General features: G+C 36.1%; 1 long non-coding RNA gene across 1 annotated transcript; it reads right to left on the bottom strand.

Annotated features, from left to right (window-relative positions):
• Positions 1 to 31,557: 31,557 nt before the first annotated feature.
• On the bottom strand, positions 31,558 to 68,977 carry LOC131594811 (uncharacterized). Its single transcript, XR_009281541.1, has 4 exons — positions 68,915 to 68,977; positions 68,532 to 68,783; positions 32,039 to 32,146; positions 31,558 to 31,825 (listed from the first exon to the last, which is right to left on the bottom strand). It is a non-coding gene; the product is annotated as an uncharacterized LOC131594811 (long non-coding RNA).
• Positions 68,978 to 72,089: the final 3,112 nt, after the last annotated feature.

Genomic DNA, 72,089 nt, shown 5'->3' with positions numbered 1-72,089 from the left:
AACATTTAAACAAAAGCTTAACGGCCATCGCCTAAATGCTTGAAAGAGAAAATTGTACAAGTACGTACAACCTCCTCGTGGGTGAAGAAGATGATTTGATGAGTTGAAAGACATTTAATTGGATCCAAGTATTTAAACAAAAGCTTAACGGCCATCGCTTAAAATACTTGAAAGAGTGTTTGTTAAATCGGGTTTTTAGAAGTCTTTAATGGAGTTTTAAACATCCAAACAAAGGCTTAACGACCATCGCCTAAATGTTTAAAGAACAAATTGTACAAGTACGTACAAACTCTTCTTTCCATTATAGATAAAATGATTTGATTAAAAGAAAGTATTTTTGTTAGAAAGGTGAACTAAATCGAGTTTGAGAAATCTTTAATGGAGTTTAAACATTCGAACAATGGCTTAACGGCCATCGCCTAAATGTGTAAAGGACAAATTGTACAAGTACGTACAAACTCTTCTTTCCAAATTAAAACTCAAAACTCGATTCGATTATTAAAAAAAAATTATGTGAAATAGTTTGAAGTTTTTTTATTAAACAAACTTACTTAACTAAAAAAAAGAATTGGATAAACAAAAAAAGAGGTGCAATTAATCTACCTTAAAAATCAATTAAATAATAACATAAAAATAAGAGCAAAATAAATTAACTAAAAAAAATAGAAAAAAAAATAATAGGGACGTGGGAGCTGAACTCCCATTTTTTTCTTAACAAGTGAACAACTATTTTAAAAAGAAAAAGCTTTAACTTATTTTTTTCTATAATAAACACAAAAACGTATTAAATTAAATGAAAAACTAATTAACTCTACAAAGGTGGAATAATGATTAATGACTCCCATTTTAGAAAATGATCCACCAATTAAACAACTAATTAAGTGTGATTATTGAGAAATTAAATAAATTAAAATGAAATAAATAAAAAATGGCAAGCCAATACCCTCTCTCCCCTAACCGAATACGTTCTCTCTCACGTCTAAACAAAACACCATGAAGGAGTTTTCGAAGCTCAACTCTCTCATCTCATTCAAGCCATCGATTCGTCTCTCTCACGGTATTCAAACAATCAGTACAAAAATATTAAAAAGACAAACAACAGTAAATCGCAATGCCCAAGCGAAACCCTAAGCCCCAAATCACTTCACTATGATTTTGCAGATTTACATATTGGTAAACTATAAATTGGAACGGAAATCAACAACAACAAATGGGAAGATAAATATAACTCAGGTACGACCTTTACTCTGATGTTGTTATTCACTTACTTCCTCTTCTTATATTTGAGTCTGCGCTGCGATTTCACTTCTGTCTGTTACGAATGTTGCGTTGTGTTCGGTGAGTGAGGTGAAGAGTGAAGTTTTTTGCAGAGGACGTTGTGCTGAGTGCAGGGTATTGGGTGAGGTTGTGTGTTGTTTTACGTTTTCGTTGTGCGTGCGAGTTTATTGTTGCCGGTTTTGTGAGATTGATTTGAGTGAGGTAAGGTTGATGTGAGGGTTGTGGTTCTGCGTCGAAGATAGTTGAAGGTTATGGTGTATGAAAGTTTGCTTGGTGGGAGTTGAGGGTATGGTGTTTGAGAGTGAAGGAGTTTGATTCGGCAGAAGTGTTTTGCAGGGGTTAGAGCGGTTTTTCTTGGTTTGTTTGAGAGGTCATTTTGTGGCCGCCCCCTTTCTCTCTTGCTGAACTGTGTCTTTTATAAGTAAACTGAAAGGAGTTTTAGGGGGAAAATTTTGAATTAGACCCTTGCTTGCTAAGTTTCTTGATGCCAATTTCTGATATGATGTTCTTTCACCTTTTTTATGCAGGTCCTTGCTATGGCTATTTTGGTGAAAGCCTTGGCTTATTGTGCAGCTTGTCTTGGAGCAAAAAGTGGATGCAGAGCATTTGGAGTGTAGTTTGGATAGTGATAGAGCAAAAAACACGGCATGAGGTGTGGCAGAGAGAAAATGCAGCGTGGGAGAGAGGACAAGGATTTCATGTTATTTTTTGTACTATTTTCTTTGTAAAATGAGCTGAAATATTGTTAAATGGGCTGAAGGAAAAAAGAGTAATTGGGCCCAATTCTTAAACAAAAAACTCTCTTTTTGTTATATTTTGTGTATATATTTGATAAAAAGAATAAATAAATAATAATAATATTAAATGATAATAATAATACTAATAAAAAATAAATAATGAAATAAAAACTTAAAATAAATTTAAAATAAAAATAATATTAAAACTAAAAGATTAATCTAAATTAAAGCTAAATTTAAAAATAAAATACATTAAAACTTAAATTATTCTAAACTAATGAGATATTAAAGCTAAAATAAATCTAGACTAAAAATGATATTAAAATAAAAACTAGAAACTAAAACGATATAAAAACATAACTAAATCTAAAACAAATTTAAACTAAAAAATCTAAATTGAACCTAAACCATTTTTTTTTATTATCCTAAAAAATTTAAGTATGCAAAAAATGCGAATGAATGCTACAACAGTCTAATTTTCCTAAGATGTGCAACGATGCCATAATTTGCATGCAGATGGAATGCAATATAATTATATGAAAAAGACTAGGTCAAAAATTGGGGTGCGACAACATGGAAGAAGGTAATTCAAGCTTGGAGTAGTGTTCATAGAAGAGATTTTGGGCCAAAGAATGCGATTGCAAAAGAACCTTACACCACATGGGTTCAAGAAAGAGTTAAGAAAGTATTGCTTCCTTTTGTTGTGGATCCCGCCTACAAGCCTGATTCTCCTGATCCTGTTCCTTTATCCATCGAAGAGATAGAAGGAATTAGGGCTGCCCTAGAGGCGTCCCGAAAGGAGAAAGAGAAATTAGAGCTTGATTTGCATCAGCTTACTAATGAAAGGAGCCAACTACGCTTTGACCTTAAAGAGAAAAATCAAGAACTCCAAGCGATGAAAGAAGAAAATGATAGGCAAAGAAGTAAAAGAAAGCGTGCAACTGAAGGGTATTTAAGTGCTAACTTTAATTTAGAGGCTCATGATGAGAGGTTGGAGCAAGCTAATACGGAAATTGCAAGGTGGAGAAGGCGTTATGAGAAGGCTTCCCATGACAAAGCAGAATCTGAGAAAAATCTGGAAGCTGTAATCTTTGAATTAACTGATAGGACTAAAGATCAAGAGGATGAAATAAGGAATCTCAAATATGATCTTCAAGAAGCCCTCAATGCTGGACAACAAGAGCACGCAAGAAGATTAACCACGGAAGAAGAACTCTTACAGCGTACTGGTGAGTACGAAAGAGCATTTCAGGCTATGGTATCACTTCGGGAAGTGTTCATGAGAGAAAAAGAGATACACGAGGCAGCCTTGAACGAAAGAGACTATTGGAAAAGACAATACACAATCGTTTCTACAGCTTACGAGCATGTGAGCATGGTTCCTAAGATGCTTGAAGACTATGAGAAATGTCGCGATGATTATGATAAGCTAGTCTTCTTGTGTAATGATCTAATCCTGGATATTCCAAAAAGTTTGGAAAGAGCAGAATCCTCTCCCATTATCCTTCCTAAAGTCGTCAAAGAGTTTATGGAGCTTTGTAGGAGCATGGTGGACAAGTTCAAAGAAGACATCCAAAGGCGTTCTTAGCTTTATGTTGTTTCCTTGTTGCTTTTTTTTTTCAAGTACTTTTAATTTAATTTATTTTGAGTATTTTTAATTTCAGTTTCCCTTCCTCTTTGTGAACCAACAATGGATTAGCATTTTCTTTTCAATAAAGTGTGTTTCTTTTTCGTTACTCATCGTTTCTATAAATATTTACCAACCTTGTTTACCTCTCTAAAAAAAAATATGTGTATATACATGTACAAAAATATATACATAATACATATGTGCAAAAAAAAAAGGAAAGATGTACATGTATATATATATAAAAAAAAAAAGAGAAAGAGTAAAAATAATATATAAATATATATGTGTATTATAATAATGTGGATAAGACATGAACATAGCATAAGCATAGCATGCATATCATGCACATCATATTTATTTCAAAAAAAAAAACATAAGAAAAACTATCTTCATATTCAGTCACACCATTGCAACTCAACCGCGGATTCAGACAAGATCTCAAAAGAAAAAGGCAATGGAACAATTGGAACAGAACCAAGCCGCCCTTCGTGAGGAAGTAACCCAGCTGAAAGGTACTGTGGATGAGATTAAGGGAGGAATGGCACAAATGTTGAGCTTCATGAAGGACATTAAGGATGAGCAGGAAAGAGCAAGGGAAGCTCGGAATCGGTATGAGGAGACGCCAAACAATGGCAATCCACTGTTAGGATATGTTCGAGGCTTTGACCCTCATAAGTCAAACACCCACTCATCAAAGAGGGTTACCAAAACCCATGAAGAGGGAGAAGCCTCCCATGAAGGATTCATTCCCGCTACTCAGAAAGAGGGGGCGCCTCGCACTGTTCGTATCCCTGCTAACAATCCACCTAAGGATGAGGATTATGTGGATTTACAATATGGGGAGGTAGACGAGCCGAATCAGGAGTACCAACATAAGCAAACCCAAGCTGATTCTGAAGAGAGCGCTAGAAATAACGGACAAATTAAGGCGCTGGAAGAAAGGCTGAAGGCAGTAGAAGGATACGATGTCTTTGATGTGGATACCTACGAAATGAGCTTGGTGCCGGATTTGACTATTCCTCATAAGTTCAAGATACCCAACTTTGAGAAATACAAGGGACTCACATGCCCTAGAAGTCATCTGCGCATGTATGTCAGGAAGATGGCTGCTTACGCCAGTGATCAAAAGCTAATGATGCATTTCTTCCAAGACAGCCTGAGTGGGGCATCTGTTGAATGGTATATGCAGTTAGAAAAGACACATATCCGAAGCTGGAACGACCTTGCTAATACATTCCTAAAGCAGTACAAGTACAATCTGGACATGGCACCCAATCGGATGCAACTGCAGAACTTGTCCCAGAAAAAGGAAGAGTCATTCAAGGAATACGCCCAAAGATGGCGAGAACTGGCGTCTCGAGTCCAACCCCCACTATTGGAAAAAGAGCTGGTTGACATGTTTATGAGAACTCTGCAAGGACCATATTACGATAAAATGATTGGAAGCGTATCCTCGGGATTTTCAGATCTAGTGGTTATCGGAGAAAGAATTGAGGACGGAATCAAGGATGGGAAAATACAGGGAGCTTCATCTAACTCTTATCACTCTAAGAGGCCCACCTCAACCTTCGCTAAAAAGAAGGAAGGGGAGACCAATGCAGTAGTGCACCAAGAGTTTAGACCTCCCATGACATACCCACCTCAACAAAGATTCCAAGGCCCCCCGAGGAAGTTCGACCCTTTGCCCACTTCTAAAAGTGAGATACTGAAGTATCTATTAAATGAGCAGTTAGTGGAACTCAGGCCTATGCCACCTCCGATTCCCGGAAAGACTATGCCCAACTTCAAAGCTAATGAGAGGTGTGAATTTCACGCCAATTCTCCGGGGCATACATTGGAAAAATGTTGGGCCTTTAGGCACAAGGTTCAGGACCTGATAGAGTCAGGAGCAATTGCTTTTGACAAACCTAATGTGAAGACAAACCCTATGCCCCGCCATGATGGCGCAGTCAATGCAATAGAGGTAGTCACCGAGCAAGAGTTTGTTCAACAACGGAGCTCCCCCATAGACACCCTTAAGAGGTATCTACTTGCAAAGGGGTTCGTCCTCGAACATAACGAAGCCTTTAAGACAACCTTGCAAAGACTCGTGAATCAAGGGGTAGTTCAGTTTAAAGAATATCCTGAGGAAGAGTATGTGGCCATGCTGGACAGGAATGAACCGTTATTGATACCAAGACAAGGGGCAAGGAAGACGTTGATCATCCCTTGCGCCAAAGCCACACTGCTGATACCCGCACAAGTACACACTAGGATTATCCCAGTCAGGGATCCATATCCTGTGGACAAGATGAAAGCAGTTCCATGGGAATATGAGTCTAACGCTAGTACCGATGTGACAAACATCGTCGGGCCTGGGGGTATGACTCGTAGCGGTCGCATATTCAATACTGCTAGATCAAAAGAGAATTCAGCACAAGCAAATGATCAAGCCACTGTGGTCCCTACTGAAAGAAGCACACCCATAGACAAGGAGATCACTAACAAAGATGCCGAAGAATTCTTGGCATTAATCAAGAAAAGTGATTATAAGGTAGTGGATCAGTTGCACCAAACTCCATCCAGGATATCACTCCTCTCGCTGTTAATTCATTCAGAAAAACATCGAGACACCCTGATGAAGATCTTGAGTGCTGCCCATGTAACCAAAGACATCACTGTAAATCAATTTGATGGAATGGTGGCTAATCTTACTGCTGGGGCATGCTTAAGCTTCAGTGAACACGAGTTGCCCTCACAAGGGAAAGAGCATAACAAAGCCCTGCATATCTCCATACAATGCGGGAAAGCTCATCTGTCTAGAGTGCTGATCGACACAGGGTCGTCATTAAATGTGATGCCAAAGGCCACCTTAGACAAGATAGATTTGGAAGGACTGGTAATAAGACCAAGCCGTCTGGTGGTCAAAGCCTTTGATGGGTCGCAAAGCCCGGTGTTTGGAGAAGTGGACCTCCCTGTGGTAATAGGCCCTCACACTTTCTGCATCAATTTCCAAGTGATGGAGATTGAGCCTGCCTATACATGTTTATTAGGACGCCCTTGGATCCATGCTGCTGGGGCAGTTACCTCTACCCTGCATCAAAAGGTGAAATTTGTGGATGGAAACTCTATAGTAACCGTCAGTGGGGAGGAGGACATATTTGTCAGCAGTCTAGACTCATACCGATACATTGAGGCTGGGGAAAAAGCATTAGAGACTTCGTTCCAAGCACTAGAGATTGCCACTGCTGTCACACTGCCAATTGAGAAAACGCGAAGGGCGGTAACATCCTGGAGAGACCTGCAAGACACAAAGATGGAAGGCTGGGGAAAAATTCCAGAAGTGCAAGAGAAGAAAGATCGTCTGGGGTTAGGATGCCAATCAACAAAGAAGGCTGCAAAGGAAGAGCAACGATTCCCTCCGATCGCACAGACTTTTGTCACAGGTGGATATGAGCATGTATCCATGATATCTAGTATGGAAGGAACGTCCAATTTCATCCGGATGATTAGGCCAGGAGAACAACTTCAAAATTGGACAAGCTTGGAGATACCGGAGATAGTTTACGTTTCAAAGTAATTTGCTTTTGTCGTGTGTTTTTCCCTTTCGATTATTTAAAAAAAAAAAACAATGTCGCTCATGCCTCGCCCGAAGCATAGAGTTGGTTTGTAAGGGCCCCATTTACTTTCAAAGTTAAGTTTATGAATAAAATTGTCGTTTGCATTTGGTATCGAAAACTTTGTCTCGTTCTTGCATTCACTTTCTCGAAATGACAAATAACATTCTTGCATAAAACCAAAGCACAATCATAATTGCATACTAAAAAAAAATATAATAATATAAACTTGTGCAGATCACCTTCTAACATCACCGATAATAATACTGCTCAAACTCAATATAAATTCGAGGCTCTCGCTGATCAGTCTGAGGAAGGGGATGAGGAAGACGATGAACTTCCAGAAGAATTGTCAAGGCTAATGGACAGAGAATCCAAAAGCATGCTCCCTCCTCAAGAAGCAATCGAAATCATAAACTTGGGCACCGACAAAGAACCCAAGGAAATCAAGATTGGGGCAACACTGAACGTGGGCATAAAAGCGACACTGGTCAAACTCCTCCATGACTATGTGGAAATATTCGCTTGGTCATACCGTGACATGCCTGGGCTGGATACAGACATCGTCGTGCATAGGCTACCACTCAAAGAGGGTTGTGCACCTGTCAGACAAAAACGCAGAAGAGTTCGGCCTGACATGGATAACAAAATCCGAGAAGAGGTACTCAAGCAGTTTGACGCAGGTTTCCTCGCCGTAGTTGAATATCCGCCATGGATCGCCAATATAGTGCCAGTACCTAAGAAAGATGGAAAGGTACGCATGTGTGTTGATTACAGAGATCTAAATAAGGCAAGTCCAAAGGACGACTTCCCACTGCCGCACATAGACATACTAGTGGATAACACCGCGCAAGCTTCAGTGTTTTCATTCATGGACGGATTCTCGGGGTATAATCAGATTAAAATGGCTCCCGAAGACATGGAAAAAACCACCTTCATGACCTCCTGGGGTACCTTCTGTTACAAGGTGATGCCTTTTGGATTGCGAAACGCTGGGGCAACATATCAGCGAGCTATGGTCACACTGTTCCATGATATGATACACAAGGAAGTTGAGGTATATGTAGATGACATGATCGCTAAGTCCTATTCTGAAGAGGAGCATCTCACACACTTGCAAAAGTTGTTTGAACGCTTGAAGAAGTTCAAACTAAGGTTGAACCCGAACAAGTGTACATTTGGCGTGAGGTCGGGAAAGTTGCTGGGATTCATAGTGAGCCAACGAGGCATAGAGGTAGATCCTGACAAGGTAAAAGCCATACAAGAAATGCCCGTCCCGAGGACAGAAAAAGAGGTTCGTGGTTTCTTAGGGCGCTTGAACTATATCTCAAGGTTCATCTCACACTTAACTGCTACGTGTGAGCCCATATTCAAGCTACTAAGAAAAGATCAACCAATCAAGTGGAATGACGATTGTCAAGTAGCTTTCGAAACCATAAAACGTTACTTACAAGAACCACCAATACTCGTACCCCCGGTGTCGGGAAGGCCATTGATCATGTACCTCACTGTCCTCGACAGATCCATGGGATGCGTACTGGGGCAGCAGGACGAAACAGGGAGGAAAGAACACGCTATTTACTATCTTAGTAAGAAATTCACCGATTGCGAGTCCCGATATTCACCGTTGGAAAAGACATGTTGCGCCCTAGCATGGGCCTCCAAACGTCTAAGGCAATATATGCTGAACCATTCCACATGGTTAATATCGAGGATGGATCCTTTGAAATACGTGTTCGAGAAACAGGCTCTCACGGGAAGAATCGCTAGATGGCAAATGCTATTGTCGGAATATGACATTCAATACGTCACCCAAAAAGCAATAAAAGGGAGTGTATTGGCAGAACATCTAGCTCATCAGCCCATTGAAGAGTATCAATCTATGAAATTCGATTTCCCTGATGAGGACATTATGCTGGTAAGAGACTATGAAATACCTGGGCCCGATGAGGGACCCGAACCAGGACTAGTGTGGACTCTCACGTTCGATGGAGCCTCAAATGCATTAGGACATGGCATAGGGGCAGTCTTGACATCTCCTGACAATCGTCACATACCTTTCACTGCGAGATTATGTTTCGACTGTACCAACAATATTGCCGAATATGAAGCATGCATATTGGGTCTAGAAGCGGCGATCGATCTGAGGATTAAATTACTCGAGGTATATGGGGATTCAGCATTAGTAATCCACCAAGTCAATAAAGAATGGGATACGCGAGATGCAAAGCTAATCCCGTACCGAGACCTCATACTGGAACTAATGGCTGAGTTCGATACCATCACTTTTAATCATATCCCGAGGGAGGAAAATCAAATGGCTGATGCGTTGGCAACACTCTCCTCCATGTTCAAAGTAAACTGGCCAAATCATGAACCTCAGATAACGGTCAGACACTTCGAAGAACCAACCTATTGCCTGACGATCGAGAAACAAGCTGATGACAAACCCTGGTACCATGACATTAAGGAATACCTAGAGAAACAAGTGTACCCAGAAAACGCCTCCACAATTGACAAAAAGACGCTAAGGAGGTTAGCATCTAAGTTCTTCCTAAACGGCGATGTCCTGTACAAGCGAAACTACGATTCGGTATTACTAAGGTGTGTGGATAAAAACGAGGCCAAAGAGATCATCAAGGAAATCCATGAAGGAACCTTTGGGACTCATGCAAATGGACATTCAATGGCAAGAAAAATACTAAGAGCTGGTTACTACTGGTTAACAATGGAGGCCGATTGCTTCCAACATGCAAGGACATGTCACAAATGCCAAATATATGCTGACAAAGTACATGTGCCACCAAATCCACTGAACGTACTAAGCTCTCCATGGCCATTCGCAATGTGGGGGATTGACATGATAGGAATGATCGAACCCAAAGCCTCTAACGGACACCGATTCATATTGGTTGCTATCGACTATTTCACCAAGTGGGTCGAAGCTGCTTCCTACACAAATGTAACAAGACAAGTGGTTACTCGGTTCATCAAGCATAACCTCATTTGCCGATATGGGATCCCAAGTCGAATCATTACTGACAACGGGTCGAACCTGAACAATAACATGATGAAGGAGTTATGCGAGGAATTCAAAATTGAACACCACAATTCTTCACCATACAGGCCTAAGATGAATGGCGCTGTTGAGGCCGCAAACAAAAATATCAAGAAAATAATACAGAAAATGGTGAAGACGTACAAAGATTGGCCTGAGATGCTTCCCTTCGCCCTGCACGGTTACAGAACTTCAGTACGCACATCCACAGGGGCAACCCCTTTCTCCTTGGTCTACGGCATGGAAGCAGTTCTCCCTATCGAAGTGGAGATTCCATCATTAAGAGTCCTAGCTGACACAAAGTTAGAAGAATCGGAATGGGTAAAAACCCGTTTTGATCAGCTTAATCTCATCGAAGAAAAGCGACTGACGGCTTTGTGCCATGGGCAACTCTATCAGAAAAGAATGAAAAAAGCGTTCGACAAAAGGGTCCGCCCTCGAACTTACAAAGAAGGGGACCTCGTTCTCAAGAAAATCTTACTGCCCCGACTTGATGCCCGAGGAAAATGGACACCAAACTACAAAGGTCCATATGTCATAAAAACAGTGTTCTCAGGAGGAGCACTCATCCTCACCACCATGGATGGGGACGAGCTACCACATCCGATCAATTCAGATGCGGTCAAGAAGTACTATGCCTAGCAGGGGCAAGATTCCAAACTACGAGCCCAAGACAATTCATGAAGGATGGGAAATCGGGCAACCATCAACTTCCAAAGTCAAAGGATTACCGGGGCCCTCGAGAGCAAAAGAGCAATAGCAGTATTAATATCATTTCTATTTGTCATTTTTCTTTCTTTCATACCTTTTGTACACTCGCCAATTCAAGGCAACGATCAATAAAAGTCTTTTCCTTTCATACTTATCGCTTCATCATTTCAATACCAAGTGCAAAGAATAATTTATTTCTCATAAACTTTAAACTTCGAACTTAAAACAAGAAACTTACAAACCATCAGACTAAAATAGAGGGGACGAAACCACAACATCTCCGGTAGTCAATATACGCCTGGTCCTGAAAGCACTGCAATACCCCGGTAGATTAACTTCAGACGATCTGAGTTAAGACCCACAAAGCTGCTCGAAAAGCTAAGCAAATCCAACGGGTGACAGAAGATAATGCATCAAAGCCATCATACATATTCATATTCATATACTCACATATGAACCATTTGCATAAGCATGCATACATCTACAACAAATCATAAGCATATACATTCGCAGAGCATCATTTTACAGATGAAGCTTGGCTTCTCTGGAATCCTATTTCAAACTCTATTTTAAATTTCAATTTCAAACCAAATCGTAACCCTCGCGTTACGTCTTATCACGGCAGTGATAACGGCAATTTCAAACCAAATCGTAACCCTCGCGTTACGTCTTATCACGACAGTGATAACGACAACTTTCAAACCAAATCGTAACCCTCGCGTTACGTCTTATCACGGCAGTGATAACGGCAATTTCAAACCAAATCGTAACCCTCGCGTTACGTCTTATCACGGCAGTGATAACGGCAATTTCAAACCAAATCGTAACCCTCGCGTTACGTCTTATCACGGCAGTGATAACGGCAATCTCAAACCAAATCGTAACCCTCGCGTTACGTCTTATCACGACAGTGATAACGGCAATTTCCAAATCAAATCGTAACCCTCGCGTTACGTCTTATCACGGCAGTGATAACGGCAATTTCCAAACTAAATCGTAACCCTCGCGTTACGTCTTATCATGTTAGTCCCTTGGCAGTGATAATGGCACCTTCAACTTCAACCCAAGTCGTAACCCTCGTGTTATGTCCTATCACGACAGTGATATGGCACCACGTTCTCCAGCAACACATCTACTCCACACTCCGCAATATCAGCAAATTTCAGGGTACTCTCAGTGTTCAATAATCTTCCCCCTTCAGGTCGCAACAGGCAAGCAAGCCTATCCGCCTCTTCAGGTTTAAGAATATTGAACAAGGGCAGCTGTCATACCCCAAAATTTGCCCCATCTACTTCACTTACAAAGATTCAAAGACTAGGGATCCATTCAAACAACACCCCTAGTCAAGAGCCTCCTAAGGTTAGGGTTTGAAGAGGGATCAATGAGATAAGGCTCCTAATCAAGGATATATGGTTTATAGTGATCTAATCTAAATCCATGGCAAAAGTCAAGGCACTACTCCAAAGGTCACCTGCTCAAACAATCTCAAGATCTACAATCAACTGATTCAAATCCAAAGTCAAGACATGATCCAAACTTCTAACCATTGGTCACACAATAAGTGTGGGGATGTATATCCATCATTTGATCAAAGCTTGATCATGATTCCATTAATAGAAACTCAGAGATGAACAAATATAGAAAGGTTCAAATTAGGGTTTCTTAGGAGAAAGTCAACCCAACTTTGACTGGGCATAACTTTCACATGGAACATCAGAAATTCTCCACTCAAAGCCTATTTTGAAGGAAATTGGATTCTCTACAACTTTGTGTCTCACAAGCCAAGGCCAAAAATGCTTCATTTAAGAGATACAAGGCAAAAGATTACAGGTCATTTTCAGGCATCCTTCAGAAACAGTTTTTTCCCAAAGAGAATATGGTCAAGATAAAAGCTTCAAATGAAAAATATGTTCCAAAGTGGCTTGTAGAGGACCTCTTGAGGTTTCTAAAAAGTATTAGATCTCCCTCATAGCTTAAAAATTGAGTGAGATATGCTTGATCAAAGTTAGGTGATTTTGAAGGACCAAATATGAAAAAGGAGGGTTCAAATTGAGAAATCTTGCAAATGGGCCTATGTTTTTATGGTACAAACTTGATCCACAAGCCATTAGCTTGTCCAAAACAAAAGGGCACGAAATTTAACATTATATTTAATTTAATTTGATTTTTTATTTTATTTTAATGATTTATTTAAGATAAAAATCAATTATTTTGATAAGAGAGATATATTGATTGTTTCCAATCAGTATTTATGACCAAATATATGTTAATTTTCGTGCACAATTAAATGGAAAAGGTTAATGCAAGATTTGGCCAAAAATAGTAGCTTAAGATTCAACAAACTAAATCAAATATTCAAATATGGCAAGATTGGATTCATTGAGTTGTGGGCTCTCTTTTTTAACCTAATCCACTCTAGTATAAGTAAGGAGCATAAGGGATCGAATGAGGGGTGGAAAATCTGCGGAGAAGAGAACTTGCAAGAACACAAAAATCCTCAAAAAAACTCAAGGGCGGTTTCAGAGAATTAGGGCATCTCAACCCAATCTGAAAGGTGCAAAAGCTTCCTTGGAGTTCCCTGAGTGTGTCTGGATCATCGCGCGACACCAACACCCCCAGAAATCTCTCCATTTAACTCAGGTAGGTCCTTTCGAAAACTTGTTCGATCTGAAGGATTCATGCATTTATATTGAGAACTGATTGCATATTCATGTTTGTTTTGATGTTGTGAACGTGTCTGAATTGTTTGCTTGGTGTTTATGCGCTTTAAACATGATTTGCCATTAGAGGCCGGTTTGAGTTCTAGGTTTTCCGATTTGGGGTTTCTTATTAGGCTTAAAATTAGGGTTAATTGAATATATGAGTGAACTCGCGTGGTTTAGGTGAGACGATTGCAGGGGTCGCGAAAGATTTATATGGATGCATGCCTTAATCGCTATTTTCGTGTTTGATTGGCTACGAGTAAAACCGTAGCAATTTCGTAGCTAAAACATAAGAGTCTTGCAGGTTCTTGGGAAGAAGACAATGACGTGTCTTCACGTTACTGGAACATTTTGAATTTCGCGCCTGATTTATTGTTGCCCATTGTTCTTTATATATATTATATTGGGGACGATTCTTTAACGCGTGTATGCATGTGGCTTGGTGGTTGTGTGAAACGTTGGTGAGGGGGAGGTCATGGGTTCGAGCCTCCCCTCCAACATATTATTTTTCTGAATTTCTAACCAGTTATCCCATGCGCCTCATGCTATAGGCATTACCATGCGCCTGCCAGATCTGGCCATTCAACTCTCCACCCAGCTAGATCCAACGCCCCTGATTGAATTCCCATGACATAAGCCCTATTAAGCAACCACATAGAATCAAAACCTTTAATAAAACTAAATAAATTTTAATTATTAGTTTTATTTTAATTAAAATACTAATTTTTGATATATGTTAATTATATGATAATTATTTTTTTTATAAATAAATATGTAATGATTATATTAAAAAATTTCCAAATTGTTATTCGTGCCGATTAAACCGATTAATCGCTGTGGTTAACAATAAAAATAATTAAAGTACCTTTTTTTTGTTAAAATAAAAATCCAATTAAATTCGATTAAAGGGCTGCAACTATCTTATTGGTTGTGGTGATTAATCTTGCCTCATTGTTTAATTTAATTTGTTATTATTTGTAGTCGTGTTAATCGATTATGAGAGGTAACAATATAAAACGCCAATTAATAAATAATAAAATACAATAAGTTGTTATTAGTGATAATCGAATTAATCGATTTGAATTGGTAACAACGCAAATCCTTAATCTTTTAATTATGGTGATCAAACCTATTGATCATTGCGGTTAATTGTGCCAAATCAGGGTTGTACGCCCAAACCCTAATAATTCTAAAATCCATTCAAATTACAAGACAAAACAAACTGCGATAGGCTAACTAAAAAGCCTCTAAAAAACCATATCAAATCAAATTCAAACTCTAAATGGCGTACAACCCTTCCCGAACTACGTAGACTCTGATCCTCCCTAAGGAGGTACGTAGGCACTTGGCAACAAGGCGAGTCCCCCTCTTCAAAATCTCAATCATGTCATTATAATTTTGTTTGCCACATTTCTTTACAAATCCTGCCATGCAACCCTAATCTTTGAACATTAGCCTTTAGGAAAGGGCTGAGGGTGCCTAACACCTTCCCTCAGCCTGATTATAATAGCTTACCCTAAATCTCTTAACTGCGTAAGGGTTTCCTATTCACCCTTCAGAATAGGTGGCGACTCGAAAGCTGAAATTTTTAGGCAGGTTGCTACACGTGTGATTGGTTGGGAGGGAATATGGTTGGATTTCCCTTAAGGGAGAATCTCTGCAAAAGAAGATTTGTGGGATATAACTTTAACTTTCACTTTAATTTTAATATATTCTCTTATCTTTAATAAAGTTAGATAGGTACTACTATGTCATTCAGTGCAACCCCGACATATTATCATGATAAAGTTTCAAAAGCACTTTCTTTATAAAACTTCCTTCACACTCTTCCGTGCATCTAACTTTCATCTCCTTCATAAACATTTTTCATTATTTGAAATCTCTATATAATCTCCTCTCCTTCATAAACGTTTTTCATCATTTAAAATCTCTCTAAATTACATGGCTTTATTTTTCAACAAATATTCTCCTAGTTTTATTTTTGTCATTTTCGGTTCTGTGGGTTGTCGGGTGGTTTCTTTCAGTTTGAATAAAAACACTTTCATGAATATTTGTCACAAAAAGTCCGAAAATTGAATGTAAAAATAGTTTTAAAATGATAGACTTAAACCTAAAATAAAAACAAATAAAAACAAAAAATAAGAGGGTCTTGCTAACGAGTTCTCTCAGGACATTCTTTAAGTATACTAAAGAAAAAAAATCTTTATAAAAGTCAATATTTCAATTTCCAATACATTTTTAATGCATTGAATACATGATTTTTTTTTAAAAAAAACTTACTATTTTAATCTCTTAAAAAGTGCTCCAAAAGCATTTGTTAACATTTCCCAAAACAAAATTATAGTTAAGAAAATGGAAGATACGTTTAGATCTATGTTAGTTGCATTGACTGAAACTTTCATGAATAGTGTTTGAACAAAACTAAATCGTAGTTGAGGATGAAGTTTAAATAATGATGAAAAGAAACTCAGATAGAAAACCCACTATAAGTAGAGAAAAGGGAGCATGTGATGAATATTAATGATATTAAATGTTGTATAAATGAAAAACGTTATAATTAAACAAAAGTAATATTTTTATTAAAATATATTAGAGTTTGACCTAACTCATTCTTACAAAACTTGTTGGTGATTGATAAGGTGATGAGTGTCCCTCTATATATACTCTTTCCATGCTCTATCTCCAACCAATGTGGGACTTTAAGATCTTCCTAATAAAAAATAATAATATTTTCGGACGAACTCCAATATAAATATGAACCATATCCAACAACCAAAAACCACTCACACTAACCCTTATTTATTACTTTACTCAAGTAATTTATAGTTTATTAAATTTCTTTTAATTTTAGCACTCTTATTTAATTTTGCAGGACGTGTGTTCTCCTGGTACAACAAGAGCATTTAGTTAACATGTGGGCTTATATAATTAAAAATCCAAAATCACTTAATAAAAAATCTCAATCCAGTGAAGTGTTGTGTTTAACATGAAGCTTCTATCAAACTTGTATGGTGAATATTACAGTTTTGAAATGGTGGTAACGAAAAACTAGTGAAGCTTGTATGAAACTTGTATGGTGAATATGACAGTTTTGAAGTGGGGAATAACATATTAGAAAATGTTTAATATTTATATAAAATTACAGATTGCATTAGCTTTATCTTTTTCAAATGTTTAATATTCATCTTACTATATACCAAACTAACACCATGAGTCAATGTCCACTTCATTAAAATCACAAAAATTATATTCAAATAAAAAATATGATGACACATATTTATAAAAGACTTTTTTGTAATAATATAAATATTTAAAATGAAAGAGGGGTCTCTTTGGAAGTGGTTTTCCTTAAAAAAATAACTTCCACATCACAAGTGTTCTCTCCGGTTGAAAAGCTCTAAATCAATGACCTGCACCTTATATTGGTTCAAATGTTAGGATTTCCGCATATTCTTGGGTCCATGGAGCAACCTTAACAAGTAAATATCAAAATAAGTTATTTTTACAGCTATGAATGGAAGACAAGATAAAAATTGTTCTGACTAGAAATCTAGATTACTGGTTCATATTCACAGCCTTCCTTCAAACCAAGCTTCATGTGGCTTGTGATTTCCAACCTGAAAACTTTAGCCATTTCCTATATCAAGAACTTGTCCTAATAAATGCAATCACAAAAGCTTGATCACCACTTCCAGGGTAAATAAACAGGTTTGCATAAATATTAAATACCAAATTGATACAAAAACTATGAAGGTAAAGATACTGTAATAAGGTATTATCTGAATAATAGAACCCATACAAGCGTCCATAGAATAGAGATGGTTATAATCAACTGAATTTAGGGATTATACAGGAGAATCCTAGTACATAATGGAATGTTTATCACTACTCAACAAAAACTTTTAACTAAAACACTCTGATTTTTTAAATTCAATAACTTATGAATGACACAGTGACCAACTTTTGATCCCTACAAGCACGAAGACATGTAAGGCTTTTTGCGTTTTTTTCATATTCATGCACGCATTTGTTTCATCTCTTATGCATACATAAGCCTTCTCACCCGTTTGCTAAATAAAAATGAGGGCTACCATAAGATGGAATATTTATCTGACATAACAACGTAAAGTTCCGATTGGATGAAATGCATATACCAAAGGTTGTCAGAATTGAGTTTTTACCTTTACTTGTTTTGCATAGGTAAAATCGAAACGTAAAAAAAGCGTAAAATCATAAAGTTTATCTCATGTGAAAATAATATAAAATTTATATACACGATACACAAACCAAATACACCTAAGTGCGCACATGCACGCACGCGCACATATTCAACTTGATTAAATTCATCTCTAGATAATAAAAGTTCTTCAATAATATAACCAATATATGAAAATGAGTAAAAGGAAAAAGCCTGTAAGTCTTAGTGGGCTAAATTATAAAATAAACCTTTTAAAATTTGACTAAAAAATTAAATCTGGTTAAAGAGTAAAGTCGAACGACTTTAAACTATTTTACACGATTTCACATATTTCAAAGTGATTGAAATCATTAAAATCATCCTAGAATACCATTTTACATAAAAGAGATTTTTACCTTTGATTTAACACGAAGAGTAGACCTAGAAACGTAAAATCTATAGAATTTAGATTTTATATCACAATTTTAACAATCTTGCATATACATTTAGGTATTCGTAATTTTTAGGTGCCGTTGGACAAGTGCCAGCAATCATGTTAAAAGTGTTTGTGTATCTGATCACATGTACGCGAAATTTAAAATCAATTATTAAAATGTAATCTTTTTTAATCTCATATCTCTCCCTTTGAAAAAATCTAAATACTATTTACTTACATTCATGGACAATTTTGTATTTGCTTCTTCGAAACTCTCGGTAAATTTATTGCCTTCTAAAGGTAGGGTAACTACAAAATTCTTTTAAGAGGTGATTTATTCACCTTGAAATTTGTCAATGTGTCTTAAAAAAACTCGACAGAGGAGTTGGAATCGGTATCAAAATCCAAAAGAGGATTTCCGATCTACAAGTATTAAAAGATTAATTAGTCTTATTCTTCAAAGATATTGTTTGACCAAATATTTAAAATGTCATATATGTTGACTAACCCCTATCCCCTTCAAATTTAGGTTGGTTTTGGTTTGGAGAATGAGTTGTGCAAGTTGGGGTGCACAGTAACCTGAAGACAAATAAACTAGCATTAATAAAAGAATATTGAAAAGGAAAATACAAGTAATTTTACACAAATACTACCTACATAACTCTCCCCACCGATAAAGAAATCATTGGTTTTGAAATTGGAAATTTGTTGAATCAATGCTTAAGAAAAACAATGTGATCTCTTGCTATAAATCACAATTAGAATGTTAGATTGAATTGTTTTAGTGAGCACAAAACTAATTGATTTGTTAAAATGTTCTTAAATGTATGTTTTTCATGTTTTCTAAAATCATATTCTATTAAACTGAAATCTAAAGTCCATTGCCTATTACAAAATAAACTAGTAGTTTATACCACCAAACAAAAATACAAAACAAATAAATAATCAGAAGTGTTAAAAAATAAATTACTCATAATTTCATCAATCACAAACAAATACTTAGAAGTTTTGGCGAAACAGGAGAAGCCAACTCCAGTAGGAGAATCGAGATAGAGCATGTGGGCTTATATAATGAAAAATCCAAAATCATTTAATAAAAAAGCTCAATCCAGAGTGTTGTGTTTAACATGAAGCTTCTATCAAACTTGTATGGTGATTATTACAGTTTTGAAGTGGTGGTAACAAAAAGCTAGTGAAGCTTGTATGAACCTTGTATGGTGAATATGACAGTTTTGAAGTGGCAAACAACATATTATAAAATGTTTAATATTTATATAAAATTACATATTGCATTAGCTTTATCTTTTTCAAATGTTTAATATTCATCTTACTATATACCAAACTAACACCATGAGTCAATGTCCATTTCATTAAAATCACAAAAAATATATTCAAATAAAAAATATAATGACACATATTTATAAAACACTTTTTGTATTAATATAAATATTTAAAATGAAAGAGGGGTCTCTTTGGAAGTGGTTTTCCTTAAAAAAATACCTTCCACATCACAAGTGTTCTCTCCGGTTGAAAAGCTCTAAATCAATGACCTGCACCTTATATTGGTTCAAATGTTAGGATTTCCCCATATTCTTGGGTCCATGGAGCAACCTTAACAAGTAAATATCAAAATAAGTTATTTTTACAGCTATGAATGGAAGACAAGATAAAAATCGTTCTGACTAGAAATTTAGATTACTGGTTCATATTCACAGCCTTCCTTGAAACCAAGCTTCATGTGGCTTATGATTTCCAACCTGAAAACTTTAGCCATTTCCTATATCAAGAACTTGTCCTAATAAATGCAATCACAAAAGCTTGATCACCACTTACAGAGTAAATAAACAGGTTTGCATAAATATTAAATACTAAATTGATACTAAAACTATGAAGGTAAAGATACTGTAATAAGGTATTATCTGAATAATAGAACCCATACAAGCGTCCATAGAATAGAGATGGTTATAATCAACTGATTTTAGCGATTATACAGGAGAACCCTAGTACATAATGGAATGTTTATCACTACTCAACAAAAACTTTTAACTAAAACACTCTGATTTTTTAAATTAAATAACTTACGAATGACACAGTGACCAACTTTTGATCCCTACAAGCACGGCATGTAAGGCTTTTTACGATTTTTTCATATTCATGCTCGTATTTGTTTCATCTCTTATGCATACATAAGCCTTATCACCCATTTGCTAAATAAAAAAATGAGGGATACCATAAGATGGAATATCTATCTGACATAACAACGTAAAGTTCCGATTGGATGAAATGCATATACCCAAGGTTGTCAGAATTGAGTTTTTACCTTGACTTGTTTTGCATAGGTAAAATCGAAACGTAAAAAAAGCGTAAAATCATAAAGTTTATCTCATGTGAAAATAATATAAAATTTATATACACAATACACAGACCAAATACACCTAAGTGCGCACACGCACCCACGCGCACGTATTCAACTTGATTAAATTCATCTCTAGATAATAAAAGTTCTTCAGTAATATAACCAATATATGAAAGTGAGTAAAAGGAAAAAGCCTGTAAGTCTTCGTGGGCTAAATTATAAAATAAACTTTTTAAAATTTGACTAAAAAAAATTAAATCTGGTTAAAGGGTAAAGTCGAACGATTTTAAACTATTTTACACGATTTCACATATTTCAAAGTGATTGAAATCATTAAGTGTTGAATTTTTTAGGTGGAAGAGAGAGAAGATTATGTGGAGTATAAAAAGTGGAAAAAGAGGGTGTTGAATAATTCAACCATTGTTGATAGTTGTCATACCCCAAATTTGACCCACTAAGACTTGTCTCTTCTTATTGGCACATCGTCTAAAATACGTATGTATTAAAATATATATGTATATAAGTGTGATCAAGATTATAAAATGCATATATACTTCAATTCAATCTCCTAGGCTTAGCATCCATAAGATGTGAGGTCATTAGATTTTATTGATTAAATGAGGGTATGCATTGAGTAAAAAGTGTGTATTTAATTGGGTTTATTATTCATAAAATATGAGGCCCAATTTCAAAATTCATAATTATTTTTAAACTTGGTTTTTATAAACTTCCTTGGTTTATTTACAATATTTTGGATTTTTGTAATTATTTGTTTAAAAATATAATAATTTACTTGTAAATTATTTATATTTTTAAAATAATAAATATTTAATTGCATTCATATGCTTTTAATTGGGTTTTTGTTTCAAATAAATAACATAGCACAATTGGTAAGAAATGAGACTTGCAAATAAGAAGTCACGGGTTCGAATCTCATGTGAAAAAACTATTATGAGACTTACGTAAACCAACTATTATGTCCAATAGAAACCTTATCCTTAAGCTTCAGATTGGAAGCTATATGTGAAAAAAGAGAGGACTACGTGTGAAAGGTGTAGTAGTGGGGGCCGCACATTGAGGAACGTGTGATTGGTTAGGAGGGAATATGGTTGGATTTCCCTCAAGGGAGAATCTAATGGGTTTTAGAAAATCTGCAAAAGCAGATTTGTGGGATATAACTTTAACTTTCACTTTAATTTTAATATATTCTCTTATCTTTAATAAAGTTAGATAGGTACTACTATGTCATTCAGTGCAACCCCGACATATTATCATGATAAAGTTTCAAAAGCACTTTCTTTATAAAACTTCCGTCACACTCTTCCGTGCATCTAACTCTCATCTCCTTCATAAACATTTTTCATTATATGAAATATCTATATAATCTCCTCTCCTTCATAAACATTTTTCATCATTTAAAATCTCTCTAAATTACATGTCTTTATTTTTCAACAAATATTCTCCTAGTTTTATACTCCTACAACTCAACCTTCTCCAAATGCAAGGCCTTCATGGAGGTATACTCTGTCTTTATCTATTTTATTTTTGCCATTTTCGGTTCTGTGGGTTGTCGGGTGGTTTCTTTCAGTTTGAATAAAAACACTTTCATGAAAATTTGTCACAAAAAGTCCGAAAATTGAATGTAAAAATAGTTTTAAAATGATAGACTTAAACCTAAAATAAAAACAAATAAAAACAAAAAATAAGAGGGTCTTGCTAACGAGTTCTCTCAGGACATTCTTTAAGTATACTAAATAAAAAAAAATCTTCATAAAAGTCAATATTTCAATTTCCAATATATTTTTAATGCATTGAATACATGATTTTTTTTTTGAACTTACTATTTTAATCTGCTCTATCTCCAACCAATGTGGGACTTTAAGATCTTCCTAATAAAAAATAATAATATTTTCGGACGAACTCCAATATAAATATGAACCATATCCAACAACCAAAAACCACTCACACTAACCCTTATTTATTACTTTACTCAAGTAATTTATAGTTTATTAAATTTCTTTTAATTTTAGCACTCTTATTTAATTTTGCAGGACGTGTGCTCTCCTGGTACAACAAGAGCATTTAGTTAACATGTGGGCTTATATAATTAAAAATCCAAAATCATTTAATAAAAAATCTCAATCCAGTGAAGTGTTGTGTTTAACATGAAGCTTCTATCAAACTTGTATGGTGAATATTACAGTTTCGAAGTGGTGGTAACAAAAAACTAGTGAAGCTTGTATGAAACTTGTATGGTGAATATGACAGTTTTGAAGTGGGGAACAGCATATTATAAAATGTTTAATATTTATATAAAATTACATATTCCATTAGCTTTATCTTTTTCAAATGTTTAATATTCATCTTACTATATACCAAACTAACACCATGAGTCAATGTCCATTTCATTAAAATCACAAAAAATATATTCAAATAAAAAATATAATGACACATATTTATAAAACACTTTTTGTATTAATATAAATATTTAAAATGAAAGAGGGGTCTCTTTGGAAGTGGTTTTCCTTAAAAAAATACCTTCCACATCACAAGTGTTCCTCCAGTTGAAAAGCTCTAAATCAATGACCTGCACCTTATATTGGTTCAAATGTTAGGATTTCCCCATATTCTTGGGTCCATGGAGCAACCTTAACAAGTAAATATCAAAATAAGTTATTTTTACAGCTATGAATGGAAGACAAGATAAAAATCGTTCTGATTTGAAATCTAGATTACTGGTTCATATTCACAGCCTTCCTTGAAACCAAGCTTCATGTGGCTTGTGATTTCCAACCTGAAAACTTTAGCCATTTCCTATATCAAGAGCTTGTCCTAATAAATGCAATCACAAAAGCTTGATCACCACTTCCAGGGTAAATAAACAGGTTTGCATAAATATTAAATACTAAATTGATACTAAAACTATGAAGGTAAAGATACTGTAATAAGGTATTATCTGAATAATAGAACCCATACAAGCGTCCATAGAATAGAGATGGTTATAATCAACTGAATTTAGGGATTATACAAGAGAACCCTAGTACATAATGGAATGTTTATCACTACTCAACAAAAACTTTTAACTAAAACACTCTAATTTTTTAAATTAAATAACTTACGAATGACACAGTGACAAACTTTTGATCCCTACAAGCACGACATGTAAGGCTTTTTGCGTATGACACAGTGACAAACTTTTGATCCCTACAAGCACGACATGTAAGGCTTTTTGCGTGTTTTTCATATTCATTCACACATTTGTTTCATCTCTTATGAATACATAAGCCTTCTCACCCGTTTGCTAAATAAAAAATGAGGGCTACCATAAGATGGAATATTTATCTGACATAACCAACGTAAAGTTCCGGTTGGATGAAATGCATATACCCAAGGTTGTCAGAATTGAGTTTTTACCTTGACTTGTTTTGCATAGGTAAAATCGAAACGTAAAAAAAGCGTAAAATCATAAAGTTTATCTCATGGGAAAATAATATAAAATTTATATACACGATACACCGACCAAGTACACCTAAGTGCGCACACGCACGCACACGCACGTATTCAACTAGATTAAATTCATCTCTAGATAATAAAAGTTCTTCAATATATAATATAACCAATATATGAAAGTGAGTAAAAGGAAAAAACCTGTAAGTCTTAGTGGGCTAAATTATAAAATAAACTTTTTAAAATTTGACTAATAAATTTAATTTTGGTTAAAGAGTAAATTCGAACGATTTTAAACTATTTTACACGATTTCACATATTTCAAAGTGATTGAAATCATTAAATGTTGAATTTTTTAGGTGGAGGAGAGAGAAGATTATGTGGAGTATAAAAAGTGGAAAAAGAGAGTGTTGAATAATTCAACCATTGTTGATAGTTGTCATACCCCAAATTTGACCCACTAAGACTTGTCTCTTCTTATTGGCACATCGTCTAAAATACGTATGTATTAAAATATATATGTATATAAGTGTGATCAAGATTATAAAATGCATGTATACTTCAATTCAATCTCCTAGGCTTAGCATCCATAAGATGTGAGGTCATTAGATTTTATTGATTAAATGAGGGTATGCATTGAGTAAAAAGTGTGTATTTAATTGGGTTTATTATTCATAAAATATGAGGCCCAATTTCAAAATTCATAATTATTTTTAAACTTGGTTTTTATAAACTTACTTGGTTTATTTACAATATTTTGGATTTTTGTAATTATTTGTTTAAAAATATAATAATTTACTTGTAAATTATTTATATTTTTAAAATAACAAATATTTGCTTGCATTCATATGCTTTCAATTGGGTTTTTGTTTCAAATAAATAACATAACACAATTAATAAGGCATGAGAGTTGCAAATAAATAAGAAGTACAAGGGAGGCAAATGGTGCCTAACACCTTCCCTTTGTCTAATTAACCTATTTACCCAAATCTTTATTTTTTGGCGACTCTTGTTTAAACCTAAATTTTTAGGCAGATTGCTACAGCTGAGGACTCTGTTAGAAATTCATTAAATTTAAGTTTACCCTAATTTAGCTTTAGATTTTATGTTTTATTATTATGATTTATATTATTATTGTTAATTAACTCTAATAATTTTATTATTATTATTACTAACCTTTTCATTATTATTGTCAATTAATTATTATTGTGATTATTATTACTAATAACTCTTATTCTTTTTGTCAATTAATTATTTTTATAATTATTATTACGGATCAAATTCTATTCATCTCATAAAATCATCAAAAAAAAAAAAATACAATATCACCACCATCATGTTAACATATAAGCCTGGGATTTCAAAATAGTATTAACATTTTAACCATTATTCTTCCTGTTACCGAGAATTATTATCATCAATAAATAAAATCAAAATACAATCTTTCGATACGTTTTTACGTTTTCATCTGATACCTCTCTCTTATCCATGTCATTATTGTTGATAATTATTATTAAATTTAATTATATTCGCCTATGAAAATATATGGAATTTTTTGACAAATTCTATTATATGTTTTTGTTTCTATATTTATCTATTTATTTTTTAATGAAACATTTATGTTATAAATGTTTTTTTTAGGGGTGATCAAAATCAAACCAACTCAATAGAAAACCGCAAACCAAACCAAACCGAAACCGCAAAAAATCGCATTTGATTCGGATTAGTTTGGGTCATCTTTTAACAAAATCGCACGGTTTGGTTCGGTTTGCGGTTTGTATTTTGAAAACCGAACCAAACCGAATCAAACCGCATTATGTTACAACCTAAATTTTACTTAACTCACATCTAACCAAAAATTAAATCTATTATACCTTAGCCTTATGATTACCAACAATTTTCTCATCCTTACATATATATAATTTTAGTCCCGATCTTTTCAAATCTCTAATAACATTATGGCACATTCTTTGCCACATACATCTTCCTTCTTCTTCTATAATCTCTACTCTCTTATATTCTTTCATTATAATATTTTTTATATTGTTTTAAGTTATTATTTTATATTTAATATTCCAATTTTTTCTAATTTAATTTTTACATATTAAATAGAAAATTATTGTCAAAATATGACAAGTTTTGTTGTTATTTGATAGTGTATGAATGTATAAATACAAAATTATGTTGTCATCTATATGTGTATTATGGCTCAATAAAATATTTGTAAAAAACCGAACCAACCGAACCAAACCAAACCGCATTAGTTTGGTTTGGTTTGGTTTGGTTTGGTTCGGATTTTTTTTAAAAGCCAACCGAACCAAACCAAACCGCACAATTTTTTCTCTTGCGGTTCGGATGATTTTTTTCATCAAAACCGCTCAAACCGCACCGCGAACACCCCTAATTTTTATGTAATATATACCGAGCCCGGGTCCGGATTAGTCACGTGGGACCCCTTTCTCCGCGGATACCGATCGGTTAACACCAAAAAAAGAGATGTAGGGATAAGAATGGCTTTCAATTGTTTTTCTCTATCAAAATTTTGGTTTTTTCAGAAAAGATTGTTTTTCTCTATCTCTCACGTGTGGCTGTTGCTTACTTCGTCTTTGGATTTTTTTTAATTTTTGACACGTGTCACTGTCCCATTGGTTCATGGTGATTTATTTGGTAAAAAAAAAAAATTAAGAATGTGAGAATTATATGGAGGAATACGTTCTTACTTTTAGTGTGGTTATTGTGCTTATATTTGTTTCTCTCTTGCTTGGATTAGTTATCTACTTTAGCACTTTTTCTAATGTAATTTTTTAGTTGGATATTAAGATTGTTATTAACCTTAACTTTTAGATTTAGAGATAAAATTAGAAAAAAAAAGAATATATGATATTAAACACACAAAAATACGCCTTTAATTCTTTTAATTAATAAAAATATTTGAATTTAATCTTAGTTAATCTTTTGTTAAATAATTTTATAATCAAAATAATCAAACTAACTAACTATAATTCTTCGCAAATAATAGAATAAACGGATATACATCTACGGGTAACTAATAGGTCGACTTAACGCCTTACCGATTTATAATTCATGCGAAATTTGGTTTATGCCTAGAACAATAATCAAACGCTATCGCTCAAAGCGATAAAGGAACAAAGTCAAATTTCTTCGCTTGAGCGAATTAATTATGATAAAGTTCAAGATTCTTTATCAAGACTCAATCAACTCACCTACCCTTTAGTTTTAGGATTTTCAATTTTGTTTGATGTTTCTATTTTTTTCTGTGGATATTTATACATTTATTTATGTTCTATATATATATATATATATATATATATATATATATATATATATATATATATATATATATATATATATATCATTTTATTATATTTGTTAATGGGATTATATATGTATATGTTATAAACCTTAAGTGTGGGAATTATCATTAAGATCAAAGGAGACTTGCATCGCCTATGAGTCTTAGTGATAATTCCACTCAGAGTGGGTTAAATACCCGGAAATGTCCGAGACGAGGCTTGACTTTGTCAAGGGAAGGACTTGGTATTTAGTTGATCTCTCTGGGAATTTACCCCTAAAACTCGAACCTCATGGGTAAATGATTCTTCTAAAATCCAAAGAGACAAAAAGTCTCGGAGGCTACGAGGGACCCCATGAGACCTTTTTAGAACCACCTATGGGAATGGTAGACTACCTTACGCTGTCATATTGAACCTACGAACCTAGGACTATATGATTTATGTTTTTTATTACCATAACTGCGTTTCAATGCTTTACTAACTCTGTCCCTAGCCTGTAGGGTTTTTCTTTTCAGAAGAGCGTGTTCTTCCCACGAAGGACACTTTCATTAACGCACGTCGATTGGCCTCTTGATGGCCATGAGATCTAGTGATTCTCTTGAACGGTCACCATGTTCCCGTTCCCACGCACTCCCTAGCCTATAGAGATTTTCCTTTTTATGTCTTTGTATTTTTATAACGACGTGTCCTTCCCACGAAGGACATATTCGTCAATGCACGTCAATTGGCCTCTATATGGCCATGAGATCTGGTGATTGTCTTGAACGGTCACCATGTGCTTGCTCCTGCGCATCCCCTAGCTTGTAGGGTTTTGGATTTCGGTTTATACATCTTTCATCCCTAGCCTGTATGGATTCCACTTCGTCCGACATTGTCCTTAGATAGGTTGTGTTCTTCATAAGGAACCTTCCCACGAAGGACACTTTCATTAACGCACGTCGATTGGCCTCTCGATGGCCATGAGATCTAGTGATTGTCTTGAACGGTCACCATGTGCCCGCTCCCACGCACTCCCTAGCCTGTAGGGATTTTCATGTCTTTGTATTTTTATAACGACGTGTCCTTCGCATGAAGGATATCTTCGTTAATGCACGTCAATTGGCCTCTAGATGGCCATGAGATTTGGTGACTGTCTTGAACGGTCACCATGTACCTGCTCCCGCGCATCCCCTAGCTTGTAGGGTTTTGGATTTCGGTTTATACATCTTTCATCCCTAGCCTGTAGGGATTCCACTTCGTCCGACATTGTCCTTATATAGGTTGTGTTCTTCATAAGGAACCTTCCCACGAAGGACATCTTCATTAGTGCACGTCTACTGGCCTCTTGATGGCCATGAGATCTAGTGATTGTCTTGAACAGTCACCATGTGCTTGCTCCCGTGCATCACCTGACTTGTAGGATTTGGATTTCCGTCTATACATCTTCCATCCCTAGCCTGTAAGGATTCCACTTCGTTCGTCATTATCCTCAAAAGGTTGTGTTCTTCGTAAGGAACCTTCCCACAAAGGACATTTTCGTTAATGCACGTCAAACGGCCTCTAGATGGCCATGAGATTTGGTAACTGTCTTAAACGGTCACCATGTGCTATATCCCACGTACTCCTTAGTCTATAGGGATTTCTATTGGTATGTCATAGCATTTATCTTGTAAGGATTTCATTGGATCTAATGTCGTCTCCAAACCCGTATAGGCTATCCTTAGGGTTATATCTACCATACGTCTGCATTGCATTGCACATAAGGAGGTCTAACATACACTGGAAAAAAAGGAGTCTTCTGCATACCCATGCATCCGCATTTTCATTTTCATACATTCATAAGTTTGCACATACATTTCTACATGCGCCCTTATCCATCCTTGCTATGCTAGCTGATTTCCCGAGATTCGCGAAGAAACTCGAGAAAGGTCCTGAAATATGGAGAGAGGAGAATTAACTATTGGAGATTCAAATGAGCTTGGTTCTACAAGAAGGAAAGGACGCCCTTCACTGTACAAGCTACGTGCCTGCCTACGCCTACGACTCGGATGTTGAGATTTACGAAGGATCTTATGAACAAACAAGAAAAGGAAAAAGATGTTCAGTCTAAGGAAACTCATGAAGTTCCGGGTGACGAAAACCCGCCGCTAAGATTTATGTCAGGATTTGGTCCTTCGAAGGATTGGTCATACTCACACTCCGCTAAGAAGACTATCCAATGCCACGAGGAAGACTTACACGCCTCAGATATCATTTACGCATATACATACGAAAGACGACTGCTTGTGTCTTCGCCTCAGATTCTGTTCTCATCGAAGATTCCCCTACGCTAAGATCAATTGCCCAACGAATAAAATTGGTATGCCCAAGGAGAGTTAGAGGTCACCCTTTAATTCTACAAGTCAGTCACGAAACTAAGAAGTAAAACAAAGTCATTGGATTAACAAAGGAGACTGTCCCTAGTATTAATAGGTGTTTATCATGTCAAAATTGCAACCCCTACGATCTCTAAGTGTTACCATGTATAAGCGTTGTACCTTCCAACTTACAATTCTCATAAAATAATCATGCATGTTTTGAAAATGATTCATTCCCTTCGCTCTTGCATTACTACGACTTTCCATTTTAACTCTTCGATTCTATTTCAATTTGCCACTTTCAATTATTAACAAACTTAAAGGAGAATAACGAAATACAAATACCTAAATTTTGCTAAACATATGCTTTCAAGGTAAGACCGAGCTGATGAGGTAAGGTATTGTTTCAATCCCTAAAGAGTGGAGAAATAAGGAGATAATCCGTAGTCAACCCCCTCGAGCCAGGAGTTGGAGTTTGTTTCTATTTTTCAAATAAACCTTAATTTCAACCAGGGGCAGGGTAGATTTCGATTAATTCAATGGTGTATTTTGTGGTCAAGAGAATCAGTCAAGCAAAACAAAGGTTCAAGCATATCTTCTTCCTCGCGTTCATCAAAGATTGAGGAAGCAATGGAGATAACATTCACAACATCTTCTTCCTCAATACATCATTCGAGATCGAGGAAGCATCAAAGTTTACAAACTAAAGTCAACATGGCAGTCACATTATTCAAAATCCAAAAAGTAAAAAAGAATTTAAAACAAAGCGGCCCGCTAAGTCAGATGGAAAACTCCATAAAGAAAAAAAAAATTGACTTAGGTAAAAATCAGGGCATCCCGATGGACAAAATTCTAAAGAATTGGCCCATGCAAAAATAAGGGATAAAAACAAAACAAAAGCAAAAAACAAAGGATAATCTTGTGACTACTAAATTATCGAAACTTCCCATCAATGATTGGATCTCTGCAATATTTTTCATCAGTGCTTGGATCTTCACTAATGCTTCCGCTCATCATCGGAACTGAAAAAATTCTCTTGCAAAGGAAACACATTCATTGGATTAAACGAACTTTAGGATTGGAGAATGTTGCACTCCAAAATTTGCCCATCTAATTCCATTTTTAATTGGCTTAGGCTGTCCCATTTCATCTGCATTATCATCTCATCAGGTCATCAGTAAAATCATGCATTTATCAATAATTGGAAAATGAGAGCAAGAATCATGGATGTAAGGATTCATATGAGGCTCTTTGTAAATATTCACGTATTTGTGGTCATCATCTGAACAAGTTGTGTTGTGATATTCTCTGACTATATTTTTCCTATTCTATCTTTCATCAATTCAAGGGGAGTTCCTAAAGTTGATTAAGATACAGGAAGTGACTCACGGTTTGTGTAATAAGATGATGAGTTTATCCATCTTATGATACATCACATTAAGGTCTTATGCATATTAAAGTCACTTCAAGAACAAATTATTATTCGATCAGGAGCGTCCTAATTATTATGGAACTATGAAAAGTATACAATTTATTTGAAGGTCCTCATCAAGATTTGTACGAACATCAGTCATATTTTCAAGAAAATTCTATCAAACGGCGGGATTCATCTATGATTCAAGTCATCCAAATTGCATTCAAGGTGATATGCATAATCTCATTCTTTATTATTCAAAAAAAAAAGAAGAAAAGATCCCTCTAGGAGTCAAAATTACATCAAGATTCAGAAGTTCCTCTCGATTTTTAAGAAGAAAAAAACATAAAAGAGATGAGAACTACTTGGTCAAGAATCCAAAGTTCATTACAATATCATTATCAAGACTTATATAAATTTCCTAAGGCTATTCCATGAGTTAATACATGTTTAACTCCATATATACCAAAATATTTCAATTCAAGTTCACATTCTTGCTGCAGCCACCTAAGTATATGTTACAAATTCAACAACTCAGGTTTCAAGCTTTTCACTATGCACATGATCCATCCCAAACACATCCATTCCAAGCTTTCATATCCTCATGCCCCACATTTCAAGCTAAGCCAGAACCTGCAACATCATACAAAAATCATTACAAATAATACTCCAAGACAGTTCCTAACCCTTCAATAATTCAGTTATTCAGTTATAAACCTACATATTGCAAAAAGTCTAGATTATTAATCCTATAATCAGCCACACATTCCCTTGATGATAATGCAAGTGTATACTAATCTACCTATCAGAAGCAGTCCCTGTTTCAAAGATAAAACAGAACCATACCATATTTTTCACACCAATACCAAGAGCCATTCCATGGTCTTCTAAACTTTGAAGCTCCATGAGTTACATTTCAGACCTATCTACACAAATTACTAAACCAGAGTTCCCCTGTCCAAAAACAGAATGTTCAGAACCGGTTCAGCACCATTAAACTGTTGAATAAACTTTAATGTTAGTAAGTGTGTTTTTATTGATAAGTTTGTGAAAAATAAAGAGTCTCTTGTAGTTGAAAGGCCAAGAGTTTTGTACTGGAAAAGCCAAGAGATAATGGCATATTAAGAGTATTTATTTGTTTTAATTTCCTAGTATAGCAGAAGTCTTTTAGGTCTATATAAGACTTGTTTGTATTTTCATTTTCAACAAGGAAGTAAAAAGTGCAGTTTTAAAGTAAGATATCCACCAGTGGAAGTATAGTGTAAAAAGTGTTCTGTGCAGTTTTAAAGAAAGTCTTCCACCAGTGGAAGTATAGTGTTAAAAGTGTCCAAAATTGTTACAACTGCAGAATAGAAGTAGCAGTCAGTTTTTTACAAATTGGCATCAGAGCTAATGGCGAATACGATGAGTCAAATGCCGCTACCACGATTAACGAAGGTGAATTACGAAAATTGGAGTATCCAAATGAAAGCTCTTCTTGGATCTCTAGATTCGTGGGAGACAGTCGAAACTGGTTTCATAGAACCAGATAATACCGGAGGGTATACAGCGGCTCAAACCAAGGCGTTGAAAGAGACGCGTTCGAAGGATAAGACGGCACTGTACATCTTGTTCCGAGCTGTTGATGAATCAGGCTTTGAAAAGATTGCAGGTGCAACGACTTCGAAACAAGCATGGGACACGTTAGAAAAAGTATACAAAGGAGCTGACCGAGTCAAGCAAGTTCGTCTTCAAACTCTTCGAGGAGAATTGGAGAGAATGAAGATGAAGGAGTCGGAAACTGTATCAGAATACATCACGTGTTTGCAAACAGTGGTGAATAAACTCAATCGTAATGGAGAAACGATGACCGATGGTCGTATTGTCGAAAAGATTCTCAGATCTTTAACCGATAACTTTGAGAATGTTGTGTGCGCGATAGAAGAGTCGAAGGACCTTGCAACGCTCACAGTCGAAGAGCTAGCTGGTTCTCTCGAGGCACACGAACAACGTAAGATCAAAAAGAAGGAGGAGACAAACGACGAAGCAGTTCAGACCAAGGAGTCCACCAAAGACGAAAAGGTGCTCTTTTCTCAAAACTTTCGAGGAAGAGGACGTGGCCGTGGAGGTCGTGACAGTGGTCGAGGCAGCAACTTCGAGAGAGGACAGTCAAGCCAGCAGAATTGGCGTGGCAGAGGACGTGGTCAAAGAGGTGGTCGGTCGAACTACTCCAACATAGAATGTTACAAGTGTAACAAACATGGTCATTATGCAAAGGATTGTAACTCCTACAAATGCTATAACTGTGATAAAGTGGGACATCTTGCAAAAGATTGTCGAGTCGAAAAGAAGGTAGAAGAAACAACCAATCTAGCTTTGGAAGCCGAAGCGAATGAAGGCTTTCTGCTGATGACTCAAAAAGAAGTAGACGCGAATAATGATAATATGTGGTATCTTGACTCAGGGGCAAGTAATCATATGTGTGGTCACAAACACCTATTTGAAGAAATGCAAAAGATTGAAGATGGTCATGTGTCTTTCGGAGATGCATCGAAAGTGAAGGTCGAAGGCAAAGGTACGATTTGTTACTTGCAGAAGGATGACTTGACTGGGTTAATCCAAGATGTGTACTATGTACCAGATCTCAAGACAAATATTTTGAGTTTGGGGCAACTAACAGAAAAAGGTTATTCGATATTCATGAAAGATCGGATATTACACTTGAAGGACAAGCTAGGGCATCTGGTTGCTCAAGTCGAAAAGGGGGAAAACCGAATGTACAAACTGAACTTGAGAAGCGTTCGAGGAAAATGTTTGCAAGTCAATGTTGAAGACAAAGCGTCGTTGTGGCATCTACGTTTTGGTCATCTACATCATGCTGGTCTGAGAAGGTTAGCAAAGAGGAACATGGTGCACGGGCTACCAGACATGGACTATGAAGAAAAGTTTTGTGAAGAGTGTGTGCTTAGCAAACAAACCAGAACCTCATTTCAAAAGAAGGCAGAATATCAATCTAAACACATTCTCGAACTGATTCACACCGACATATGTGGGCCAATCACTCCAGAATCTTTCAGTGGAAAAAGGTATTTCATTTCATTTATCGACGATTTCTCACGAAAGACCTGGGTTTATTTCTTGAAATAAAAATCTGAAGCATTCAAGGTGTTCAAAAAGTTCAAAGTGATGGTGGAGAAGGCAACTGACAGACACATCAAAGCGGTTCGATCTGACAGAGGTGGTGAGTATACTTCGACAGCCTTTATGAAGTATTGTGAAGAGCAGGGCATAAGGAGATTTCTAACTGCACCATATTCACCTCAACAAAACGGTGTGGCTGAAAGGAAGAATCGAACAGTTCTCGACATGGTTCGATCAATGCTTAAAAGCAAGAACATGTCAAAGGAATTTTGGGCAGAAGCTGTACAATGTGCCATTTATGTTCAGAATCGATGTCCACATTCAAAGTTAGAAGATCAAACACCACAAGAAGCATGGAGCGGACAAAAGCCAACAGTTTCTCATTTTAAAGTATTTGGTAGTGTGGCTTATGCACACGTACCGGATCAACGAAGAACAAAACTTGAAGACAAAAGTCAGAAATACATATTCATTGGATATGATGAGAAGACAAAAGGGTACAGGTTGTTTGATCCCATAAGCAAGAAGGTGATAGTGAGTAGAGATGTTCGAGTAAACAAAATGAGCAAGTGGGACTGGAATAATTCGACAGAAGTTATCGTCGAAGTTGGAGAAACATCAGTCGCTGTACCAATAAGAAATTCAACAGAACTTGAAGATTCTGACAATGAAGATGAACCTGTACAACCCAGAATGCAAAGTCTGCAGGATTTGTATGATACAACAGAAGAGGTGCATCTTGTATGTCTTTTGGCAGATACCGAAAACATTAGCCTCGAAGAGGCGATGCGAGACGAAAAATGGAAAACTGCCATGAACGAAGAGATCAAGGCCATTGAACGCAACAACACATGGGAACTAGCAGAATTACCAAAAGGAAGTCAACCCATCGGTGTGAAGTGGGTGTTCAAGAAAAAGATGAATGCTCAAGGCGAAATAGAACGGTATAAAGCGCGGCTTGTTGCGAAGGGATACAAACAGAAAGCTGGAATTGATTATGACGAAGTATTTGCTCCTGTTTCAAGAATGGAGACAATTTGATTACTTATCTCACAAGCTGCTCAATTTAAATGGCCGATATTTCAAATGGATGTCAAGACCGCATTTCTAAATGGTGTGCTCGAAGAAGAAGTTTACATCGAACAACCACCCGGATACATGAAAGTTGGAAAAGAAGTAAAAGTGTTAAAGTTGAAAAAGGCGCTTTATGGGTTGAAGCAAGCACCGCGAGCATGGAATACACGCATCGACACATACTTCAAAGAGAACAGTTTCAAGTAATGTCCTTACGAACATGCTCTGTATGTAAAGAAGAATGGAGGTAACTTGTTACTCTTTGCTCTCTATGTCGATGATCTAATTTTCTTGAGTAACAACAGTCAGATGATAGAAGAATTCAAGGGTACAATGACACGTGAATTCGAGATGACAGACTTAGGTCTGATGAAATTCTTTCTTGGTCTGGAGGTTCGACAAGAAGAAACAGGAATTTTTATTTCACAGGAGAAATATGCAAAAGAAATCTTGAAAAAATATAAGATGGAAAATTGTAATCCAATTTCGACGCCAATGGAACCAGGTGCAAAGTTGTCAAAATTTGATGGAGGAGAACGCATCGAAGCAAGCAAATATCGAAGTTTGGTAGGAAGTCTTCGATATCTCACATGTACAAGGCCAGATCTTTCGCTTAGTGTCGGAATTGTAAGTCGTTTCATGGAGGAACCAGTCTATACACATTGGAAGGCATTGAAAAGAATTCTTCGATACATCCAAGGAACTGTGTCACTTGGAATGTTTTATTCAAGAGCAGAAGATTACAAGTTGATTGGTTATTCTGACAGCGATTGGTGCGGAGATGTAGACGATCGGAAAAGCACCTCAGGATATGTGTTCTTTATGGGAAATACCGCTTTTACATGGATTTCAAAGAAACAGCCGATTGTAACACTCTCGACATGTGAAGCTGAATACATAGCAGCATCTTGGTGCGTTTGTCATGGAATATGGCTTAGAAGATTGTTGAGTAAAATGGAGCTAAAACAGGAAGGTGCAACAGTAATACAAGTGGACAACAAATCAGCAATTGAGTTAGCAAAGAATCCAGTGAATCATGAAAGGAGCTGTCATACCCCAATTTTTGACCCTAAGATCCTATATCATTCATATCCCAATCACTAATCAAGAGCTTCACTTGGAAGTTTGTTTATGGTGTTGCACTCACCTCATCAATGAGAGGGACCATCAAGCACCAATGATTGTTTATCTTTTATGCATATTATACTAACCCAAATACCAAAAATATTGCTTTGTTTCTTTGTAGGCTTTTGTTTTGTAGGTACCAAGCCAAGACATGCAATAAGCAAGGCATTTTTCACATTTTTGACTGATGAAATCGATTTCCCTACTGGGTAAATCGATTTCCCTGCAGCAATCTTCAACAAAATCACATTCTGGACAGCATGAAATCGATTTCCCTCCTGGGTAAATCGATTTCCCTAGTGTATTTTGCGCCAAATTCTCTTCTGGAACAGAGTGAAATCGATTTCACTCCTGGGGAAATCGATTTCCTTCAGGCGAAATTCAAAAAAAATAGAGAGGGAAGCTTGATTTGATTTTGACACCTATTTTCTTTGACCATCTTTGTCATTTCACCAATTTTCCACCTCATCAAAATAATTCTCTTCATTAAACCCACTTAAACCCCATTTTACCACTTTTTACCATTTAATTGCCATTTTAATCACCAATTAAACACAAGCTAATTACCAAATGCAAAAAGACCAAATTACCACTACTCTTGCTCTCATCCTATAAATAGAGCCCACTACTCTCTCATTTCTGAAGCTTTTGAGAGCCAAAAAACCTCTTGCAATTTCTCTCCTCATTCCTACCAAATTCACCAAAGCTCTTATTCTTTCATAAAGTTTGTGAGTTACACCTTGAACCTCACAAACTTTGAGCTAAGCCACCATCCATTTCACTCTTTTTTCTTCAATTGTTGAGAGATCAAGATTTGTGTTGTTGATTCTTGAAGTAGATCCAAGTTTGTGCAAGATTTGGTAAATTTTCTTCATCATTTTTTGTGTATCATGATGTAGATCCTTTGTGGTTTGTGTTCAATGCATCTTTGATGCTATATTGGTGCTATTTGTTGTTGATTTGATGGAAAATTCGTGCTCCAATTGATGTGTGATCATAAGGTGTTTGTATGTTTGTTCAAGTCAAGTTTTATGCCTCTAAATGCTGTTTTTGCTGATTTTTACACTGGTCAAATCGATTTCCATAAGGCTCAAATCGATTTCCTGCTGAGCGTGACTTTTTTTTTTTGAAAACTGCACTATGGAAATCGATTTCCCTCTGCATGAAATCGATTTCCTGCTGGCAGAATGTGGTTTTTTGCCTTTTTTATGCTTGTTTTGGTTTCCTACTTCCTCCACTTCATTAATATCATTGGATCTAGGATGTTGATAGGTTTGAAATGACCTAATCCATAATATTAGATGAATGATATTAATGATAGTGTGAGTTGATTATCTTTTATGTTTTCATTCTTATTTTCATCTTATCTTTCTTTTGATCGATGAAAGTCTTAACATCTTGAGAATTCTATGGATTCTTGATGAAGACTAGATCAATTTGTTTTCATTCTTAATTTCATCTTATCTTTCTTTTGATCGATGAAAGTCTTAACATCTTGAGAATTCTATGGATTCTTGATGAAGACTAGATCAATTTGTTTTCATTCTTAATTTCATCTTATCTTTCTTTTGATCGATGAAAGTCTTAATATCTTGAGAATTCTATGGATTCTTGATGAAGACTAGATCAATTTATTTTCCTTATTATCTTTTCATCATATTTGCTTTTGATCGATGAAAGTCTTAATATCTTGAGAATTCTATGGATTCTTGATAAAGGCTAGATCATTTCTTCTTCTCCTTCTTATTTCTTTTGATTAATAATCTTGATACATGGAGAGTTCTCCTACATTTGTCCCGACTCGATAAAAAGATCAAACGTGGAAGAGAATTGTATGCGGTTGATTTAAGACTTGTGGAGGTTTTTATCGTGTAGTCGCTATGATTTCATCAAGCTTCTGATAAGCCCCATTGACTTTAAATCCGAGTACATCATTCACTCACCATAGATCTTCCTACTAACTTTGATAACATACTTGACAAGTTTCAAGATGGTTATCTTTAACATTTAACAACTAACTTTAATTTCCGCACCTTTTATATTATCGCTCTTTATATTACCGCTCTTTATATTTCTCGCCTTATCGCTTTACTTTATCATTTCATCATATTTACCTTCCGCCATTTTCTCTTTGTCCATTTGGACGTTTATAATTCCGTCATTTTCTCTTTGTCCACTTGGACATATGTTTATGCTTCTGTTATTTTTCTTTTGTCCACTTGGACCATACTTTATTTTTTCGCTAAAACACTAATAAATAACAAAAATCTAAAAAATACATAAGGCTCTCTTTGGACTATCAGTTACTATCCCTAGCGCTTTGGAGATTCGGACTTATGGACCTAGTACCTCTGGACTCATTCTATTGCTATCCTGTGATTGTTCTGTCTGTCTGGCATTGTTCTGTTGTATGTTTATGTGTGCAGGTATTTCCTTGAAAGCCCTTGATGGTTAATTCCAAGGCACTGATATAAGGATTTTACCCGAAAACAGCCGTTACTCTGCCCGATTTTCGTCAGAATCTTAATGTGCTTAATGAAAAATGGTGCTAAGACAATAAGTTCATCTGGATCCCCAAGTGTTAATGTGTTGGTATTGATAAATCCAAAGGGAAGGGAAAACTACCTTGGCTCTTAATGTCAAGTGTTGGCTTCTTATTTGGTTAGACCGTTTCTTTCCTTAGCTTTTATTTTATGCATTAGGTTAGCCTCTTCATCTCCTCCCATTCTTAAATTTTCAAAATCTTCTCCCTTTTTCCAAAATATTCTTATGTTTGCAAACCTTTTCAAAACCTTTTCTTAAAAATATCTTTCGCCCTTATTGGCTTTTCTTCAAAAGTTTAGACACCGTTAATTGTCGAAACGAGTGGTTATACCCCACGATTTTGAAATTGATTGATAATAACGAGATCTTTTCCGCGTGAGAGAGCTAGTGGCATACTCGTTGATTTTATCCGAGTTGGCGCCCTTCTTTCATTTGCGATGCAAAGAACTTGTTTGTTCTCATGCTCAAGATCAATGGCTGAGTATTTCTCTCTAACGACAACAAAGTGTTTATTCGTTTTAAAAACGTTTTTCCCAAAAGCGGAACTACATTAGCTCTGACTTCTCCATTGCACCGAGGAGGTATGTAGGCCCAAAGCTTAACGCTTTGCCGAGCTTATTTTAAAAATAAAACAAACCGTTTTTAACACACACACAACACAGATTTTCAAAAAGGTTCCCGTGGAATACCACGGATATGAGGGGTGCTTTAAACCTTCCCCTCATATAATCAACACCCGTACCTGAGATCTCTTTCTTGTTTTAAAAACAAAACTTTGGGTTTTACGTTCTTTTCCCTTTTCCTTTGAAAAAATAAAGCGCGGTGGCGATTTCAAAACGGAATATTGATTCGAGTCAATCCCATGGCTTCGATGTCAGATTTTCCCCGCTACAGAAAAATGGCGACTCTGCTGGGGACCCAGTTTTTTAAGTGTGTTAAGCCTATTTTTGTTTATCTGTGTTTTTATCTGTATATATTGTTGTGTGCTTTGTTTGTTTATTTTCTTTTTTTTTCTTTTTGGTGCTCGATGGTTCCTCTGTGGTGAGATAAAGTTCTAACCCGAACTTTGGTGAGTAACTTGAGATAGGAGGTGGTAAGACCAATAGTCGCATGTCAGGAGCAATCCTTACCATGAGCGTCATATGGTGGAACCCCAATCAGTGGAGGCCTCATGGAAGGTAGTAGAGGTTGTTACGAACCATCGTGATAACGCTATTACTTTCAATAGTGAGTGTCCGTAGAAGCTGAATGACCTAGAACCCTTTTAACCAATCTAAGCCTTTTTAGGATGTAGTGCAGAAACAAGATCAAGTACCAATTTGAGCTTGTTGTCATGCGATACTACGCTCAGACGAGGTCTTTTTAGGCATATTATTGGCGCCCATGAGCAATTGTGCGTGCCGGTAATATCCGATAGAAGATTGAAAACTCTGGGAACCTTTGTAGAACCCGACTGGCAGGTACAAAACTCCCTAGATCACTCCTTGTGGGATGGGTAGACCCATGGCTCCATGCTCGTGACGTCGAACCTTTGAACCTGGACTGTGTGATTTTTGTGTGATTTGATGTGATCCTGTGTGCTCTTGATTGTGATTGATGCATAAACCATGCATTCATGCATTCATAAAAATAACATTCACAAATGGTTTTCAAGGAACTTAGAGACATTTTTTGTAAACATAACAGGTACCATGGATCAAAAGAGAAGCATCAAGAAGTACACTTTCAGAAATTCAAGTGCAAAGGAATTGAAAGAGCTAGCAACTTTGGTTCCTAATCTTGACAACTTCAAAAGCCGTTATGGGAAATTGATCTCTATTTTGAAGACCAAAGTGGAAAAGGGGATTCTTGAGACTCTTGTGCAGTTTTATGACCCGGTTTATCATTGTTTCACCTTTCCTGATTATCAGCTTATGCCTACTTTGGAGGAGTATTCTTATTGGATTGGTTTGCCCGTTACGGATGACATACCGTTTAGTGGTTTGGAGAAAGAGCCTCAGGTCGATGAGATAGCAGAGCTTCTTTATTTGAAAATATCAGATGTGAAAGCAAACATGACCAAAAAAGGAGGAATTTGGGGGTTGACTTCCAAGTTCTTGATTGGAAAGGCTTCTATGTTGGCTAGTAAAGGAAGTATGATTGCTTTTGAGACATTTTTGGCCTTGCTCATCTATGGTTTGATACTCTTTCCCAACATTGACAACTTTGTCGATGTTAATGCTATTCGGATTTTCATGATTGGGAATCCTGTGTGTCATACCCCAAAATTTGCCCACAATATTCAAATATTCAAATTATTTTAAAATTGGATTTTTTTTATAAAATTTTGAGGTCATTCACATTGACGTCTTGAATTTTATAAATATTCAATTTAAAGTCTATTTTAAAATATAATAATTTACTCTTAAATTATTTATATTTTAATAAATAGCAAAATGCTTTCTCATGCTTCATACACTTCCAATTGACTTTTATTTCAAACAAATAATATAACATAGTTGGTAAGGAGGTAAGGCTTGCAAGTACAAAGTCTCGGGTTCAAATCCCACTTCTAACACTTTTTTTTCTTTTTTTTCTAACTATAGTTTTAATTTTATTTTTATTAAAAAAATCACAAAAAATCATTTTTTTTATCATTTTATTTTTAATTTTCGCACTATTTAAATATGCATTTTTTAAAATAGTCAAATTTTCACTTTTATGTATTTTCTAGTCAAAAATCATCAAAAATCATAAAATATTCAAAAAAATCCAAAAAAAAAAGTTTTTAATCTTATTTGTCCTATTTTTAGCACTTTTTATAACTTAGAGAACAAGTCAATCTTATTAAATTAGTTTGATTTAATTTTTTATTAAAATTAAAACAAATTGATTTTTGGGCTTTGATTTGGTCCATAGTTTTACTATAATTATTTTTTCTAACCTAATTCATGATATATAAATAAAACTAACAATTACAAATTTCTCAATTTACTCTCTCACAACTAAACCCTTATTTTTTTTAACACCTTCAACCTTATTCTTCATTCCTAATTCCTACCTACAAAACAATTCACCAAGTTTCTTCAATATCTTTTGTTCTTCTTTTGCTTAGTTCTTGGCCAATGATTTCGTATGAGGCCTCATCTTCTTCTTTTTTAAAGAAAAAATCTTTTTCTAAATCTTTTTATCAAAACTAAAAATAAACCTTTTGTTTTCAAAACCTTTTGGCCAATGATTATCATATGAGGCCCTTGATGTATGTTTTTATACTAACTTTAGTTTTTGGCTAATGATGATACTTGAGGCCACCTTTTATCAAAATTCTTATGTTTTTGACATCCTCTTTATGTTTCGAAACATTTTCTTTCAACTCTCTTTTTTTAAAAAACCTTTTTCAAATACTTTATCTAGAATTACAATTTTTTTGGCCAATGATGATACATGAGGCTTGTTTTTTTTTAATCATTGTTTTGGTCATTGTTGCTACATTTTAGTTTAAATTTATGTTTTTACAATCATAATTATTTTTTTTTACTTTTGAGAATTTTTGCCCTTTTAGCCATAATCTAACTTTATGAACCTTTCTTTATTTTTTGGGAAAATTTAGATTATATGAGGTCAAACCTATTTTATAATATTTTTTATTTTATTATTGTAACTATTATCATTACTAACCCTTATTATTATTATTATTATTATTATTATTATTATTATCATTATTATTAACATTATTACTATCCTTGTTTGCAGGTACTTCCTTTGGCCATTAACCTTGTTTTGGCCAAACAATTTTGCTGGCCACTTTCTCACCATGTACTCTCAAGAGCGCACAACACTCAATCTGAGCTAAGTTTCTTTTTTTGTTTTTATTTTAATTGCATGAAATTTTTTATATATATTCCTTTCTTTTTTTATTATTAGTATAATTTTTTTTCTTTTATTTATTTTTATTTATTTAACCAAATTAGTTTTTATATATAATAATTTCATAGTTATTTATTTTAATCGAAAACTCGTTTTTTAATTTTATCAATAATTATTTTTAAAACAATAAAAAATTTTATTTTTGTATATATTTTTAATTAATTAATTAATTGAAAATTAATAATTAAAGTTTTTGTTAACCTTGATTCATTTATAAACCTTAAAATCTTCAGGCAGGTGTTCTCCACTAACGCATTGTTAGGCCTTATAAACCTTTTGGGTCACAATAAGTTTTCTTAAATAACCCTTTAGGGTTCGTAAACTTTTTAGGGTTTATAATCAATTAACGTTTAAATCAGTTAATGCACTAACATTTCTCTTCTTCATGTCAATTCTTTTCAGGGTTACCATCAGGGTTCGTCCGCCTACGCGCCACGCCAGATCAAAAGCTAAGTCCCTAATTTGATTATTATTTTAAATATTATTTTTGTCCTATAAAATAAATTATGATTTACTTTTAAATATCAATGAGTCAGCCATACACTCACTGCATCCTTTTTCTTTATGCCCATCTTTTAGGATTCATCACAATCTGGTCAGTGTCAATGCTTCATGCCTCAAGGCTAGCCTCTGCCCATCAACCTTCATCCATCAAAGATAAAAGTTTGTCAGACTGCCAAAGCTACGTTGGTAACCCTAAACTCTGTCTTTATTATTACTTATGTCAAACCCTATTAAGGGATCCGCTGGTTTCATTGTTCCCTTCCCCGTATTATTATGTAACTGTTCCCTGGTTGTATTGTTTGGCCTTGAAGGCACTTAAAACTGTTATATTATATTAACTGCGTGGTTAGTAATTTAGGGAGTGCAAACCATGAACTGAACATAGATCACCTAATTACAAGATAAATGTAATCGAAGTTAACCACGTGATTGTTGCACACACGCACCCTTTTGGGGTAACCTCTCTGCTGCCTTGTTGCCTTGTTGCCTGTTGCCTTTGTGTTTTTGCAGAATAAGCCACGTCCCTCGAATTCGAGGATACCTCAGCCATGTTGCCTCGATAAAAAGGTCACGACCCTAAATGATGCTGCCTTCGATACACAAATGACCTCGACCCTCGGAAGTTGCCTACGAAAAGGCTGAGGTATCTTCTGGCTGCCTACGAATAAGGCTTATTCTGATCCTTGCCTTAGACTACCTGCCCTTCTATGGCATGGGACAGTCTTATGGCAAAGGATGCTTCGATGACCCTTCAACCTCCAAACGAAAGGCTTCCTGCCCTCTTATGGCAAGGATAGACCCTTTCATTCTGAAAGGCAAAAAGAGACCTATTATCTGAGTTTAAGGTAATTGCCCCTAATTGCCTTGCAATGCTCAAACCTTTTTATTATATTCTTTCTCGTAATTTTTCAAAAGGGCAACGCTTATTCACAAGCTAAAGTCCCTATATCTTTCATCTACATTTTCTAAACAAACGAGCAAGCAAAGCAATTAAGAGCCCATGGAAAACCATGGATGCGAAGGGTGCCTTACACCTTCCCTTTGCATAAATTACCCCCCGAACTCAGATTTCTTAAAAGGTTTTTTTTTCTGTTTCTTTTTGCCTTTCCGAATATTTGTTTGGATAAAATAAAAGTCGGTGGCGACTCTTGCTTACCGCGACATTTCGATCGATAAAAAGTCAGTTCACCGTATTACAGAACTGGCGACTCTGCTGGGGATGCTTTCGAATAAAAGAGGGGTTACCTTAGAGTTTAGGATCACTTTATTGTTTGTTTGTTTGCTTTATTTTCCAAGATTGTTTTGGGTATTGAATGGAAGATAAATCCTATACCCGGATTCAAGTACACTTAAGATTAGGAGTGGCATAGTCATGGCGACCTCTTTCACATATGTGGGAGATGAGTCAATATGAAGTTCACGCTTGAGTTAGGACTCCATAGCATATGCACACCTTTCTCAAATGAGGGAGGTCTATGTATGTGTCTGTGGGTGCGCCGGAGCTCAAGGACCTTTAGTTACCCTTAACCCATCCTGGCCTTTAGGAACGTAGTGGGGGGATTACTCTTGACAAATGTTAAGAACTAGTCGCTACCCGATGCTACAATTCAGATAGGTTCTTTCTCAAAGTATCATTGCATGGTGCAAATGCATCATGTCCGAGGGTGCTTTAGAAGGGCTTACAATTCTGGATAACTTGTAGAACCTGTTGCTGAAATCTCCTTATCCATAGAAATGCCCTTGGGAAGGACACCTGATCTAAACTCCATGCAAGCCTTAAGCCAAAAATTGTGTGACTTGTGTGACTTGTTTGTGTTTGCTACTAACCTTCGTTCTTTGCAGGTTTTGTTAAAGGACTTGTTTACCCTTACTATCTCATACCATGCCTAATGAATTGCATTCGCCTAACATTCATGACATCATGACATCATAAGCATAACATAATTAACTAACCCTTTCAAGGATCTTAGGGATTTAGGGCGCACAGTTTCAGGTGCCCTTATCAAAGACTGAATCCCTATCAAGGGGCAAGAGGATTTATTTTCCTCTGGCCACATACCTTCCAATTCATAAATTCGATACCTATCAAGGGGCAAGAGGATTTATTTTCCTCTAGCCATGTACATTTAAATTCAGAAGTATCTCGAATCAGAGGCGATGACCCACTCGATATGGTGAGCTTGATTCTCAAAGAAAGACATTCAAAGACAAAGTTCAGATTTCTTCAGACAAAGATGCGACCAAATTATTTTCTAATGTTGCTAACTAAATTCCTTAAAGATCCTTGAAAACATTTCATTTGCATTCATGACATTGCATATTTCTAACTTTGTTTTCAGGTTCCTCCTCGACAATCATTCCTCTCAGATATAATCGAGCTGGAGATTCATTCTGACAAGCCCTTTTTACATTCCAAAACTTCGTCAAAATAACTCATCGACTCTAACAAGCAAGCATTCTCTATCAGATATGGTCTAATATATGATCCGTTCCGGTATCTTCGGTCAGATATGGTCTAATGTATGACTCGTTCTGACATTCCAACAGATATAGTCCAATGTAGGACTCGTTCTGACATTCCTCAACAGATATAGTCCAATGTAGGACTCGTTCTGACATTCTAACGGATATGGTCTAATGAATGACTCGTTCTGATGTCCTATGTCAGATATACATTCCGGAAGCTCGAACCCCGAACATTCTGAAAGTTCCAATCAGATGAACATTCTGGAAGCTTGACCCCCAGACTTCTGAAACATTCCAATCAAATACACATTCCGGAAGCTCGAACCTCGGATACCCTGAATCTCTACACCAGTTCTACAACAACGACGCGAGCCAGATGCACCTAAGCGTCAATTCACCAAAATCAATATGTTGTCGGCTCAAACATTACAACATCTGTTGAAGATCAGATTGATTACTCTGAGGGATGCTCCTACGAATTCTAACACCTACATTCCTGACTATAATCCCAATGCAAGGTGCGCGTACCATTCCAACATTCTTGGACATTACACAAACAATTGTTGGGCATTAAAGAATAAGATTCAAGATCTGATCAATGACGGAGAAATCAAATCCAACTCTCCTAAAACCCCTGTGGTGATCACCGCTCCTATGCCTAAGTCATGACAAGACTGATTGACGTCTAGACGGACAAACTTTTGGATCATTAGATCTACTTTCATTTGCAAGTTTCTTTTCTGTTTGTTTAAACATTTGACTCATGATAGACATTATCTGTTTTAATAATCATCATTAGTGCATTGCATATATTTGTCTTGAATAAATTATTTCGCTATCACTCATTTTAAAATATGTCTCTACTTTGCATATGTTTTATGATACTCAACTCCTGCTAAAGATGTATACTTTTTTAGGGAGGATGACGAAAACGATACCGCAACCTCATACAGTATGCTTTTGAGCGGACTATGCTGACGATGTACAGGCATTGTTTCAATTCCTAAACAGTGGAGATATAAGGATGTTAATCCCTCGTTAACCCCTTTGGGCCTAAGAAGTAGAAGTTTCTTTTCTTGTACTAATTAAAACCCTTGATCATGACCTGGGGCAGGGTAGTTCTCAGTTAATTTGGCTGTGCATTCTATTTTAAGAGAATCATTCAGTACACCTTTCAACAAAGGTCTCAATCACAAGCGTTCATTCGCACACATCAAAGAAGTGTTGGAGGTGTCAATCAAAAGCCAATGATGGTTCATCAATCATTAAGCGAGGCAGTCAATATCTTTCAAAAAAGAAAAAATGAAAAAACATATATACAAAGAAAAGTCTGCTAAGTCAAAAAACCAAAAAGGTGACTTAGGCAAAAAAAATCAAGGCATCCCGCTGACTGTAAGCTCAAAATAGACAGTTCAGGCAAAAGTTAGGGATATCAAAAAGATGAAAAAAAAAAGAGAGAAGTCAATAAATTCTTGAACAACTCAAAGTTGTGACTACCAAAAGGAAGAAGTGACTGCCATCTCAAAAGTTCTCCCTGCTTGTGAACCATCATCATCAAAGGTGCAAATCCAAAAGTCTCTTGGAACCTGAATGCATAAGTCGAATCAATTGAGCTTAGGATTGAAGATCATCACGAAGAGGGGTGGATACAATCAAATTTCGAGCCTTTATCCTTTGTTTCTTAAACCGTGAACCAAGCCACGTTACAACCCTTGAAAGTCCTAACTGAAGCATGGTTAGTTCGAAAGCATACTGTCACCAAAAAAGAGTATCCCGACTCCTTAAGGTTTACTACAAATGTTAAGTTGATATCCTGTTTTTACAAACATCACATTATTACAAATATCATTTTTTTACAAAAATCGCGCCTTTACATCTCTTGTTTTAATGTTTTTCAAATATTCAAGACAGACGTATGCATTGCATCTCATGAATTCATTATTAAACATATTCTGCTACATAATTTCAAATGTTAGCATCAGAAAGAACTTGCACAGGGTACAACTAACGACTGAAAGTTATCCCGACAGACAAAATTACTCCGAGAAGCAATGTCTCCTACGTATACAAAGGGCATGGCACGCTTTGCCCAATCAATCTGGGGCAATCAAGTCAGGATTCGAAGAATCTCTCAAAGGCCAAAAAGTCAAAGGCATACATCCCAAGTGGATTTCAAATTATCTCCCGATCAATCTGGGGCAATCAAGTCAAGATTCGAAGAATCTCTCAAAAGCCAAACAATCAAAGGCATACACCCCAAGTGGGTTTCAAACTATTTGTCCAAACAATCTGGGGCAATCAAGTCAAGATTCCAAGAATATCTCAAAAGCCAAACAATCAAAGGCATACATCTCAAGTGGGTTTCAAGCTATGTTCTTGATCAAACTGAGGCAATCAAGTCAAGATTCTGAGAATCTCTCAGGATGCCAAAATAATCAGGGGCATCATCCTGAGTTTACGATTACTAAGGGCATGTCGCCCATAGCGCACATCTCATAAAGTCCTCGTGAGGCGAATCTTTCCAAAGCTCTTACTAGCGGGGGCAAACCTATGCAAGTCCAGTTTGACATCTTGATCAACATTCAGTGACATGTCCTAAATCCAGGAATAGCAGGTACTATAATGCTAGGGGCAACTTTCACCCATGTCTCCCCACAAAGCCGGGTTCACAAGATCATATCCCCACAGAGTAATCATTAAGAAGATATCTTCAAACGCTCCCGATAAAGACATGGTTGCCCAACAGAGTTTACATCTTCAACACTGTCGCTCTCCTCCAACATGATTTATCAAATATCTTTATCACCAATCAGGGAACATCAAGTCACTGATCATCTCCAATCATAAATTCCCAGCTGAGCATCTTCAAGACAAGATCAGACAGTACAATTACAAGGACATAAAGATCTACTTACTTAATCAAAGACAACATAAATCATATTCACATATCATATGTCATAAACATATTCATACACTGCATACATTACCTCATACATAACATGCAAAAGCTCTCATTTATTTTGAGGGATTCATTACATAACTCATGCATCATGACATTGCATAAAGATTAACCTTACCTTTTTCAGAATACAGGTACCGACAAATGAACGAAATCTCCAACTTTCCAAGATCTAATTCAGCTACTACGAATGGTACTGACACGATCAACGCTCGAAGATCTAATTCATTTACCACGAACGGTAATGACACGATCACTTTCAAAGTCTAATTCAGCTACTACGAACAGTACTGACACGACAAAAGATCTAATTCGGTTACTACGAACGGTACTGACACGGTCAACGCTCAGAGATCTAATTCTATCATCACGAACGGTGTAGACACGATCAATGACCAACTAAGTCTAATTCAGTTACTACGAACGGTGCTGACACGACAAGAGAATCTAATTCTACCATCACGAACGATGTAGACGCGATTATCTCCTCAAGATCTAATTCCATCATCACAAACGGTGTGGACACGATCAACTGCTTCTAAGATCTAATTCGGTTACTACGAACGGTACTGACACGATCAACTCTCAGAGATCTAATTCTATCATCACGAACGGTGTAGACACGATCACTGACTTTCCCAGTCTAATTCAGCTACTACGAACGGTACTGACACGACAAAATATCTAATTCGGTTACTACGAACAGTACCGACACGATCAACCTTTAAAGAGATCTAATTCCATCATCACGAACGATGTGGACACGATCAAATATTTCCTAAGTCTAATTCAGTTACTACGAACGGTGCTGACACGATCAAACTCTCAAAGATCTAATTCATCTACTACGAACGGTAATGACACGATCAAAACACAAACAACACTTCTCAAACACTTCAAACACCTGGATGGCATCTTCAAGCCCATCTCCGACAAAAGTCCCTACTTCAGCTAGGGCAAATTTCTTGGTATTCTAGTGTTCAATCATCTTCCACCTTCAGATACCGACTGGCACACAAACCACTCTATATCTTCAGGTTTAAGAAGATTGAACAGGGGCAGCTGTCATACCCCAAAATTTGCCCACAATATTCAAATATTCAAATTATTTTAAAATTGGATTTTTTTTATAAAATTTTGAGGTCATTCACATTGACGTCTTGAATTTTATAAATATTCAATTTAAAGTCTATTTTAAAATATAATAATTTACTCTTAAATTATTTATATTTTAATAAATAGCAAAATGCTTTCTCATGCTTCATACACTTCCAATTGACTTTTATTTCAAACAAATAATATAACATAGTTGGTAAGGAGGTAAGGCTTGCAAGTACAAAGTCTCGGGTTCAAATCCCACTTCTAACACTTTTTTTTCTTTTTTTTCTAACTATAGTTTTAATTTTATTTTTATTAAAAAAATCACAAAAAATCATTTTTTTTATCATTTTATTTTTAATTTTCGCACTATTTAAATATGCATTTTTTAAAATAGTCAAATTTTCACTTTTATGTATTTTCTAGTCAAAAATCATCAAAAATCATAAAATATTCAAAAAAATCCAAAAAAAAAAAGTTTTTAATCTTATTTGTCCTATTTTTAGCACTTTTTATAACTTAGAGAACAAGTCAATCTTATTAAATTAGTTTGATTTAATTTTTTATTAAAATTAAAACAAATTGATTTTTGGGCTTTGATTTGGTCCATAGTTTTACTATAATTATTTTTTCTAACCTAATTCATGATATATAAATAAAACTAACAATTACAAATTTCTCAATTTACTCTCTCACAACTAAACCCTTATTTTTTTTAACACCTTCAACCTTATTCTTCATTCCTAATTCCTACCTACAAAACAATTCACCAAGTTTCTTCAATATCTTTTGTTCTTCTTTTGCTTAGTTCTTGGCCAATGATTTCGTATGAGGCCTCATCTTCTTCTTTTTTAAAGAAAAAATCTTTTTCTAAATCTTTTTATCAAAACTAAAAATAAACCTTTTGTTTTCAAAACCTTTTGGCCAATGATTATCATATGAGGCCCTTGATGTATGTTTTTATACTAACTTTAGTTTTTGGCTAATGATGATACTTGAGGCCACCTTTTATCAAAATTCTTATGTTTTTGACATCCTCTTTATGTTTCGAAACATTTTCTTTCAACTCTCTTTTTTTAAAAAACCTTTTTCAAATACTTTATCTAGAATTACAATTTTTTTGGCCAATGATGATACATGAGGCTTGTTTTTTTTTAATCATTGTTTTGGTCATTGTTGCTACATTTTAGTTTAAATTTATGTTTTTACAATCATAATTATTTTTTTTTACTTTTGAGAATTTTTGCCCTTTTAGCCATAATCTAACTTTATGAACCTTTCTTTATTTTTTGGGAAAATTTAGATTATATGAGGTCAAACCTATTTTATAATATTTTTTATTTTATTATTGTAACTATTATCATTACTAACCCTTATTATTATTATTATTATTATTATTATTATTATTATCATTATTATTAACATTATTACTATCCTTGTTTGCAGGTACTTCCTTTGGCCATTAACCTTGTTTTGGCCAAACAATTTTGCTGGCCACTTTCTCACCATGTACTCTCAAGAGCGCACAACACTCAATCTGAGCTAAGTTTCTTTTTTTGTTTTTATTTTAATTGCATGAAATTTTTTATATATATTCCTTTCTTTTTTTATTATTAGTATAATTTTTTTTCTTTTATTTATTTTTATTTATTTAACCAAATTAGTTTTTATATATAATAATTTCATAGTTATTTATTTTAATCGAAAACTCGTTTTTTAATTTTATCAATAATTATTTTTAAAACAATAAAAAATTTTATTTTTGTATATATTTTTAATTAATTAATTAATTGAAAATTAATAATTAAAGTTTTTGTTAACCTTGATTCATTTATAAACCTTAAAATCTTCAGGCAGGTGTTCTCCACTAACGCATTGTTAGGCCTTATAAACCTTTTGGGTCACAATAAGTTTTCTTAAATAACCCTTTAGGGTTCGTAAACTTTTTAGGGTTTATAATCAATTAACGTTTAAATCAGTTAATGCACTAACATTTCTCTTCTTCATGTCAATTCTTTTCAGGGTTACCATCAGGGTTCGTCCGCCTACGCGCCACGCCAGATCAAAAGCTAAGTCCCTAATTTGATTATTATTTTAAATATTATTTTTGTCCTATAAAATAAATTATGATTTACTTTTAAATATCAATGAGTCAGCCATACACTCACTGCATCCTTTTTCTTTATGCCCATCTTTTAGGATTCATCACAATCTGGTCAGTGTCAATGCTTCATGCCTCAAGGCTAGCCTCTGCCCATCAACCTTCATCCATCAAAGATAAAAGTTTGTCAGACTGCCAAAGCTACGTTGGTAACCCTAAACTCTGTCTTTATTATTACTTATGTCAAACCCTATTAAGGGATCCGCTGGTTTCATTGTTCCCTTCCCCGTATTATTATGTAACTGTTCCCTGGTTGTATTGTTTGGCCTTGAAGGCACTTAAAACTGTTATATTATATTAACTGCGTGGTTAGTAATTTAGGGAGTGCAAACCATGAACTGAACATAGATCACCTAATTACAAGATAAATGTAATCGAAGTTAACCACGTGATTGTTGCACACACGCACCCTTTTGGGGTAACCTCTCTGCTGCCTTGTTGCCTTGTTGCCTGTTGCCTTTGTGTTTTTGCAGAATAAGCCACGTCCCTCGAATTCGAGGATACCTCAGCCATGTTGCCTCGATAAAAAGGTCACGACCCTAAATGATGCTGCCTTCGATACACAAATGACCTCGACCCTCGGAAGTTGCCTACGAAAAGGCTGAGGTATCTTCTGGCTGCCTACGAATAAGGCTTATTCTGATCCTTGCCTTAGACTACCTGCCCTTCTATGGCATGGGACAGTCTTATGGCAAAGGATGCTTCGATGACCCTTCAACCTCCAAACGAAAGGCTTCCTGCCCTCTTATGGCAAGGATAGACCCTTTCATTCTGAAAGGCAAAAAGAGACCTATTATCTGAGTTTAAGGTAATTGCCCCTAATTGCCTTGCAATGCTCAAACCTTTTTATTATATTCTTTCTCGTAATTTTTCAAAAGGGCAACGCTTATTCACAAGCTAAAGTCCCTATATCTTTCATCTACATTTTCTAAACAAACGAGCAAGCAAAGCAATTAAGAGCCCATGGAAAACCATGGATGCGAAGGGTGCCTTACACCTTCCCTTTGCATAAATTACCCCCCGAACTCAGATTTCTTAAAAGGTTTTTTTTTCTGTTTCTTTTTGCCTTTCCGAATATTTGTTTGGATAAAATAAAAGTCGGTGGCGACTCTTGCTTACCGCGACATTTCGATCGATAAAAAGTCAGTTCACCGTATTACACTGTGCCTACTTTGCTTGGGGATACTTATCATTCCATTCACCATAGGAATGATAAGAAAGGTGGACTTATCAACTGTTGCACTCCTTTGCTCTATAAGTGGTTTATTTCGCACTTACCTCAAGCTAAGAGTTTCCTGAACAATCCTGATGGTCTCTCATGGTCTCAGAAAATCATGCCTCTTACTAATGGGAATATCCATTGGTACAATCCTGCTTATGACATTGGTGAGATTATTGATAGTTGTGGAGAATTCCCTAATGTACCTCTTCTTGGTATACAAGGAGGAATTACCTACAACCCCATTCTTGCAAGGCGTCAATTTTGCTACCCCATGAAGGAGCGACCCGCTAGTATTCTTGTGTCAGGAATCTTCTATCTTAATCAAGATGGAAATTCGGATATGAGAAATCGGTTTGTGCGTGCTTGGCACCATGTTGATAGGAAGAGACATTTGGGAACAAAACAATGTGTTGCTCTCAAAGACTATACTGATTGGGTTCGAGCTAGAGCTCATACTTTTCAGATGCCTTATTTACTCGAGGAGCCTTCTCTACTCGTTACTCCACCATTGTCTTCTACTACTCCTGTTGAAAGTAGTGAAGAACATCTAGAGCTCGTGGCTAAGTTGAGAGCGGAAAGAGATGCTTTGGAGTTTGAGAACAAAGAGTTGAAGATACACTTGAAAGAAAAAGATGAAATGCTTGATATCCAAGATGGTTGGTTGATGGAAAAGGAAGATCAGATTCGTCATCAAGAAGAGTTGCTTCAACAACATGGTGAAAAGCGAAAGAGACCACAAGAAGATTCAGTCGCATGGAAAGAAGTTGCTGATAAGCTGATGGTCGAGAATGCTCATTTGAAGGCCTTTTATGAAGATGAATTGGAGAAGCTCCGTAGGAAGCTGCAAAGAGGAGTTGGATCTTCATCAGAAGTGTTCCCTTCTAGTTTTTAGCTTTTTCCTTTTGTTTTGTAATTTTGGATCTTTGAATCCTTTTGTATGCTTTTCCATGATTAATGAAAGAATATTGTTATGTTTTATGATGTTTTTTGCTAATGTTTACAATTAATGTCTTAAAAGTTCCTTGAAAACCAAAAATAAAAATCATTTGCATTGCATTTCATGCATCATTCTGCATTTTGGTCCTGCTTCCGAGAGTATTCCCGAGGTCTTATTCAGTGTTCTTCATACAGAATCAAGCTGTCTCACCGGTATAATACTCGAGCTAACTGCAAGAAGAAGATGGAAGGTCTTGAACAAGAGAATCGTGAGCTACGTGAAGAGGTTGTTACTTTGAGATCTGGTGTGGATCGTCTCACTGCTCTGGTTGAGACATTGATGGCTGCTCAGAATCAGAATCAGAATCAAGTTCCTCCTCCCAATGCCCAAGCTCAAGGTCAGACCACTGTGATTTCTGAAATTGCTGCTGCAACCATTCCTGCTATTCCTGTTGGTGCTACTCAGCAACGTATGCCTAATGGATACCCCTGGGGCATGCCTGAAGGTTATTTGTCTGTTCCTGAGATGACTCGCCCGTTGACTCCTGTTATGGTCAACACCTCTCCTATTGTTCATACCGGTCCTTTTGTCCCAGAGCCCATTTATGATGCTGCTCCAAGTGAAATTCATGACAAAATGGATGGTTTCCAAGATCAGTTTGAAGAATTGCAGAAAGAGATGAAAGCTCTCCGTGGGAAAGAACTGTTTGGAAAGAATGTGCATGATCTTTGCCTTGTTCCCAATGTGAAAGTACCTGCTAAGTTCAAGCTGCCTGAATTTGAGAAGTACAAAGGAAATTCCTGTCCTCAGGCACACCTGGTGATGTATATAAGGAAGATGTCCACTCACACTGATGATCAACGTCTGTTGATTCACTATTTCCAAGACAGTCTGACTGGAGCTGCTTCTAAGTGGTATATGGGCCTTGATAGCACCCATATCCGCACTTTCAATGACTTAGCTGAAGCGTTTGTGAAGCAATACAAGTATAATGTGGACATGGCTCCTGATAGGGATCAATTGCGAGCTATGATGCAGAAAGAGAAAGAATCCTTCAAGGAATATGCTCAGAGATGGCGTGAGGTTGCCGCCCAAGTGATTCCTCCTATGGAAGAAAAAGAGATGACTAAGATTTTTCTGAAGACTCTTGGTCCGTTTTATTATGAGAAGATGATTGCTAGTGCTCCTGTAGACTTCACCGAAATGGTGGGTATGGGTGTCAGATTAGAAGAAGCTGTGCGAGAAGGTCGTTTGGTTCGAAATGACAATTCATCTGGTGGTGCGAAGAAGTATGGTTCTTCATTCCAGAAGAAGAAAGAGTCAGATACCAATACTGTTTCTCATGGGAGGAATAGTCGAGTCAGGAATCAATCTCAACAAGTGGCGTCAGTAACTCCTGTTGTGAATTCAGTGCCTGTAGCTCCTGTTAATCAACAACCAGCAAGGCGGAATCCGTATCCTCGAGTTAATGTTGATCCTATCCCTATGACATACACTGAACTGTATCCTGCTCTAATTCATAAGAAGCTGGTTCAACCAAGGTCACCACCTCCTGTTCCAGAGAAACTCCCTTGGTGGTACAAGGCTGATGCCACTTGTGCTTTTCATCAGAATGCTCCTGGGCATGATTTGGAAAATTGTTGGCCCCTGAAGAATGAAGTTCAGAGATTGGTCCGTTCTGGAATGCTCTCTTTCCGTGATATTGGCCCAAATGTGAAGAACAATCCGTTGCCAACTCATGAAGCGTCTGCTGTGAATATGGTGTATGGATGCCCTGGGAAGTATAAGATTTATCGTGTAGAACACATCAGAGGATCATTGGTAGAGATGCATGCCACTCTGTGTGAATACAGTCATTATGAACATAATCATGCTGCTTGTAGGATTTGTTCAGTCAATCCTCGAGGGTGTTACATTGTAAGAAGAGACTTGCAAGAGATGATAGATCAAAGGCTCATTGAGATTCTGAGGGATAGAGATGAAGATGATGTCAATGTGATTGAACCATGCTTTGAAATCCCGGAATGTGTAGAGATTGGTTATTATGGCAAAGCTGCTGTGGAACCTCTTGTGATATGTTTGCCTGGATCTGTACCTTATAGTTCTGATAAAGCTGTACCTTACAGATATAATGCCACCATGTTGGAAGCTGGAAAAGAAGTTGAGATTAAGCCTCTGTCTTCTGTTGAGAATATAGCAGATGTCAGTAGAGTGACTAGAAGTGGACGAGTTTTTACTCAGCCCCAAACAGTTGTGGATGTCCAGAGGAATCCTACTCAAGTGCCTGTGAACAATAATGATGTGACAAAAGTGAATGCTGGGTCATCTTCAGAAAAGGAGATGGATGAGATTTTAAAGCTTATCAAGATGAGTGATTATAAGATCGTGGATCAGCTGCATCGCACTCCGTACAAGATTTCTATAATGGAGCTGCTGGCGAATTCTCCTGCTCATAGGGATTCTTTGATGAAAATACTTGATCAAGCCTTTGTGGATCATGATGTGACGCTGGATCAGTTTAATGGGGTTGTGAGTAATATCACCGCATGTAATAATTTGAGCTTCAGTGATGAAGATTTGCCTGAGGAAGGAAGAAATCATAATTTGGCTTTGCATATCTCTGTCAGTTGCAAAGAGGACTCAATGTCTAATGTGTTGATTGATACTGGATCATCTCTGAATGTCATGCCAAAATCCACTCTTGCTAAGCTGTCTTATGGTGGCACACCAATGAGATTTAGCAATGTGATTGTCAAGGCTTTTGATGGATCGAAGAAATCAGTGGTTGGAGAGGTTGATTTGCCTATTGGTATTGGACCATTTGTCTTCAAGATTACTTTTCAAGTGATGGATATTTTCCCTGCGTACAGTTGCTTATTAGGACGCCCGTGGATCCATGAGGCTGGGGCAGTTACTTCAACTCTTCACCAAAAGTTGAAATTTGTGAAAGATGGAAAGATGGTTGTTGTGAATGGAGAACAAGCTTTGCTAATTAGTCATCTCTCTTCATTCCGTACCATAGAAGCTGATGAAGTGGTCATTGGAACTGCATTCCAAGCCCTGTCTGTTAATGATGAAATCAAAAAAGATGAAGCTTCCATTGCCTCCTTCAAAGATGCTCAACTGGTGGTTCAGAATGGACATTCAGGAGTCTGGGGACAAGTGGTGAGTCTTCAAGAGAACAGGAATAGAGCTGGTCTGGGATTTTCTGCCTCAGACAAGTCTGTGATGAAGTCTGAATCTGCTTTTCGTCCTTATCAAGAGATGTTTCATAGTGCTGGGTTTCTACATCCGACTCTTCCAGAGGTGAACGCTATTGTTGAAGATGAACCAGAGCCAGAAGTGCCAAGCTTTGTGACCCATGGAAAGATGATTAAGAACTGGATCACCATTGACATTCCTGAGTGTACTCATGTCTCAAAGTAATTTGCTTTTATGTTTTTCAAAATCCTTTCATTCTGCCCAAGATGAAAGTGAAGTTGTTGGGGCTGTTTTCTGTTTGTTTTAAACATTAAAATCATCAATAAAAGTCATTTTGTTTCTGCATATAAATGCTTTTTATCTTTTTGCTTTTTTCTGGAAAGTGGTAACACAAAAAACCTTAAAAAATGTTTTCATTCCTTTCCATAATCTGCACGATTACATGTTTGCATATATCTTTCTTTTCCTGAAATAATAATCATTTGTGCAGATTAATCAATAAAACCGTTGAAAGTAATGACCCTGCGCCCTCTCCTAACTTCGAGTGTCCTGTGTATGAGGCGGAAGAAGAGAGTGATGAATGTATTCCTGATGAGATTTCCCGACTGCTTGAGCACGAGGAAGACACTATTCAGCCATATAAAGAGCCATTGGAAGTCATCAACTTGGGTTCTGAAAAGGATAAAAAGGAAGTCAAGATTGGGGCACTGCTTGGTCAAGATGTTAAGAAGAGGATGGTAGAGCTTCTTAAAGAGTATGTTGACATTTTTGCGTGGTCCTACCAAGATATGCCTGGGTTGGACACCGATATTGTGGAGCATCGTTTGCCGTTGAAACCAGAATGTCCTCCTGTCAAGCAAAAGTTAAGAAGGAGTCATCCTGATATGGCAGAAAAGATTAAAAAAGAGGTCTTGAAACAGATAGATGCAGGTTTCCTTGTCACTTCTGTATATCCTCAATGGATTGCCAATATTGTGCCTGTTCCGAAGAAAGACGGAAAAGTTCGCATGTGTGTGGATTACAGAGATTTGAACAAAGCCAGTCCGAAAGATGATTTTCCTCTACCTCACATTGATATGTTGGTAGATAGCACTGCAAAGTTTGAAGTTTTCTCCTTTATGGATGGTTTTTCAGGATATAACCAGATTAAGATGGCACCTGAAGACATGGAAAAGACAACCTTTATCACACCCTGGGGGACATTCTGTTACAAAGTGATGCCTTTTGGGTTGAAGAATGCTGGTGCGACATATCAGAGGGCCATGACTACTCTTTTCCATGATATGATGCACAAAGAAATTGAGGTTTATGTGGATGATATGATTGCCAAGTCCCAATCAGAAGAGGGGCACATGGAGGATCTTTTAAAGTTGTTTCAGCGTTTGAGAAAGTATCGTCTCCGCTTGAACCCAAACAAATGCACTTTTGGTGTCCGTTCTGGAAAGTTATTGGGTTTTGTTGTCAGTCAGAGAGGAATTGAAGTAGATCCTGATAAAGTCAAAGCAATTCAGGAAATGCCAGCACCAAAGACTGAAAAACAAGTGAGAGGTTTCCTCGGACGTCTAAATTATATCTCCAGGTTCATTTCCAATATGACTGCTACCTGTGAGCCAATCTTCAAGCTGTTAAAGAAAAATCAGGGATGTGTGTGGAATGAAGATTGTCAGAAAGCTTTTGACAACATCAAAGAATATCTGCTTGAACCTCCCATTTTGCTCCCTCCAGTTGAGGGAAGACCTCTGATTATGTACCTCACAGTGCTTGAAAACTCAATGGGATGTGTGTTGGGTCAGCATGACGAGTCTGGTCGAAAAGAGTATGCAATATACTACCTTAGCAAAAAGTTTACCGAGTGCGAAACAAGATACTCGCTGCTTGAGAAAACTTGCTGTGCTTTGGTGTGGGCTGCTCGCCGACTGAGACAGTATATGTTGAACCACACCACCCTATTGATCTCCAAAATGGATCCAATTAAGTATGTATTTGAGAAACCTGCATTAACTGGAAGGATTGCTCGCTGGCAAATGTTGCTATCAGAATATGATATTGAATATCGAGCTCAAAAAGCTGTGAAAGGAAGTGTGTTGGCAGAGTACCTCGCTCACCAACCAATTAATGATCATCAGTCTATCAGAATAGACTTCCCAGATGAAGATATAATGTATTTAAGATCTCAAGATTGGGATGAACCGTTGCCAGAAGAAGGGCCTGATCCTGAATCCAAATGGGGTTTGATTTTTGATGGAGCTTCTAATATTCATGGCCATGGAATTGGCGCCATTATCATCACTCCACATGGATCACATGTTCCTTTCACTGCAAGGATAGGTTTTGACTGTACAAACAATATTGCTGAGTATGAAGCTTGCATCATGGGACTTGAAGAGGCCATTAATTTGAGAATTAAGATTCTTGATGTTTATGGAGATTCTGCACTTGTGATTAATCAGATTAAAGGAGAATGGGAAACTCGTCATCCTGGTTTAATTCCTTACAAAGATTACGCCAGAAGGTTATTGACATTCTTCAACAAAGTTGAATTCCACCACATCCCTCGAGATGAGAATCAGATGGCTGATGCATTAGCCATATTGTCTTCCATGTACAAAGTGAATTTCCATAATGAGGAACCTCAAATTACAATCAGGCGTCTTGACAGACCTGCTCATGTATTTGCAGTTGAGGAAGCAACAGATGAAAAGCCTTGGTATTTCGATATTAAGCACTTCCTCCAGACTCAAGAGTACCCACTCGGGGCCTCAAATAAAGATAAGAAAACTTTGAGGAGATTGGCTGGCAGTTTCTTCATCAATGCTGATGTTTTGTACAAAAGGAATTATGACATGGTTTTGCTCAGATGCGTGGATAGACACGAAGCAGACATGTTGATGCATGAAATTCATGAAGGTTCTTTTGGTACCCATGCCAATGGACATTCGATGGCTAAAAAGATGCTTAGAGCAGGTTACTATTGGTTGACAATGGAATCTGATTGCTACAAGTTTGTAAAGAAGTGTCACAAATGTCAAGTGTATGCTGACAAGATTCATGTGCCTCCGACACTTCTCAATGTTATTTCCTCTCCATGGCCTTTCTCTATGTGGGGTATTGATATGATTGGCATGATTGAACCCAAGGCTTCGAATGGACATCGATTCATCCTGGTAGCAATCGATTACTTCACCAAGTGGGTAGAAGCTACTTCATATGCTAATGTAACAAAGCAAGTTGTGGTCAGATTTATCAAGAACAACATCATTTGTAGATATGGTGTACCGAGCAAGATCATCACTGACAATGGCTCGAATCTGAACAATAGCATGATGAGAGAATTGTGTGAAAGCTTCAAGATTGAACATCACAACTCTTCGCCTTATAGGCCGAAGATGAATGGAGCTGTTGAAGCAGCAAATAAGAACATTAAGAAAATAGTGCAAAAGATGGTTGTCACATACAAGGACTGGCACGAGATGCTCCCATTTGCTTTGCATGGGTACCGTACATCTGTTCGTACTTCAACAGGGGCAACTCCCTTTTCTTTGGTTTATGGCATGGAAGCAGTGCTCCCTATTGAGGTTGAGATTCCATCATTGAGAATTTTAATGGAAACCAAGTTATCTGAGGCTGAATGGTGTCAGAGCAGGTTTGATCAATTGAATTTGATAGAAGAAAAGAGAATGACGGCTTTATGCCATGGTCAGTTATATCAGAAAAGAATGAAGAAAGCATTTGATAAGAAGGTTCGACCTCGTGTATTCAGAGAAGGCGACCTCGTGCTCAAAAGGATCTTGTCTTTCACTTCCGATTCAAGGGGCAAGTGGACTCCTAATTTTGAAGGACCATATGTTGTTAAGAAAGCCTTCTCTGGCGGTGCATTAATTCTTGCAACTATGGATGGAGAAGAGCTCCCACGTCCCGTGAATGCTGATGTAGTCAAGAAATACTTCGCCTAAATAACAAAAGAACAGCTCGCTAAGTTGAAAATCCGAAAGGGCGGCTTAGGCAAAAAAGAGCGTCTCGGTGGATTGAAAACCCGAAAGGGCGATCCAGGCAAAAATTAGAGACATAAACAGAATAAAATACCCGGTGGACTGAAAACCCGAAAGGGCGGTCCAGGCAAAAGTTAGGGATTCATGGCAAGTAACTACATCAGACAAGACTTGATCATCAGCAGTCATCTGTTTATCATGAAGAAGTTCGACACTTCTCAACGGAAGCCTTTGCTCAGGAATTCCCAGTTGAGAGAGAGGATGGGGTCATTACATTTCAATGTACCTTTTCCACAAAATTACCACTTTCCAAACTTTGTAATAATCCATGGGGTCTTGCCTTTTGCAGACTACCATTCCATTAAAAAAGTTTGAGCCTTTATCTTTTATTGGCAATCTTATTTCTTTCATATCTCTCAAAATGTCATTTATTGTTGATAATAATTTTTAAAACAAAGAGATAATTGATTTCAACAAAATCCTTTTGAAAATTATAAAAGAATTTTTACTTTGATTCATGAGTGCATTACAAGGAATGGATATGTTGATGTATTCATATGCAGAAGAACGTATTACACTCAATATACCTTTGGCCTGGTTCGAGTTTGGTTTAGAACTCAACTACGGTGTTCTCTCAGCTTCAATGTTCCCTAGTGTTGGGTAGCATATATTCTGAAGTCATCGAAAGATTGCTAGCAGTTTCTGCTTTGGTGTTCAGCCTGGGACATGCTTGATTATGTCATTTTCGTACACCATCTCTTTCTACCTCCAGTGGGACGTTGGTAGTTCACCTTCAGTGGAACGTTGGTGTATTTTGTTATCTTCATCGTCAGTGGTACGTCGATGTATTTCTCTTCAATACCTTCAGTGGAACGTGGGTATGTGTTATCGTTAGTGGTACGGCGGTACATCTCTTTCTACCTCCAGTGGGACGTTGGTAGTTCACCTTCAGTGGAACGTTGGTGTATTTTGTTATCTTCATCGTCAGTGGTACGTCGATGTATTTAGTTCACCTTCAGTGGAACGTTGGTGTATTTTGTTATCTTCATCGTCAGTGGTACGTCGATGTATTTCTCTTCAATACCACGTGGGTATGTGTTATCGTTAGTGGTACGGCGGTACATCTCTTTCTACCTCCAGTGGGACGTTGGTAGTTCACCTTCAGTGGAACGTTGGTGTATTTTGTTATCTTCATCGTCAGTGGTACGTCGATGTATTTAGTTCACCTTCAGTGGAACGTTGGTGTATTTTGTTATCTTCATCGTCAGTGGTACGTCGATGTATTTCTCTTCAATACCACGTGGGTATGTGTTATCGTTAGTGGTACGGCGGTACATCTCTTTCTACCTCCAGTGGGACGTTGGTAGTTCACCTTCAGTGGAACGTTGGTGTATTTTGTTATCTTCATCGTCAGTGGTACGTCGGTGTATTTAGTTCACCTTCAGTGGAACGTTGGTGTATTTTGTTATCTTCATCGTCAGTGGTACGTCGATGTATTTCTCTTCAATACCTTCAGTGGAACGTGGGTATGTGTTATCGTTAGTGGTACGGCGGTACATCTCTTTCTACCTCCAGTGGGACGTTGGTAGTTCACCTTCAGTGGAACGTTGGTGTATTTTGTTATCTTCATCGTCAGTGGTACGTCGGTGTATTTAGTTCACCTTCAGTGGAACGTTGGTGTATTTTGTTATCTTCATCGTCAGTGGTACGGTGGTATATATCTCTTCATATCATCAGTGGTACGGTGGTATATATCTCTTCATATCATCAGTGGTACGGTGGTATATATCTCTTCATATCATCAGTGGTACGGTGGTACATCTCTCTTCATATCATCAGTGGTACGGTGGTATATTTCTTCTTCATGTCATCAGTGGTACGGTGGTATATCTCTTCTTCATGTCATCAGTGGTACGGTGGTATATTTCTTCTTCATGCCTTCAGTGGAACATTGGTATGTGTTATCGTCAGTGGTACGGCGGAACATCTCTTCAATCATCAGTGGTACGATGGTGTGAGTTCTGTTAACGGAAGATTGGTGTTCTAATTCAGGATGCATACTTCCTCATCCCCAGTGAAAGAGGATGATCCCCTTTTCTCATCCCCAGTGAAAGGGGATACTGTAATCTCTCTGACGCGAAGTGTTTTTCCAGAGAAGTTTCTTTTCCCACCAAAGTTCTGTCTCTCCAACAAAGTCCTGCTTTCCCCAGTGGAGTCTCTACTTGCAAGACATTTGTTTCCCCAGCGGAGTTATAGCAAGACATTTGTTTTCCCCAGTGGATCACTTGTTACTCCCCAATCTTGTCATGCTTTATTATCATCGCATGCATTCATTAACATTGCATTGCATCTTAGGATCAAAAATTGTGTCTTATATATTTAAGTCTCTTCAATTTTTGTCAAAACGAAGATTTCCAATCATCGTATTTCCAGATCGAAGAAACTTAAATAGGGGCATCTGTCATACCCCAATTTTTGACCCTAAGATCCTATATCATTCATATCCCAATCACTAATCAAGAGCTTCACTTGGAAGTTTGTTTATGGTGTTGCACTCACCTCATCAATGAGAGGGACCATCAAGCACCAATGATTGTTTATCTTTTATGCATATTATACTAACCCAAATACCAAAAATATTGCTTTGTTTCTTTGTAGGCTTTTGTTTGTAGGTACCAAGCCAAGACATGCAATAAGCAAGGCATTTTTCACATTTTTTACTGATGAAATCGATTTCCCTACTGGGTAAATCGATTTCCCTGCAGCAATCTTCAACAAAATCACATTCTGGACAGCATGAAATCGATTTCCCTCCTGGGTAAATCGATTTCCCTAGTGTATTTTGCGCCAAATTCTCTTCTGGAACAGAGTGAAATCGATTTCACTCCTGGGGAAATCGATTTCCTTCAGGCGAAATTCAAAAAAAATAGAGAGGGAAGCTTGATTTGATTTTGACACCTATTTTCTTTGACCATCTTTGTCATTTCACCAATTTTCCACCTCATCAAAATAATTCTCTTCATTAAACCCACTTAAACCCCATTTTACCACTTTTTACCATTTAATTGCCATTTTAATCACCAATTAAACACAAGCTAATTACCAAATGCAAAAAGACCAAATTACCACTACTCTTGCTCTCATCCTATAAATAGAGCCCACTACTCTCTCATTTCTGAAGCTTTTGAGAGCCAAAAAACCTCTTGCAATTTCTCTCCTCATTCCTACCAAATTCACCAAAGCTCTTATTCTTTCATAAAGTTTGTGAGTTACACCTTGAACCTCACAAACTTTGAGCTAAGCCACCATCCATTTCACTCTTTTTTCTTCAATTGTTGAGAGATCAAGATTTGTGTTGTTGATTCTTGAAGTAGATCCAAGTTTGTGCAAGATTTGGTAAATTTTCTTCATCATTTTTTGTGTATCATGATGTAGATCCTTTGTGGTTTGTGTTCAATGCATCTTTGATGCTATATTGGTGCTATTTGTTGTTGATTTGATGGAAAATTCGTGCTCCAATTGATGTGTGATCATAAGGTGTTTGTATGTTTGTTCAAGTCAAGTTTTATGCCTCTAAATGCTGTTTTTGCTGATTTTTACACTGGTCAAATCGATTTCCATAAGGCTCAAATCGATTTCCTGCTGAGCGTGACTTTTTTTTTTTTTGAAAACTGCACTATGGAAATCGATTTCCCTCTGCATGAAATCGATTTCCTGCTGGCAGAATGTGGTTTTTTGCCTTTTTTATGCTTGTTTTGGTTTCCTACTTCCTCCACTTCATTAATATCATTGGATCTAGGATGTTGATAGGTTTGAAATGACCTAATCCATAATATTAGATGAATGATATTAATGATAGTGTGAGTTGATTATCTTTTATGTTTTCATTCTTATTTTCATCTTATCTTTCTTTTGATCGATGAAAGTCTTAACATCTTGAGAATTCTATGGATTCTTGATGAAGACTAGATCAATTTGTTTTCATTCTTAATTTCATCTTATCTTTCTTTTGATCGATGAAAGTCTTAACATCTTGAGAATTCTATGGATTCTTGATGAAGACTAGATCAATTTGTTTTCATTCTTAATTTCATCTTATCTTTCTTTTGATCGATGAAAGTCTTAATATCTTGAGAATTCTATGGATTCTTGATGAAGACTAGATCAATTTATTTTCCTTATTATCTTTTCATCATATTTGCTTTTGATCGATGAAAGTCTTAATATCTTGAGAATTCTATGGATTCTTGATAAAGGCTAGATCATTTCTTCTTCTCCTTCTTATTTCTTTTGATTAATAATCTTGATACATGGAGAGTTCTCCTACATTTGTCCCGACTCGATAAAAAGATCAAACGTGGAAGAGAATTGTATGCGGTTGATTTAAGACTTGTGGAGGTTTTTATCGTGTAGTCGCTATGATTTCATCAAGCTTCTGATAAGCCCCATTGACTTTAAATCCGAGTACATCATTCACTCACCATAGATCTTCCTACTAACTTTGATAACATACTTGACAAGTTTCAAGATGGTTATCTTTAACATTTAACAACTAACTTTAATTTCCGCACCTTTTATATTATCGCTCTTTATATTACCGCTCTTTATATTTCTCGCCTTATCGCTTTACTTTATCATTTCATCATATTTACCTTCCGCCATTTTCTCTTTGTCCATTTGGACGTTTATAATTCCGTCATTTTCTCTTTGTCCACTTGGACATATGTTTATGCTTCTGTTATTTTTCTTTTGTCCACTTGGACCATACTTTATTTTTTCGCTAAAACACTAATAAATAACAAAAATCTAAAAAATACATAAGGCTCTCTTTGGACTATCAGTTACTATCCCTAGCGCTTTGGAGATTCGGACTTATGGACCTAGTACCTCTGGACTCATTCTATTGCTATCCTGTGATTGTTCTGTCTGTCTGGCATTGTTCTGTTGTATGTTTATGTGTGCAGGTATTTCCTTGAAAGCCCTTGATGGTTAATTCCAAGGCACTGATATAAGGATTTTACCCGAAAACAGCCGTTACTCTGCCCGATTTTCGTCAGAATCTTAATGTGCTTAATGAAAAATGGTGCTAAGACAATAAGTTCATCTGGATCCCCAAGTGTTAATGTGTTGGTATTGATAAATCCAAAGGGAAGGGAAAACTACCTTGGCTCTTAATGTCAAGTGTTGGCTTCTTATTTGGTTAGACCGTTTCTTTCCTTAGCTTTTATTTTATGCATTAGGTTAGCCTCTTCATCTCCTCCCATTCTTAAATTTTCAAAATCTTCTCCCTTTTTCCAAAATATTCTTATGTTTGCAAACCTTTTCAAAACCTTTTCTTAAAAATATCTTTCGCCCTTATTGGCTTTTCTTCAAAAGTTTAGACACCGTTAATTGTCGAAACGAGTGGTTATACCCCACGATTTTGAAATTGATTGATAATAACGAGATCTTTTCCGCGTGAGAGAGCTAGTGGCATACTCGTTGATTTTATCCGAGTTGGCGCCCTTCTTTCATTTGCGATGCAAAGAACTTGTTTGTTCTCATGCTCAAGATCAATGGCTGAGTATTTCTCTCTAACGACAACAAAGTGTTTATTCGTTTTAAAAACGTTTTTCCCAAAAGCGGAACTACATTAGCTCTGACTTCTCCATTGCACCGAGGAGGTATGTAGGCCCAAAGCTTAACGCTTTGCCGAGCTTATTTTAAAAATAAAACAAACCGTTTTTAACACACACACAACACAGATTTTCAAAAAGGTTCCCGTGGAGTACCACGGATATGAGGGGTGCTTTAAACCTTCCCCTCATATAATCAACACCCGTACCTGAGATCTCTTTCTTGTTTTAAAAACAAAACTTTGGGTTTTACGTTCTTTTCCCTTTTCCTTTGAAAAAATAAAGCGCGGTGGCGATTTCAAAACGGAATATTGATTCGAGTCAATCCCATGGCTTCGATGTCAGATTTTCCCCGCTACAGGAGCAAACACATCGACGTCCGCTTCCACTTGATTCGAGAACATGTGAAGGAAGGAAGTGTCGAATTGAGGCATGTAGCAAGCAAGGATCAAGCAGCAGATATTTTCACAAAACCGTTATCGAAAGAAATTTTCGACAGAGGCAAGAAGTTGATAGGTATGATGGATAGAAGAAACATTTAAGTTTACAGGGGAGTTTTGTTGAATAAACTTTAATGTTAGTAAGTGTGTTTTTATTGATAAGTTTGTGAAAAATAAAGAGTCTCTTGTAGTTGAAAGGCCAAGAGTTTTGTACTGGAAAAGCCAAGAGATAATGGCATATTAAGAGTATTTATTTGTTTTAATTTCCTAGTATAGCAGAAGTCTTTTAGGTCTATATAAGACTTGTTTGTATTTTCATTTTCAACAAGGAAGTAAAAAGTGCAGTTTTAAAGTAAGATATCCACCAGTGGAAGTATAGTGTAAAAAGTGTTTTGTGCAGTTTTAAAGAAAGTCTTCCACCAGTGGAAGTATAGTGTTAAAAGTGTCCCAAATTGTTACAACTGCAGAATAGAAGTAGCAGTCAGTTTTTTACATAAACCATATGTTATCATACAACAAAGAAACCAACAGCCACATACAAACTCTTAACAGCTTCATATTAATGCAAACCCAGCCTACTATTCAAACCAATTCAAAAATTAACAAACAGCAGCCAATTACCAACAGTCTCTAACCAATTTCAACATCTTTTCCCAACCATTCACTAACATTTCCCAACCAATTCTAAACTAACATAACCAATTATAACAACCTAACTGATTTCCTATCAACCACTAACTGATTTCCCTAACTGCCATTACCAAATAACAGAAAACAGTTACAAACCACATAACAGAACCTATTCATAACAAACTTTCTAAACAGTTTCTAACAGATTGTAACCAATCCCTAACTAACTTCATAACTACCACAATTACAAACTGTTCCTAACTTAATCAATCTCTAACAGAATTACAACAAGAAGAGGGGAAGAAGTTTGATAACAAAATAAGAGAAAAGTTCAGAGAATCAACTAACCTTCACAGAACCTCTTCCCTCAATCTCTATATAACCTCTAATTCCCATCTGCTCAATTCTCTTCACGATTCATCACCATTTCCACCCCATTCTCTTCATTCATCTTCATCACTTGTTCACACTCTTCAGATGGATCCTTCAATCGCCACCATTTGATTTTCATCTTCGTCAGTTAACTCATCATCACCTTCACCACTTCATCTTCATCTACACTTCAGTCAAAATCCACCATAATCAAAGCTTCAAACATCTCTGCAATCAATCAACAACACGGCTCAATGCAACAATTCACACCATCCGAATAAGATGACATCGCGAAAGGCAAAAAAGAAAGATTCAGAATCTGGAAGAAGAAGAAGAAGTGAAGCAAGGCATAAAAGTACCTGAAGAACTCTTCAATCTCTGCGTTTATTTCGCACGCTCGAGCAAGTGGATCTGGTATTCTCCGTTTCAGGTACGAATCTCCATTTCCTTTCACTTTCATTGTTGTGAGGAACTGTCTTGGCTTCGTCATCGTCTTGGTTCACGCCAATTGGCAAATATCGCATCTAGAGTTCGCGTTTTTCCCTTTTCTTGATAACTGACCTTCGCGCACAACTCTTGTTAAATTGATCATAGATTGAGGTTCAGGGTTTGATTTTAGGGTAAGTTTGTGTTTGAAGCGTTGTGATTCGAGGCGTAACGGCGGCGGTTGGGGTGGAGACCACCGCCGGTGAGGATGTGAGAACGGGTGAGAGAGCTCGAGAAAGATGAAACGTCACAACTCAAAACCCTAAGGGTCCGTTTGGTTGGAGGGTTTTGGAGGGGAGGGGAGAGAATATTTTAAATCAATTGTGTTTGGTTCAATTTTTTATGAGGGGAGGGGAGGGGAGGTAATCTGAATCCCTCCGAGAGCAGTTTTTTGTTCCCTCCGAATTGGAGGGATTCGGAGGGGAGGGGAGGGAGAGGAGTTATATTAAAATCTATTTTTGTTATATTGACAAAATTATCCTCATTTTTTTATTATAATCATAAATTGTCCTTAATAAATATTATATGCTAATTTGTCATTTTATTAAAAAAATTCACATTTTTTAACGGCAACTCCATTATTTAATTACTATGACTCAACTTTTTTTCATGTGTCTTATTCTGTTTTTTTTATGTTTTATTTTGTTTATTTTCAATTTTTTTTGTTTTGTTTGTAATAACGTAATTGTTTTATAAGTTGTTGTGTTGTATTACATATCGATTTATAATTGTAGTATATGAGTTATATATTATATATAATTTAATTTTATAAATATTTTATAAGATTAGATGGATCATCAAGAAGAGAAAATGATTCATTTGAAGATTGATAACATAATGATTTTATGGCATTTATCGATATTTTATTTACACTTTAATATATTTTTGAGTATTTGAAATATTAAATATTTTATTTGTGATTATCTATGTTGTTCATGAGTTGACAATTTTTTTTTTGAAATATCATTTTGTTTTTATTTTATTTAGTAAGAGTGTTATAATATTTTAAGGGTAAAAAGGTAAAGTAGTTTTAAAACTCCTCCCCTCCCCTTGTGAACCAAACATATATTTGATTAAAATATCTCCCTCCCCTCCCCTCCCCCTCTTTTGAACCAAACATAAATTTAATTAAAATACATCCCTTCACCTCCCCTCCCCTCCCCTCCCCTTTATTAAAATCCCTCCCCTCCCCTCCCCTCCGTTGAACCAAATGGACCCTAAGAGTGTGTTTGAATGGAGCATTTTAATGAGGGAAAGTAATGTTTTGAGGGAATTTAAAATGATTTGACCAAAATCCATTGTTTGGATAAAAAAATGAAGAATTGTTAAAATGATGGAAATTTATGAAGTATTTCATCTAAGTTAAATTTAATCATTTTGAAATGACACCAAAAACCAAAGAATTTGAAATTCCTCTCATGTTCCATAGAATGTATTTGTTATTATTATTTCTTCAAATTTTACAAATTGGTCCTCATATTTTCCAAAATTATAAAATTGACCCCAAAAGTTTTTAAAAAATTGCAAATTGGTCCTTAATAATTTTTAAAATTTACAATTTGGTCCTTCAAATTTTTAAAAATTGCAATTTGGTCCCTACTTTTCAATTTTTTAATTTGGTCCAAAAATTTATATTTTATAAAAAATAACCAAAAAATCTAACAATGAATTACCTTAATACTTCATCCAAACAAAATAATTTAAAATGAATGGATTTCAATTGAATCATTTGAATTACTTTGAATTTTAAATTCCCTTAAAATTTCTAATTACCTCATCCAAACACACTCTAAAGTGTGTTTGGATGGAGCATTTTAATGAGGAAAAGTAATGTTTTGTGGGAATTTAAAATGATTTGACCAAAATCCATTGTTTGGATACAAAAATGAAGAATTGTTAAAATGATGGAAATTTATGGAGTATTTCATCTAAGTTAAATTTAATCATTTTGAAATGACACCAAAAACCAAAGAATTTGAAATTCCTCTCATGTTCCATAGAATGTATTTGTTATTATTTTTTCAAAATTTACAAATTAGTCCTCATATTTTTCAAAATTATAAAATTGACCCCAAAAATTTTTAAAAATTCGCAAATTGGTCCTTAATAATTTTTAAATTTTACAATTTGGTCCTTCAAATTTTTAAAAATTACAAATTAGTCCCTACTTTTTCATTTTTTAATTTGGTCCAAAAAATTTAAATTTTATACAAAATAACATCAAAAATCTAACAATGAATTATCTTAATACTTCATCCAAACAAAACAATTTAAAAACGAATGGATTTTAATTGAATCATTTGAATTTTAAATTGCTTTAAAATTTCTAATTACCTCATCCAAACACACTCTAAGTTCCCAATTCCTTTTCATTTTTATTTTTATTAATAATATTAATCTGATTAATTAATTTGTGTAATTGGAATAACATAAGGTTTAATTTTCCATTAATGGAATTAATTGACATTAGTTGAATAAAATCGGAATTAATCAAAATAGTTGAACTAAAGTTAGCCCTGTGGGCCTGATCCTTGTTCACACCCCCTCAAAGAGGCCCACGTACCACCATTATTTGCTATAAAAAATCTGTAACAAAAACATCCTTTGGGCCCAGTGCACAATTGCTCTTTACACCATTGTTTTAAATTCACACCCCCCTGTCTCCTTCTTAATTAATTAACAAATTTAGATTTTTATTAGTTTTTTTTGTCATTTCTTTTAGGTGATGAAATACTAATTTTTCCACCATCATTTTTAGACTTTGATGCACAATTTTTGACATATAAAAATGATCATAAAAAAATAGTAGTTTTAGGCTATTTGTTTTAGTCTTTTACTTGATTTGTAATTCAATTTTTCCTATAAAAATCAATATAAAAATAGTAGTATTTTACTTCATTTTTGTACTATATTTTGACTTGTTACTTCATGCTTGTGTGTAACTTTGTACCATTGTGTCATTCTCAAATGTTTGCTTCTAATGTGACTTTAATTTTCATGTCTCCTTTAATCCTAACTTTGGGTAGAAACCATGATAATATTAGGTAG

Source organism: Vicia villosa, linkage group LG4 (assembly GCF_029867415.1).
Source record: "Vicia villosa cultivar HV-30 ecotype Madison, WI linkage group LG4, Vvil1.0, whole genome shotgun sequence".
In the NCBI taxonomy this organism is placed as follows: domain Eukaryota; kingdom Viridiplantae; phylum Streptophyta; class Magnoliopsida; order Fabales; family Fabaceae; genus Vicia; species Vicia villosa.
Note: the sequence above shows the minus strand (reverse complement) of the source record. Positions and strands in the feature narration are given on the sequence as shown.